The 60,948-nt window shown below is 42.8% G+C and overlaps 7 protein-coding genes across 10 annotated transcripts in view; 3 read left to right on the forward strand and 4 right to left on the reverse strand.

The window, feature by feature from the left end:
- arrdc2 (arrestin domain containing 2) overlaps positions 1-5,805 on the reverse strand; it is an 8,586-nt gene extending 2,781 nt beyond the window's left edge. The window contains exons 1-4 of one of the 3 annotated variants that reach the window (XM_068743273.1): positions 5,768-5,805; positions 5,298-5,338; positions 4,756-5,011; positions 1-155 (exon numbers count right to left, since the gene is read on the reverse strand). The exon at positions 1-155 is cut by the window's left edge and continues 63 nt beyond it. In XM_068743273.1, the coding sequence (XP_068599374.1) occupies positions 1-155; positions 4,756-5,008 (408 nt within the window). In that variant the 5' untranslated portion in view covers positions 5,009-5,011; positions 5,298-5,338; positions 5,768-5,805. Of the gene's footprint in view, positions 156-1,257; positions 1,626-4,755; positions 5,012-5,297; positions 5,339-5,767 lie in introns of those variants that run through there. The other 2 variants (XM_068743272.1, XM_068743271.1) reach the window with 2 other exon arrangements.
- A 1,920-nt stretch (positions 5,806-7,725) lies between these two features.
- Positions 7,726-9,223, forward strand: uba52 (ubiquitin A-52 residue ribosomal protein fusion product 1). Its single transcript, XM_068743036.1, has 5 exons — positions 7,726-7,770; positions 8,189-8,300; positions 8,460-8,546; positions 8,748-8,850; positions 9,077-9,223. Exons 2-5 carry the CDS (start codon positions 8,198-8,200, stop codon positions 9,168-9,170), a joined length of 387 nt encoding a protein of 128 aa, XP_068599137.1. The 5' UTR covers positions 7,726-7,770; positions 8,189-8,197; the 3' UTR covers positions 9,171-9,223.
- A 2,025-nt stretch (positions 9,224-11,248) lies between these two features.
- On the reverse strand, positions 11,249-32,728 carry homer3b (homer scaffold protein 3b). Of its 2 annotated transcripts, XM_068743035.1 has the most exons (10): positions 30,604-30,626; positions 26,426-26,582; positions 25,608-25,739; positions 24,701-24,808; positions 20,931-20,939; positions 18,919-19,055; positions 16,790-16,946; positions 13,873-13,983; positions 13,283-13,363; positions 11,249-12,116 (listed from the first exon to the last, which is right to left on the reverse strand). In XM_068743035.1, exons 1-10 carry the CDS (start codon positions 30,624-30,626, stop codon positions 11,931-11,933), a joined length of 1,101 nt encoding a protein of 366 aa, XP_068599136.1. In that variant the 3' UTR covers positions 11,249-11,930. The 2 variants fall into 2 exon arrangements, with proteins under 2 accessions (XP_068599136.1, XP_068599135.1); XM_068743034.1 differs by lacking the exons at positions 20,931-20,939; positions 30,604-30,626 and adding an exon at positions 32,535-32,728.
- Positions 32,729-35,125: 2,397 nt separating this feature from the next.
- ddx49 (DEAD (Asp-Glu-Ala-Asp) box polypeptide 49) lies at positions 35,126-38,814 on the forward strand. The gene is made up of 13 exons (XM_068743961.1): positions 35,126-35,313; positions 35,557-35,680; positions 35,794-35,879; positions 36,075-36,196; positions 36,296-36,483; positions 36,617-36,757; positions 36,903-36,978; positions 37,173-37,249; positions 37,336-37,433; positions 37,537-37,611; positions 37,797-37,885; positions 38,101-38,172; positions 38,586-38,814. Exons 1-13 carry the CDS (start codon positions 35,199-35,201, stop codon positions 38,727-38,729), a joined length of 1,407 nt encoding a protein of 468 aa, XP_068600062.1. The 5' UTR covers positions 35,126-35,198; the 3' UTR covers positions 38,730-38,814.
- Positions 38,815-38,866: 52 nt separating this feature from the next.
- On the reverse strand, positions 38,867-51,236 carry upf1 (UPF1 RNA helicase and ATPase). The gene is made up of 24 exons (XM_068743959.1): positions 51,066-51,236; positions 49,847-49,986; positions 49,351-49,440; positions 48,847-49,014; positions 48,513-48,693; positions 48,120-48,281; positions 47,716-47,803; positions 47,351-47,449; positions 47,097-47,205; positions 46,757-46,916; positions 46,358-46,476; positions 46,084-46,248; positions 45,503-45,617; positions 45,144-45,287; positions 44,585-44,798; positions 44,374-44,491; positions 44,098-44,254; positions 43,852-43,994; positions 43,433-43,607; positions 43,083-43,164; positions 42,787-42,951; positions 42,271-42,491; positions 41,691-41,813; positions 38,867-41,423 (listed from the first exon to the last, which is right to left on the reverse strand). The coding sequence occupies exons 1-23, from the start codon at positions 51,234-51,236 to the stop codon at positions 41,694-41,696; spliced, it is 3,306 nt and encodes a 1,101-aa protein (XP_068600060.1). The 3' UTR covers positions 38,867-41,423; positions 41,691-41,693.
- A 3,324-nt stretch (positions 51,237-54,560) lies between these two features.
- Positions 54,561-58,024, reverse strand: pgpep1 (pyroglutamyl-peptidase I). Its single transcript, XM_068743717.1, has 5 exons — positions 57,991-58,024; positions 56,375-56,427; positions 55,644-55,760; positions 55,027-55,259; positions 54,561-54,756 (listed from the first exon to the last, which is right to left on the reverse strand). Exons 1-5 carry the CDS (start codon positions 58,022-58,024, stop codon positions 54,561-54,563), a joined length of 633 nt encoding a protein of 210 aa, XP_068599818.1.
- Positions 58,025-58,742: 718 nt separating this feature from the next.
- Positions 58,743-60,741, forward strand: lsm4 (LSM4 homolog, U6 small nuclear RNA and mRNA degradation associated). Its single transcript, XM_068743738.1, has 5 exons — positions 58,743-58,833; positions 59,134-59,175; positions 59,277-59,375; positions 59,532-59,712; positions 59,976-60,741. The coding sequence occupies exons 1-5, from the start codon at positions 58,831-58,833 to the stop codon at positions 60,086-60,088; spliced, it is 438 nt and encodes a 145-aa protein (XP_068599839.1). The 5' UTR covers positions 58,743-58,830; the 3' UTR covers positions 60,089-60,741.
- The last annotated feature ends 207 nt before the right edge of the window (positions 60,742-60,948 follow it).

The raw sequence follows: 60,948 nt of genomic DNA on the forward strand, positions 1-60,948 counted from the left end.
GACGGTGGCCCACGGCCGGTGCAGCTTCACCTTGACCCAGTAGCGGATGCTGCCGTGCTTCCCCTCGAACGAGGTGACCAGCGTCTCCTCGGGGAGCTGGAAGCTGAACGGGAACTCGTGTCTGCCGGCAGGAAGGACGGTCGCGCCGCCGTTATCTAAAAAGGAGAAGAACGAGAACAACAGACATTTTTCATAAAGTTGTTATTTGAGACTTGAGAAAAAACAAGTTAACGACACCGGAGACGCCTCCGTGAATGAGGAGGAGATTAGGAGCAGATCTTTGGAACGTGACGAAGGCCGTGTTCCTCTGCGCACGGTCACGTGGTTTCTGGGCTCGCTCAGAGGGGCGGCTCCTTCTGGGTTGCGCTGAGAACATGTTTTCTTCGAGCCGTGTTACAGAGGACGGTGTTTTTCCTCCCTCTCGGCACACGCAGGTCCGGGAAACACGTGTTTGCGTCTCACGGACCCGACGCGTTCAGCTTCCCCTCGTCAGTTTTGAAGAGCTTGATTTAATCTAAATGACAATCAATGCTTGTCATTGTTGAGTCTTCCACGTGGGTCAAATGGGGGTTTTTTTGTTTTGTTTTTTCAATATATGTAAAAATATGTATTTGTGTATTAAATACTTCCAAGAAATGTCTAGACTGGAAGAATTAGTACGATCACGGCAGCGAAAATATAAAAGTTGTGAATTTCCTGTCTGCATTTTGGACAAAAACAAAACTCCACGCCAGATGAATGGAGACAGAAACTCCAGACACTTCAAATGAGGAAGACTTTTTCTTTCTACAGATGTTTCCACAGGGGGGGGGCAGTAATGTTTAGCTCTCTTCCTACACACCAGTGAGGTTTCATGCTTCCATACTAAGTTATAACCAACAGCATAACTTCTGGAACAGCTGACGCGTCCTTTTCTCCCTGCGCGTGTTTTTCCTTTGTGCGCGACATCTTCACGTTAATGTTTAATTTCACTTGTTGAGAGATAAAAACGAAAACAAGTAAACAACTTTCCGAAGATTCCAAACGGAAGACATTTGTTCCATTCATAGAAAAAAATAAAAACAAGCGTCTCGTGAGATCACGCAAATTGCGTGTTTTAAGTGGCGCAACAGATCGTGAACGCAAAAAAAACAAAAAAAACAATTCCCAAACTTTCAGCATTTCTCCGTCACTGAACCGACTAACGGTTCGGACGCGTCCCCGGGTCCCCGGGTCGGCGGTGCGCCCCCCCCCCCCCCGCCTGCAGAGCGCACTGACCTGCCTGCAGCAGCACCTCCCTCCGGTTCAGGTACTCCACCTCGTCGCTGTAGTTCTGCGTGTACGCGGTGCTGGAACCGGCGGACCGGGACTCGGTCCAGTGCACTTTAGCGAATCCTTCTGCGTGGAGCTTCAGCGACTCCACGCGCGTCTCCCCGGACAGGTCCAGCACCGCCCGGCCGGACACCACGTCCCCGCTGCTGAACACCGGGGGACAGTCCACCTCCGGGGAGTCGAAGATGATGTCGAACTTTTTTAACTTGTCGAAAATCATGGCCGCTCGAGTCCCTTCAAAGGCTTTCCTCTCAGTTCTTCTCCCAAAATATAGAAGTTCGCGGAATGAATAAGTTGTTTACAGCGCTGACTGTCGGAGGCCTTCAAACGCAGCCCTATTTGGAGGCTGAGAAAGTGGGCGGGGCTTCACAATCTATTATGTGAGGCCTCGTGAGAGCCAGGTGCTGCGTTCAAGTTCTCCTACTTGGTTCCGATTTCTAAACATCTTAGTGGCAAAACAAAAAAAAAAAACGTCGCCTTTTTTGTTATAAGAATAAAGTTCTACGCAAAGATTAGAATTCTCATTAGAAAAACGAAATATCCGGCTTGTCGGTTTTCAGTTTCCAAATTTGTTCGATATGTTTAGATCGAGGTTGTAGGTTTTTTTTGTGTAGGAAAACACGACAGCTACAAAAAAACGATGAATGAATGAGCGAATGAATGAAAGGAAACCTCTTCAAGCTGCTAACGTGATAAAAAAAACAAAAGGACAACTAAACTAAATATATAATAAGGACATACAGCCACATGAAAGTCGAGTACTGTCAAGTTTTGGGTGCAATGCAAAATTGTCACTTCCTCAATAACAATTTACAGCACGGTTGTCACTTGTGTAATGGGGTGTTCAATGTCCGGATGCAATTGAAGGCATCATAACAAACATCCAAACTGGGCGTGGATGCAGCAGCAGGCAGAAAACAGAGTCTGGTGATGATTGATGGTTACAGGTTCTTAGAAAACAGGCTGACTGACAGAAATCTGGGACACGGAAGAAAATAATAAAGAGGCGTTCAAGGCTGTTCAAGCCGCTTCTTCCATCGCACAGCAATGCACAAATCATTCAGCTTAGACCTTCAGCGGAACGTGATGGCTCAGATAAGACTATAGAGTTTATTAAGAATACATGAGATCACATGCACCAATCATAAAACCCATGGGCTATTGTTTTTAACTATAAATTCACGTCCAACAAAACAAAGAGAATTCTCTGCAGCAAACAATAAACTAAATTGCATCTATTTCATTTCTAAAAATGTGCTATTCCATTTAAGCATTGCAAAAGCACTTGGATAACAAACAGAAACAAAAAGTCCTTGTCTGAGAAAAACAAGAGTTGTTTACTTCTTTGTTCAGTGGGATGCTCAACAGCGCCACATACTGGACATGCTGAGGCACAGCCTGGACTGGACTGTAGATGTTTGCATGAAGTAGTGAGACAGTTGGATGGATGGCGTTCAGCAAATAATCTAGAGATGTGATTCTGGAGGCGTTTTATTACAGGACCACAGCGTTCCCCTCACTGGTATTATAGGTGAAGTACATATAAATATGTCTAAGGTACAAGTAGATCTGCCCTCATCTTACCTACGTAAACAAAATCAATGTTCAATGTCCTAATTAACAACAGAACGATATGTACTTGATCAGTGATCCAGTTTGCATCACTGTTAGTTGTTGCTCAAAATAAATTTGGGACACTCTGGCCTGGAGTGAAATGAAAATCCAGGACGCCACCTGCTGGTTATCAGGAGCAGCAAACATCCTAATATTATTACTATTATTGTATATTATTATTTGTATATTTTTATTATATATTTTTATTATTATTATTGTTATTATTAATTTATTATTGTTGTTATTAATTTATTATTAGTATTTATTATTATTATATTACATGTGACTACAGTAAATAATAATTGTAATAACAATAATAGAGCATAATATAAATCATAATACATTGTCATATTAAAGATATTTAGTGTAAAGTATATGTTATTCTAATTTAAAAATAATTTGTCCTCTGACTTTACTTTGAATTAGCCCTACCGGTATGTTATGGCCCCCTCTAGCACGTTGCGGCTGGAGGGGGCGTGGCCAAGCAGAGCCACGTGTTGTTTTTCTGGTTTCCCATTTGTTATATTGAATGAATGACTGAATATTTTAGACTAAATAATTAACATAAAACCCTGATGGATTGCTTGAAGTATCGCAGCCCATTTGTGCAGCGTTTCAGTTCGTGAGTGACGGAAACACAGCAGCAGCAGCAGCAACACAAATATTGCTCACGCGTGAAACTCTGCATCTCCCTTGCATTTATATTTACCTGACCCACCAGACAAGGGAGTTGAACCAAAATGTGATGTTTACAGAGAATCAAATGAAACATTAACCAGTCTGCAGTTTACTTAGCTACTGTGGCCAATGTTCTCCAGCTCCCTGCTTCTCTTTTGAGCTGGTGCCTTCCATGCCACGGGGATTTTACAGTGTAATTCCCCATAAAACACCAAATTCAGTAAAACATTTATATTTATTTGAACTCAACACAAAAGTCAGGATTATGATATCGGGCAGAAGTATCAACCCAATCCTGGGTATCCATACAACACATTTCAGCCAGGTGGCCTCGTTCTGCAAACTGCAGCGACTACTAGACAAGGCGGCTAACAGCTGGCGCACAACAGAGCCAATCAGCAGTTCTACGGTTCTACCCCACATCATTCAGTCCTGGGAAAAGTATTTTATCCACCAGCTGGGATACATGCGGAAATATGTTTACTTTGTACATGCATCACAGCGAGACAAATTTAGAAATGGCAAACTACAATGTGAAAATCACCATCAATGAAAAAGACATATGCCGGATCGGTCGAGGTCCGGGTTAACAACGACCGGGTGGAGGGAAGTATCAGGAGGGCTCTGTGATAGGAGAGTGTCAGCGAGGATGAAAGGAAAGGTCTACAAGACATGATGGACGGCTTAAAGACAGCGTCTCTGAGGAAAAGACAGGGGGGCGGAGCTAGAAGTGGAGGTTCTCCTTGGGAGTGACCAGGTTGGACAGGATTAGAAATGAGACAATAAGAGGGACAGTGAAGGTTAGACATTCTGGAGACAAGGTCAGAGAGGACAGACTTCGATGGTTTGGACAGACGGGGAATATATCGGTAGAAGGATGCTGAGGACGGTGTTGAGGAGGACAATGAGAAGGACAGGGTGAAGTGGAGAAGGTTGCTTTGCTGTGGCGACCCCTCCCGGGACAAGTAAATACAGTAGTAGACGTTTGAAATAAGACATTACTTGTAAAATACAAGTTGGAAAATGTGCATTGTAGTCGACTAAAAGTCGACTTCATGGTCTGTTGGACGCAGCCTCACCAGCTGCAACGCTCATTTGCCTGTGGTTTACTTACAAAGGGAACGAGTAGCATCCGTAGCTTCCACCACTGACCTCTGATCAGATGTTGCCTCTTCCTAAAGTACGTGACCCTCGACGTGTAGTCGTTGTAGACGGCGTTCACGCCCCTGTTCTCCAGCCAGTGTGCTGTAGCCACCCCTCTGCCCTGCAGCTTCATGCAGTGCATTCTGGTGTCCCTCCGGAGCTCCAGCACCACCCGGCCCGACACCACCTCCCCGCCGCCGAACGCCGCGTCGGCCGGGCCGTCCAGCTCCAGCGAGAAAGTCTTGACTGAACTCAGTGACATTTCCTGAGGGAGAAGAAAGTTTAACAGTAACTAGAAAGTACATATTTGACAAGGCTACATGCAAAACAATAATAATAATAAGAAAATACCCATAATTATTATTATTAGAGAGAACTGTTTGTCAGGTTCTGAAAACGCAAGCTGCAAATTGGGTCATGTGAATCAAATGTGTACTCATGAAAATATGTACCGGTATTTCATAATTATGAATATGTTGCTTTGTTTTTGAACTTATTTGACATTTACACAACATTTAACAGAGTCTGCTGCTATCTTTTAGAGCGCTTACTTTGAGTTTGTGTGTTTCTGATGAGGGGCTGCGGACCGGCCCTAATCAGAAGTTGTTATTATGTCGTCTGCTTTTGTTTTTAGAAATGTTTCAAAATGTTGTTTCATGCAACAGATTATTGCGTTGCTTTTCTGTTCACATAAAGTCATGACAAAAACACAGCGAGTCGCTTTTCTCCATTCCTAAACACAATCTGATTGCAGGTATGATTATTTGCCTGATAATAATAATAATAATAGAAATAATAATAGAAATGTTATTACGGATCAGTTGTCCGTAATAACAACTGATCAAATTTATGTTAAAGCAGTTGTAAAATATTTTCTTTATAATAAAAGGCTTAATTCACGCCGGTGCGCGTCTACCGTGAAATTTAGGAAATTTCTGAGAGCCAATCAGAGTGAAGAATTAGGTTTACGTTTGATCCATATTATAGAATGTTCGGTGACGTTTGAAAGTCTGAAACTCACCGGCAGCTCAGGTGCGCCGTTCTCCGAGAAGCCGGAACAGACAGACGAATGACGCAAAAGGACGATTCGCTTTTATAAAGGGCTCCTCGCCGCCCAGAAACGCGACGGCGCTCGGTTTTGCACCAATGAAGGAGACCACGCGAGTCACGTCCGCCTCCTTCCACGCTGGAGACGCCGAGTCCAGCGTGGGTCAACCACAGACGCGTGACGTCACCAACACGGAGAGTTCCCGGCTGTAGGTTCCACATTTAAACTGCGCTCAACTTCCGTGTTACCGTCTTCAAAAAGGACAAATGTTTATTAGATAATTACATTATTTTATTTATGGGGAAAACAAGAAAAAGCAAGTAAATACTGAAGCACACATTTCATGTTTTATCTAAATTGTTTCCAGGGGCAGAGGTAGTGTTCTTAATAATAAAGACATAATAAAGTCGGCTGCATTGTTCATGCACAGTGGGTACTTGAAAAAAACTTGGGAAATAATCATGCTTAACTTTCATTGTTATAAAACATACATAATTAAATACATCTACCGGTAATAGACATGCCCTTTGGTGCAAAAAGATTGATCTGAAGTTCAGTCTAATATTAAACCATGTCCCCCTTGGACAGGAACCTGCTGCTCAGCTAATGTCCAACTCATACCTGTTGACTTTTCCCTAACCCAGGTTGGCAGTTTCCAGATTCAGTTTATTTACATGTGCTTGTTGGCCGACATTTTTTTTTTTTTTTTTTATCTGCTGAGCCTGCATTTCAGGTTCAAAGCTGTTATTGAAGCAACATGGATTGTTTTCACAGAGTTTGGTGGTCAATCATGCTTGAAAAAGGGGGAGGATATTATTTCTATCAAGTGGACATTGAACTCCTTCTTTGCATTTAGAGTTTACATTGTAAACAGGGTTGAAATAGGACAGTGAAGTCTGTGTTTTTCTTACTTGTCCTAATTAACAAAGGTTGAGGTTCATGTTTAAACCACCTCAGCTAAATCTGCAGTAGCACACTGCTTCAACACCCGGAGGACTTTTGACCGCTCTAGAAATGTGTTATTTATTAACCATTCCAGTAATATTGTGGTACTTTTTTATGGAGTTCACTTAGAAACATATAATGACAGTTTGAATGTGGGGATTTATCTAGATGCATGTTTTAAAAGGGGTCAAAAGTATTTTATTTGGAACGAAGGGTTGCATAAAATTCCAATAAAACCTGAAGATGTTCTATTTTATGAAGAAAAATAGAAACAGAGTATATTAACCTATTATATAATATTAGCATAGCATTGCGAGTCTAACATGAATATTATAATAACTAATCTTCAAAGTGGCCAAAAGAATACAGTGGAAAAAACATCCTGGGACACAATGGCTCAACCCAGTGGTCGTTGTACTTATTGGTGATCACTGGCAAATCCTATTAGTTTAATCCCACAAATCAAGAAAAAAACATCCCTGCAATATGAGCATTTAGGCATTTAAAATAAAAGTAGCTATTTAGACATGAGTGATTTTGAGCCTAAGTATTACAAAATATTTTGCAATTTTAGGTGCTCAAATCTCATGATATAACATACAATAGGCTACACATTAATGTACCGCTTCGATGGAGTACACACACACACACACAAAATAACACATTAGTCTGTAGTGATAATGGCTGATTTTGATTGATATAATCTGAACTGTGTAATTAACTATTAAATTCTGACATTAGATTTGAATTTACAACAGCTCTTTGAACTCTGACTTGAAACAAGTTGAAACAAGCAAATTAAAGTAAGTGTCAGTAGCCTTTTCAAGGCAATAAATATAAAATGTAGTTTAACAAAATGCGGTCGAATTTATTCACATACCGCTGCTACTACTACTACTACTACTACTAACAATATAAAATTTATTTACATGCACGAGGACTTTTTTTTAAATTAAGAGGCAGGCGGATGTGACGTATATCACAGTGAACCTCTTCCGCTTTCTCTTCGCTGACGCGCAGCTAGCGGCCGGGTGTGTAAAACAGCTTGTCTACTTCACATTTGTCCGTTTCGGAATACTAGAGATACCTGAATGTGATAAGGCAATTATTCGATTGCCGTATTTAGATATCATTTGTTTATCAACTGTTGTACGCGGCTGCTAGTCTGATAATAAAGCCTTTGACTGCTCTCAAGCTAATCGTACGCATGTGGCCGGGCCCGCGCGGAGCCTGCTCTGTTGCTAATAAGATTATCATTAATTGTTGGAACAAAACTATCAACAGCCGACATCTATTAATGAAAAACAACGGTTTACGTATCGATGCTGCGATTTTATCAACTAACGTTTGTGCTTGACTGGTCTCTGAGACATTGACGTGACGCGAATGGTGTTTTCGGCGGGCTAGGCTAGCGAGTTCCACCAGAAGCTAATGTCACTTTTCTCATAGCCTGCAAATATGCAGATCTTCGTGAAGACGCTGACGGGGAAAACCATCACCCTCGAGGTTGAGCCCAGCGACACCATCGAAAATGTTAAGGCAAAGATCCAGGACAAGGAAGGTGAGCCGTCATTTTCCACAGGAGTTTGAAAATGTTGAGTTTGTCTTTGAGGGCCGATTTCACCAAAGTCTTGTCGAGCAGCACCTTTTGACAAGTATAACCCTTAAAACCACAAGAAATTATTCATGGTCAAATGAAAATGTTAATTATTGATTACAGGTATTCCCCCTGATCAGCAGCGTCTGATCTTCGCTGGCAAACAGCTGGAAGATGGACGCACCCTGTCTGACTACAACATCCAGAAAGGTAGTTAATACGAGGGAGAAATCTGTCAATCTGTACCTTGTGAAACAAAGTGCTATTTATTTAAGCTAAAACGGGAACTTTTCAAAAAACATAAGTAGACATTTTTATGGTGTATTCTAACATACTTGTGGGGAGTAGGCTTCTTGTTCTGTTTGCAGATGTGAGTGAAATTAATATTGAGGTTTCTTAACCACCCACTAGAGTCCACTCTGCACCTGGTTCTGCGTCTGCGTGGCGGCATCATCGAACCGTCTCTCAGACAACTGGCCCAGAAGTATAACTGTGACAAGATGATCTGCCGCAAGTGAGTTTGGAAAATAAATGTTTCCTTGTATTTACTGTTGGGACTAAAATTTGACTTGAGCATTTCTTAGATGACACTACAAGTTGATGTGGTTTATCACTTTAAAGAATAGAATACATGTATGAATAAAACCAATGAACTTCATAGATTTAGGTTTGGGTGCAGTTTGTTGTGATGATTTGATTATCTAAGTTGACTACTCGACCCCTGACCTCTTGTTTTGTAGGTGCTACGCCCGTCTGCACCCTCGTGCTGTCAACTGCCGCAAGAAGAAATGTGGACACACCAACAACCTTCGCCCTAAGAAGAAGCTGAAGTAGACATGATGAATGGGTCCTAAAGGAAAATGTTGAAATAAATGTAAGAAAACAAAGCTGGTCGTCTGACTTGTTATTCGCTAGGCAGAAAGATGCCATTTGAAAAGTTGGAAGATTTTGAATTGGGAGAAAATCAATAACATAAGATGACACGGCAGACCACAGTAATGCCTGCATGACAGTTTTAATGTTAAACAGTTGAATACAAATATAAGGAACTCTCGTCATTGTCAAATTCCATACAAATGTTTTCTGACCTCAATTCATTTGCTCTTCTGAAACAAAACTGTGGCCTTGAACTGAACGACACCGGATCACCGTTGTCCTCTTGTTTAATGTGTAACGGAAAGTAAAGCAAAATCTGAGGTATTTTGAGTCGTACCGAAATGTCAAGTGTTCCAGACATTGAGCGAAGAGCATGCGTTACAAAAGCATCGGCACCACATCGGTGTGAATTCCAGTTGATGTGGCTTCTGTCTTGCAACTGGCGGCAGATCTTATAGGCGGCCTCACTCCAGTGTATTTAAACACATCTTCAGACGTTTATTGCAGTTTTTGTGTTCTGAGGAAATCCCTAAACCTGCCTGTTTATGCTTGATTTCATACAATCTCCTGGGATCATTTGAATCACGATCAGACACATGGTGGGAAATCTTGTCTTGAAATTTGGGGACATTTCCCTGTCACCATTTATTATCTACAGGACCTGCTACTAGATCTTTCACGGTGTTATTGTGTATTAATGACACCCTGGAACGAGGCCGCTATGAAGCAAATGATTCCTGACAGCAGCCAAGAGGAGCTGATTGCATTTTATGCTTTTTCTTCATGCTTATTAAAAAGCTGGTCATAATCTAATGAGGCCATTAAAAAGTGCGGTCCAGAAAAACAGTGTGGTAAGAGGAACACGGATGAGAACAGACTTTATAGGATCATTTCCTACTAATCAATACAGACTATGAACAGGCATCTGCAAGAAAGTTGGTTGCTCACTCAGTAACGCTTGCATGAAATGGATTTTCAGAAAGATGAAACATCAATGATATGGTTTAATTATAAAACATTTAATGTTCTCAATAGCAACAAGTACATCCTCTACTAGGACATCAGGTGCAATTATGACCTGTTCAAGATATTGTGCATGAGAAGTTTGACAAGTCAGTAAAGTACCCACTTATTAAATAAAACGAATGCAATTGTGCTTTTCGACTTCAGCAGACCCTGTTTTGTGTGCAGACACACATAAAGCTTCACGTTCCCTCTGCAAAGCTCACGCAGGGCTCTCATATAGTGATCTATGCTCTGCAGGGCTGCAGCGCCTAGCCCAAGGGCTGTTACTAACATTATGGCATTTGGTGGAATGCATAAAGTAGAAGTGGGTCATTTTGTGGATTTCTAACAAATAAACATGAAACCTTGGGTTCAGCTCATCATGTTTGGGTGGGAAACAACCCCCACCGGCCACATCCTCCGGTTGCCAACAGTTCAGCTCATATTCATTTTTGAGAGTTCCCTTCCAGACTGTGAGCAATTCAATGAACATGAATAATAGAATAAGTGTCCTGGTGAAAACAGATCGGAGATCCTCGGAGGACAGAATGTGAGCAGGATGCCGCCATGGCGTTGGTCGATGCTCTGGATGGAAACGAGGCCAGGCCAGGCTGCTGATGAACCGAAGCTGGCTTTATTCACTCCGACCGTGCATCTTCAGAGGGTTTGAGAATAAACTCAAGGATGCTACTGTGTAAATTTCCCTCTAAATAATCTTGTCTCAACGTTTTCTCAGTTGTTTTACATTGACCTCTATCAAGAGAACGTGCAACACCATTAGTTTAATGTTAAATATTCTTCTGCCCCGAGAAAACAAAGCCTTGCGGTTTGTTTTTAGATGAAATAAATGTCCAGACTTATGGAAAACATTTCTTTTTAGGAGAGATGTAAGAAAAAAAATGTAACTGGCGATAAAGTCTTCAGCTGAACTCCTGCTATTACAAAATGGGACTGCAGCTTTTTTACCTTCTGTGCCAAGACATGGTTGATTTGTTCAGACCTCCAGCTCTACAGGGAAACAGCACTACTGGTTTTATTACACAGTAAATCTCAGTTTATTCCTACCTTTACTGCAACTCTGAAAACACTTTCATGAGTCCTGCAATGACTGTTGGATGCAGCTTTTTTTTTTGCAAAATATCAGAGCAGTTGTGGTGCCAGCCCTCTCTTTTAAAAAGGCATGTTTTACATTATTTGTGATCAGGAAACCATTAACTCAATCCTTTTGAGACATCAGCATACCGTCAATTACGAAAACAAAGAAGTGTTTATCTTCTCGCGTCCACATCTCAACACTTTAAACTTCAAATGAGCATTTGAAGCTCAAAAAAAAAAAAAAAAAAAGGGGGGAGCAAAATTCTTCCTGAGCAAATCGATCTAATGCTTGCAGAGTTTGCAGTGAAAAGGGTTAACTTGCAGCTTCTTTGAGCAATGATATGTAAAAAGATGCAAGCAATCGTATCAAGATTGCAGAATTAATGTGGCAATAACGTCTCGCGTTGTTTTTTGCACATAGCACATTTGAGAGTTTTCAGATGCCTTAAATGTGTATTAAAAGAAACAAAGAAAAACCCAGATCCGTAAAACAACTGTTCATTTCCCCACCGTGTCGCTTTGACTGCTGCTCTGCTGATGCTCCAGTAAAACACAAATTAAGGCTGCATGGGTGGAACCAGCGCCGAAGGTGGAGATGTAGACCAACCGCTGCTGTGGCTATTTGCCGATTAGCTCCGCCAGGCTCCGTCTCAGATCGTTCAGGTCACAGATTTTGACATCCAGGGCCTCCATGATGCGTCGCACCTCCATCTCGGCCTGAGCCTGCTCCTCCTGGCTGGAGGCCAGCGTCTTCTCCGCCAGCTGAACCTGATCCTCCAGCTGTGTGTTTCGTCTCTCCACAACCTGCAGACACATCGGTTATGTTGTTTTTTCAGTGCCAAAGACTATACGTACTCTGTTTCAAAATAAATGGTGTTATTTTGCTAAATTAATCACCTCATTGCTTCCCTGTAGTGTTTTATTTTGTGCATTTTATGTACTTCCTTTGAAATTAATGAGAATCAGCTCAGCCCAATTGAACTGTCTGTAAAGTCTTCCTTGTGTGGCTGCTGTCTGCAACAAGCGTTACGCTGAATGCCCTCGAAGACTTACTGAGATCTGTTCTGACCGGTTTATAAATATGCAAATTTGAGTATTATGAGGTTATTCTGTGAGTCAAATGCAGCGATGAATAGATTATGGAATGCACACAAGGACGGCAAATGTCAAAATATGAATAAAGATATTTCACAAGTGAAAGCGTTACTAAAAATGACAAAAGAACCGATAAAGGCTATGAAATATGCATCAGGTCTCATGTCTGAGATCAAAATTGGAAATTCAATATACGGTAATTAGTTTTGTCCTTGAAGTCCTCCTGTTTTCCTGCATTAATTCTCTGCTGCAGGTCTGAACTGTGAGATTTGTTTCATAGGTGCAGCATCATTGCGTTTCCATTTATACTTATATATACTGTACATATATATATATTAAAAAAAATATCAAAACATGAAGGGAAACTGAAAAAAAATAGTAGAATTCATTAAAGCATGTCCAATTAAAGAATGACTGAAGGCAAAAAAACCTAAATGCAGTCACACTGAAGATGAAGGCTTCATCATCTCCCTCCCTGCGATTGAGGCTGCTCTTTTTTTTTTTTGCGTCAATGCGTAATTTGTGTTGCACATATTTATTATCCTCATGTCCTTGTCTGTTGTTCAGGCTCGTGTGTCTTATACTGTATTAACCTGCAGGAGAAGTAGGTAAGCTCCCATTACCTCTGAGTTCCACAGAATTACACAAACCCGTCAGTGCCATCCATTATGTTTTAAAGAGCTGCAGCCTAGAAGACGGTTTGCTAAAATCTGTTTATTCTATATTTTTGGCTCTCTTAAGATATATAATAATTATTATATTTGTCAAATCACATAATTTTAACTACATATAATGCTTATATGTCTCTAGGACTATTAGAGGGAATGAGTGACCATTGCGTTGCCGAACTCATGTGGTTTTTTGTTGTAGTTTACCTGGAGTCTCTGCACGGCCGCCTCTCTCTCCTCCTGCAGCTCAGTCACGTCTGTTTTCTTGCTCTGCAGATTGTGAATTTCCTGAGCACACAGTCATTTTAAAAAGTCACACCACCATAAGAACATGGATTTTTTTTTTTAACAATCTGATTCATTCATCCAGGTTGTGACAATAATTGGGACACCTTGTTATTTAAATTTTCCCTCCCCAGGAGGAAACATACGCAGCACAGCATTGCCAAAGGTAGGACTAATCCAGATGGTGAGGCAGGTAGACTTTAAATAGAAACAGAACCTAGCGGGGAGTCAATATAAAATCTTTACATCCGCTTGGACTTTTAAACATTGAGTTTAAGTCCATCTTTTGTTAAGAGGGAAAAAACAAGGTTACTGAACCAGAAAGATTTAATGAAAAGCCTTAAAAAGGATTAAAATACTGGAGCTGGAACAAGAACCTTTCATTTGACAAAAAACTAAAAGTGTCCAGAATGTTTGTGTTTAATTAGCTGGAAATTGAGGCTTTATTATTCACTGGCCTTGAACTCTGAAGTTCCCTTTAGAATGGTTACTTAATTCAGACAGTGTCTTGCCTGATCTTTGGCACTCAGCTCGGCTTTCAGCTCCTCCAAAGACTGACTCAGCTCTTCTTGACCAGTCTGACCTGCAGCAGGATGTCCCAGCTGGGCCTCGAGTTCTGCAACCTGGAACACAGACACTCACTTAATAAATAATTAATAACAAAATTAATTTACTCAATTCTGAGTTTTGTATTAAGTAGTTTCGTTTTGAAAATACTTAATACCATACCATACCTAAATTATCACGTTCATATAAATTGTCATTATCAATGTGAACATGATAATTTAGGTATGGTAGTTTAGCATGTTAGCATTGTGATGAGCCTTAAACAGGAAGTACAGCTGAGGTTGACTGGAAATTAATTACTATTATTTTGTATTGCACCTCAGTATTAGGATAAATTCATATTTTTGACCTGATGGTGGCGCTAAGGGCAACTAAATCATGATCGGGTTTATGAAAATCCCTTCTAAACTTCATGACAAATCATTAAACAATATATTTCACCTTCTGTTTTCTTATACTCAGAATCCCGAACAGAATCCGGGTTTTAAATGAATCCTGGATTCTGGATTGTGACTTACGGTGACTTTTTGATGTCGGAGACCCCAATCTATGGGCTAACCAGCCTGTTCACACTAAATCCCTAAATCCAGAAGTTTATTTTGTAGAAACCAATGAATTTTACTATCAAGCTGAGTTTTGTCATCCCTTTGATCACAAGCATAAAGTCATATCAGGATGTTTCCGTCACACTAATCTAATATTTTCTGGTCTTTTATCTGAAGCCGATCAGCCCAGGTTTCAGGGGAATATCTATACTGAAATCAGTTATTCATAATTTGTTGATCTGAAAACTAGAAAAACTAGAATCTCATCACACACACACACACACAGCACTGATAAATCCAACTTGGTGTTTCATTCAGGCTGCTGTGCAATCCACAAATGCATCAAGGACATTTTGTTAATTCACACATTCTCTCATCTCTCCTGAACCCTCACCACACACACACACACACACACACACACACACACACACACTCACACACTGTGCTGGATTCTCCAGCACAGAAGAGACTTCTTAATTGCAGGCGGGCTCTGACCTTGCGGATAACATATGAACAGAAAAGTTGGGCTAAACACGATCAAACTGTTCTGGCTTGAAATCAGATGCAGTGTGGATGAAGGTTTGTAGTTCACTCCGTAGGCTGTTATTTTACAGGGCTTTGTAATGAAATTTAATTGCGTTCACAGTTTGAAATAACTGACACCAAATTAGTGACAATTATTATTATTGAACTTAATTATCACAGTTGTTTTCATTGATGTTATGTATGTGAGTCTCTCACCTTCTCTCCTTCTCATAGGAGGAGGATTTACCACGCTGCTTGTTACTGCTTGCCTTTAATTTGGGGGGTGTAAGTGGACAGACAGGCTTTCCTGCTCCTGTGTCAATATTTCCCTTCCCCTTCCTTTAAGCATCTCCTCTGCGTCTTCACAGGAAATTTCAAAGTGGCTCTTTATAGATTCAACACAATGCACAAAAAACAGATGGTCACTGTTGAACAGCGAACTTGCCCGTTATTATCGCCTACAAGGAGGTGATGTTTTATCCGCCGTTTGGTTTTGCTTGTCAACCGGGATTACTCAAAAAAGATGTTTGATGAAATGCTAGGAAAAAGTAAGCAATGGCTGAAGGTGGAATCTATTATATTTGGGTGGGGATCCAGGACATGGATGCAAATCTTCTTCAAGTCTTCTTTACCATTGCGGGAAAGGGGACCAAGTCATTTTCCAGAATCTGTGATCCAGAACGTTTAAATTAAGGGAGACGTAAAACACACCGTGTGCTGTCAGCGACTGAGCAGGGGCAGTGCCAGCCTAGAACCGTTCTGCTCAGTATGAACACCAGTATGGGTAAAGCCCGGAGTGCAAGGAAAGAGAAATAAAAACAAGCCCTCTCCTCCTGCTGCAACAGTCATTTATCTTCTTCCTCTAAGTGGGACAAAACAGGATGCCCTGTGCCACAAAGAAAGATAACAAAATAGAGCCGCATCTCTGCAGCCCTCAACACCTTTCTGCCAAACCCTGGAGGCCTGATCTACTTTCAGCCACCTGGTTGACATTGCTGCAGTGTGTGTGTGTGTGTGTGTGTGTGTGTATTTGGCGCGGAGGTTACCTTCACCTGGGCTCAGGCACGATGGATGAAACCACAGCATGGGCTAAAAATAAAAAGGGCGGCTTTTTCTGTCTCTGCTGATAATAACGCCATTGCAGGCCTCTTTCAGCAGAATTTAATGCCGTCACATTGAAACAGACTATTTAACCCTGAGCAAGGGCACGAGTTTACCCTCTCTAAGTTAAAGATGAGACGCCTACCGTGTGGTCCTGCGACTCTCCCCGGAGCCTGTCAACAGAAATATCCCAAGGAGGGGGGGGGGGGTGGATGAAAAATGACTCTGCAGTTTGGAGGAGACCGAGTTCTCCCGGGTATTTTAGTACGATAGTAATAGAGATAGTATAATAATCCACCCGCTGAGTCATCACATTCTGAGGGAGTGAAAGCAAAATGTTTATGGGAAGGATTTATTTGGACATAAATCTCTATTATTAAATATTTAGTACCTTTACCAGAAGTTTGTAAATAAATTACAAGATGTTCATCTACAATGTCAACAATGACAGGACAAAAAAAAAATCATTTAGGTGCAATGAAACAATTTACCGATTAGGTTTACAGTATGAAAAACTATACTGCAGGAGATAAATAAATGCCCTAAATAAAAGCGGTCACAAACCAGTTTATCAAGTGATTTGTTCTGCTGAGATTTGCTGCAGGGCAAATATCATCTTTTGGATACTTTGAGGGGGGGGTCCTGGAACGCAACACCCGCGATAGACGAGGGACGACGGTTTCTCCATCACCTGGTCTCTGAGGCGATCGGTCTCCTCCTGGTATTCGGCGAGTTGCTTCTTCCACTGCTCCACGCCGCTGTTGGCTTCCTGCAGTGCCGCCACCAGCTTGGCGTTGCTGTCCTGCAGGGTGAAAAGTTCAGCCTCCGTGTTGATCTCACACACCGACCTGGAGAGACGTTCAGGGATCGACAGAGAGAGACAGAACGCCTTTCAGTCTGGTGTCAGAGCTGGCATGCCTTCAGAGGTCACAGAGCGATCCTGGAGAAAACTTATCAAACTAATCATGAAACCAACAACACTCCAAATTCTAGGAGCAGCTTTTCACTTTTAAGGTGTTGGATTAGACTTTTTCTTTTTGTTGTGCGTCTGTATTATTGTTGTTGCACACCAGTCCTCTCTTTTATAGTGCATCACACCCAACCCTTCAATGGGCATCGCTATCACAAGTGATATGAACATGCTTGACGTCATATCTTTTTCACAGCAAAAGCTTGTGGGATGTCAGGTCAACCCATTCCTATCTGAGGCTTCATGCTTCCATTAAAAATTTAAAGGGGCTCTAAGAAAGATTCTGCTTTTGAAGGACGGCGATCAAAGTAAATCCAGACATGTTCTCTTCACACTGTAAACTATCGAACGGCGAAGCCGATATCTATTATTAACACGTAGGAAAGATCGATCCGGACTCCACTGGTTGATACTTAAACCAGAGCGATTAAACATGAGTTAGCCGAGTCTGTACCACAATAACGACTTGCCACACATAAAACTACTCCCCATAGCAAAGAGGAGAAATAAACCCAAGCAAGCCTATAAGAATCGTAACATAAAGGGATAATGGGTTGTAAAAGCAGTGCAGTATGAGCTTCCCGTTCGCAGATGGAAGGTAGAAATATTCGATAATTGGCACCATGATGATGATAATTAGAAGCTTCTACAACTGCAGAACATGAAATCATTGAGTACAGCTGCTTTAAATTTGGAATCAAGGAGCCACCAGGATTTTTTTTTTTTTGACCCTGAGGTATGGAATGTGACGCTCCTCTCTGCTGGAGACACGAGTCGCCGGGATAAAGACACAATTCACCAAATATTTGTAATTTTCTACATTTCTGAGCGAAACCCCTCAGTTGTCGTGACAACAGACGGATAACAGTAGGCATTGTTTGAAGAGGGAATCCACAAATCCACTTTCTGTTGATGTGAAATTCTTTCCCCAGGCCAAAGAGTTTAGTGCTTTCTCTTTCGTTTGCTCGAGGGATAAGTCAAAACCCGTGAACAGCTGCCTGTGAATTTTGGAAGGAGGAACAGCGGATCCTTTAGAATGAGGATCCCTTCCTTTCTTTTTATTTTACCAACTTCACATCATCTTGATCGCAATTCTTTCCTGTGATCTACTAACATTACTTCATGGCTAAGACAGGATTAGTGCGTTTACACCGAACCTTCTGAACTCAAACGAATGAAACCTACAGATCAGCGCTGCCCAACATGCCCATCTGCTGCTCCTGACTTTATTTTGTGTCTTGTTTTATTATCACCAATTGCTGAAATTATTCATGTTATGTGGGTCAATGTAAATAAAATATTCTTTCAAAAAGTATAAATATTTACTGCATGCTGCCCTTTTTTTTTGTCTCTCTGGTCTATGCGTTCATATAAATGTCCTAAATAAAGATCTACCAACACGTTGGTCACTAATCAGCTGATGCATCATTGCATCGAGGGGTCTCGTTCACACTATGTGAAATCGCCATGACAATATTAATTGGATCTACAGTGGAACCTCAGTTTATGAATTTAATCCGTTCTTTGACTCGTAATCCAAAAGGTTCTTCAACTGAAACAATTGTTCCAATTTAAATGAATGTAAATCCCTTTAATTTGTTCTCCAGCCCCAGAAACACTCGTTTAAAACCTTGTTCATGGGTTTATGTGGCAAATATATCGCATGCTCCGATCACTGCACTCTTCTGGTTGTTGCAAATTAAGAGGCTAATTTTAAAGAATAGTTGGAGATTATGATAATAAATGTGACATATAAAAATGACTATAATAGCTGGTTTTAAGAGAATGAAAGCTTTTACGCCGCCAGTTCTCCAGAGGATATGCGGCATCGACTTGAACCGCGTCTTTACCCTTCAGACAGCATCTTCTTCACCCTCTCCTTTTCTACCGTCAGCTCCACTTCGGCGCTCTTGCTGCGAAACAGCTTTTCCTCGCCCGGCCCGTTGACGGTGAGCAGCGGCGGAGAACAGCGCTCCTCTGACAGCTCCTGGACCAGCAGATATGACAACACAACATTTAGGGCAAGAGCTCTGCTGTAAAGCAGCAGAATTAGTTCCATTTTGACAACACGCACACACCCTGTTACAGGGAAACCAATGAAAAAAGATGCTAATATATATCCTAATTAATGGCACTGCAGCTTTTAGACAGAGTGCCCTTGGAGGAGAGGATCAGTTAACAGGGTACGGCTGCAGCAGGGCCGTCTCTCTGGAGTGGCTGTTCCAAATATGATAACACACCGAGCGGTGCAAAAAAAAAAGAAGATGAATCACTGCGAAAAGGAGATTCAGCAGCATTAATCACACGCTGGCAAAGACAGACTTGTCCCTACATCCAGACCTGTCCTCACCACAATAAAAAGGACAGGACGTGCGTCTCCTGTCCCGTCCGGGCGCCTGTAAACACCCCCCCAGAGTCCCGCTGCCTCGTCTGATCTGATTCTGATTGATCAGCTAAAGTGACCAAAGTGCAGTTTGTTGTTTGCTCTTGTGTTTATAAAAAGCAAATGTAGACACTGCTCTATTGCTGTAATGTTCACAGTGTGTGAGGAAATATTAGACAGCACGCTGTGCAACAAGCCAGCGGGGGTATTTATTTAATGTGAATTTCAACACCTAATTTAGTTTGATGATGTCAGCTCTCCTTCCTATCACACCATCTTCCATTTATATTAAAGACCCCCACTTATCCAGTCCCTTTAAGGATCATTTGTTAGATACATCCGTTCCAGAGAGGCTTTGTGTTTTGGGATGAGGGTTAGCGCTTCAAACAGTTGTCTTTAATCTCATTTAACGCACCTTTATGACTCAGCAGCCACAAAAAGACTAGATTATAATCCAATGCCTTCCTTGTTTTGAGCCTGATGATTAGATTTGGCTGGAAGCTTGGCCTTCTGGCTAAGTCACACATTTTGTGTAGAACATTGCGTTTGCAAAACGAGAAAAGTGTTTGCGGGTTCAGGCATTTTTTTCCCCTTCCTCATTAGCATATTATGGGGTTGACTAATCTAGACTGTGTTGGGGTTGCACAGAGCTGTCTATGTTCTCCTGACATCAAAAAAGACTTGTGACATTCAATTATGCAGATGACTCGACTCCAGCGCAGCCAGGGCAGATCAACATGCTTTGATTCCCCCCCCGCCGTAGTTGTGTGAATCTGCTTTCTCTGTTGTCGGCCCTGGGCTAAAGAGAAAACGCCTCTCTACATTTGGGCAGATGAATTGGCTCCTCGTGCACCTTTCTCTACCTTGCTGCGTGGAAACCTGAACCTTTCAACAAGCGAGCGCCTCGGCGATGTTAACTCGTTGTATTATTAATCCCAGCCAGGCTGGCTATATCCTCCTGAGGACAGCTGCCTATTATCTACAGCTCGGCTGCTCTTTCTGTGTACTTACAGTTGGATATTGAACTCAAACACAGAGTGGATTCACGAGGATGAGCGCCGAGCCCAGAGGAGGGAATTCAAGAGCAAGAGAAATCAAAGTGAAGGCAAAAGTACTCCGGCCTCAAAGCCTGTGGATCCGCTGAATGCATCGCTGAATCATTCACACTGTGGATCATGTTTAAGTCATATATGGGACTTCAACTTGATCCACATGTCTTTATGAATTTGCCTGTATGTGAACATATTTCTTGCACCATTGATCTTAGACTACATTGCATGCCACATTAATATCGCTGTCGGTTTGCCTTTTTTTTGTGAAGCTCCATTTGCTCCAGATTCAAACTTTAATTGGAATCCGGATTAATTATTTAGCACAAAAGCCCATGCAAGGCGAAGATGCACGACGGCGAAAGCTGCGGACCATTAGACAAAAGCATGTTTGGCTTCATTGTGACTTTGGGTTTGTGTTTTCACCCACCTGGGAGAGCTGGCAGATGAAAATAATCCACGGTGCATCAGGGAAAGGAAGAGGGCAGTTGTTAGATAGGTCGAAAAGAATGCAGAGAGCACCATTATCTAGACCCAACAACAGACACCCATCGTGTGCCTGGCTCATGAAAGCTTTCCCATTCACTGTTTTCAGCATATTGCAGTCCTAAGGTGGTTTAAATATTGAACAGCCTTCCCAAGAGCTTTCGTCGCAATGTCTCTGGACTACCGTTCATCTAAGTAAAGTGTTTATTTATTTAATAGAGAGTCACTCCAGCATCTCCTTTAGCGCTGCTGAGCCCACAAACCCGCTGCAGCCATCCTCCGGGCTGAACAACACACACCCCAAAGCGCACACTTCCTCCAAGATGGTCTGTAACGCCAAATAAAGTCTGTGCTTTGAAATATAAATGACGGCGTTTCTGTCGTGTCTCCATCTGCTTCTGCATAGACACTACATGTGGGAGGAGGAACAAACGCCAATCAGCAGATACTAACAAATGGCAGCTGTTTCCCATCACGTTTAAAGGGCGGAGGTGTTTTTTAAAGTTATCTTTCCAATTTAGAAGTTACCTGCAGCTGGATCTGGATGGACGTTTTTCGTTTTAGACACTTTAAGCCTTCTCTACATTACTGTAAAGCAAGCATTCAGACTTTTCTCACCACTTGATCATCATTTATTTAAAGGAGTGGTTTGACATGTTGAAAAAATAGGCCTATTGTTTCTTTCTTGGCATAAATGTAGGAGAAATCTGATTATAAAATGATCCTGTTTTTTTGGTGCATAAAACAAATGGAATTTGGGACCTTTAAACACATTATTACTTGTCTATAATATTCTAGTTGGTGTTTCTCATACTTAATGTAATATTTTATGATTTCCGTTTGAATTTTATGACTCAATAAAGCTTTATTCTAATGCCCATAACATAACAGGCTCAATTTCTAGAGAATACTAAAAACCCTTATCTCAGGCATCATCCAAAAAAGAAATACATTCTATGAGTTGTTCAATAACGTTCCCTCTATTACACAGTTTATCCTTCTTCATCTTCATCTCACTAAACTTCACCGCCTCCTCCGCCAGTTTATCTTCTTCAAATAAGCCAGAAGGCTGAAGCTTTACCGCTCGCAGATCCCCTGCTGCCATCCACACATCACAGGAACAAAACGTGCTGTGCGAAGCTGGAGCCTGCATAGATACAGCCCCCCCAGTACCGTAGACGGACATTGACTGCAGCTGAATGTGAGGCAAAAATCAATCAATTGTGTGCAGAGGAAAATAAAAGGAGGACACAATTCTGAAACTTTCCTAAAGTATTGCATAAGCCAAAATGTTCTGCAGGTTTATCATAATGTCTGCTTGGTGGGTTCGTGCTGTGTGTTTGCCTGTGTTTTTGAATGAAATTCAGTGTGTTTGTTTTTTTGCTTCTGAATATACACCCAGACCTTTATCATTGATGCCCTCATTCACAGAGCCAGTGTCTGCGGGCCTCATTTTGGCATGTAGGAGCATTAATGGAGCTCTCGACCGGCATTATCACCGCTCCGGGGCTGCCATCAATACTTGGCAACTGGTTCTTTCTCACAGCAGCATCTTGCAGTCACACACACACACACACGCACACACACACACATATTATCTCTTTGTTACACCGCCTCAGACAGTCAGCAGTACGGCGCAGCAGAGAGTGGAGCGATGTGATAATAACCACAACAACACCTGACACAAAAATCAATGCCTGCAGTCTTATCAGAAGAAATCAGCACAAGCTGCTTCTGACCTTGCAGCTCAATCGAGGTAATGTGTGTGTGTGTGTGTGTGTGTGTGTGTGTGCGTGTGCGTGTGCGTGTGCTTGTTTAAAGTACCAATATTCTGAGGAGTCTTTATAACTCAGGCTGTTAGCAGGCATTAAGGGCTTTAAAGGAGCGAGGGAATTATCCATTTTTCCAATGACGGTCCTACAAGGATTGAAGTACCGTACATATATGTGCATGTATTTGTGTGCGCACTTAAAGTATATTTGGCAAGTGTGCATGCATAACCATGTGTTTGTTTGCTATGTGTGATGAAGGAGGTGTTTTTATTGGTGCTGTCCTTAATGTTTGCTTTTGCTAAGTTATTCCCAACCAGGCAAAAGGGTCTCTGGTTGCTATGGTAACAGGATGTTCTGTGACTGACCTTTGAGCTCTCTGAGTGCAGTCAGACATGTCTGACTTTTGTCGTTTCTTCTAACCGCATTGACGATTCATTCAGTCTTAATACTCAACAGTGTGATTTTGGCCTCCGTGTTTACATCCTGCAAAAAGTCTCGCCTGCCAAAGCATGCAGAGGCAGGAAATGAATTTCACACAGGTGTACAAAGAAATGTCATATCAATATACAGCACATGCTGTCCATTCTTCAGTGTTTTTAGATGGAAGCTGAAGTATTTTTTTTTTAAATTTGTCTGTTCTTGTTTTCTCCAGTTGGTTTTTATTTATTTCATTTTTTTTACTGGTACATTTGCATTTAGATTTATTTTGGCTAGAAGAAACTTTGTAACAATGCGAATCTAAAAGGTAATAAAGCCAATATTCTGACCTCAATGAAAAAACTCCAACAACATTAAATGTCAGCTGCTCAGACGGAATATCGTTCAATTTGAGCAACAGATTTCTCGAGCTCCTGACCTTCTTGATATTGACGTACTAGATTTCTTTCATATCCAGGAGTTGTTTGTTCTGAACTCTCGGTTTCGCCAAATAAACAGAGAAGATAAACAGAAGACATTCTTTAAACTTCTACAAAATGATGCACACAAAAAGTAGATTTTGAATTCATGTCACTATAAAATGCTCTCATCCGGCTGGAACTTGTACGAAAGCAAACATCGTCTCCGCCACGTCTGCCCAGTGATGCCCCCGAACTGCTGCTAGCAAACTTTCATTTCTCCAGCTCCACCTCGGCAATCAAGCCAACCAGGAAAGCTCAGATGCTGACAGGATAACACACGAGCATCGTCTTCTCAGCCACAACCAGATTCCCCTCTATCAGAGATGATTCGGCTCGCGCCCACTACCTCCCTCCCTCCCTCTGCCTCACCCCTTTCTCCCAGATTCCTCATCTCCTTGTGTCAATCCTGGTCATTACTGCCCCTCCAAGCACCTTCAGAGCCAGCATCTCTTTCTGCTTCACATCCCCATTTGTCATGCATGGAATCCTTTAATGGCGTTAACCAATGGGAGAATAATGGAGTGCCCAGATGGGGAGCCATCTAATCCCTTGTGACTCTGTATGTGTTTAAAGTAGAACCCAAAGGCATTGAGTTCACTGGGATATTCCTGCTCAGTGCCATCCGGAGGTTTCACAGACCGTCATGCAAATTCAAGCTCATGGGTTCAGCAACTACAACCGGAACCCGGCGCCATGGTAAGAACTACATCCACTGATGAAGACCATCAATTCAGCAAATGGAAAAGCTTTCGTGAAGTGATTCATTGTTATGAAGTAATATGCTAATAAATAGCCTGGCAAAAAGAAAATGTGATCACTATCTAAATGTCTTTCCCATTTTAGTCTGATCAGGCCTTTGCATTTACATAAAGCATAGAGAACTAACTTCTTGGATATTTAGGTCAGATCTACCACTATATTCAATTTAATTTTGCTTTTATTCTGAAATTAAGAAATGCTCTGACTGGCTAAAACAAGGAGAACAGCTGTTTTAGGAAACATAGCAATCTTTGGGAGCTTAAAGGAGGAGAAGCGTGCTCTACCTGTGGCGCGGCGATGTTGAGCGCAGGGTTGGCCAGTTCAAACCTCTCCTGAGATTTCTCTCTGGCCAGACGGGCCGCCTCCTTCACCAAGTTAAACTGCTCTGCAAACTGCAGGAGGCGCAAGAGAGGAGACAGAAGTCATGCTCAAACACATCGCAACTGATCATCACGCCACAACATCTTCCAATCCGCTTTAAACTTGCTTTTGTACAAATACATGATGCAATACTATTCTTGAATTGTGCCGCTTCGTTGTTGGCTGGCAAAGATGTTACTGCATTTATCTCCCATTTATTGTAAAGAGAGAGAGCCCAAAAACTCATCTCTTTCCTTCTGTTTCCGTAATTCTCAAGATAAGTATGCAAAAATGTTTAATGACGGCTCAAGTTCATTCTAAACCGGCATGAAATACACAGGATACACACCATGGTTGGGTTTCTTTCATGGAAGAAACTTTAAAAGAAGTACTTAAATATTTATCCAACACATGGGAACTGTCTTGTGATAAAACATTAATGAGATATTACTCCGAAAATCTAATTTGACACAAATACCACTCTGACCATAGAAATAAATGAAGTTCCTGAATGTCAACAGGAACCAATTCAGTACTTGGATGTTATTTGTAGAAGTTTAGGTGACCCAGAAATGCAAAGTAACAGTCGGATGCAATGGATTGAAACCCAACCATCACCCTGCATTCCAAGTAGAGCATAAATATAATTGTGTGTGGCAGATATTAACTATTCATCTGTGAGGGAAGGATAAATATTCGGTATCTCCACGTCTACACCGTGTCCAAAGTGTGGATCTATGATCATCAGACGACTGCCCCGTCCCCCTCGTTTGCCGTCTACCTCCTACTGAACGTCTGAAGGCTGCAGACGGATGCGTGGGCGTAGCTCACCTGCTGCAGCTGCTGCTCCGTGGAGAAGCCCAGGCCGTAAACGGTGTTGGCCCGGCTGTCTGCCCACTGGCCGAACTTCTGTGAGGTTTTGGTGAAGGTCATGTTGGGGGTGATGGTGCTATTGATGATGGCCTGGCATCACATAATCAATAAAAATGAACACAACAGCATGTGACTGATCCCAAAGAGAATGAGGGGTGTTGACACAATTGGAATTGGAATTTATTTTAGGACGCCGATATTTACAACCTGATTTCACAATACTTGAAACCAACAAGAAGAACCAAATTAATTTCTTTCACCTTTAAAGGGCAAATTCATCAGAGCCAAGAGGAACTTCTGCTGATTATCTTTTGATAATCAATAAAACCAACAACAATCAGCGCTCCTTTTACTTTATACTCATTATCATTAATAAAACATTTATATAAATCACATTCTCGGGTCTGCAGAAGAGAGGCAATATTCTCAGATGAAAAGTCTGATGAGGAGGATTTGCTGCCAAGTGTTTATTTCTTTATTCTCTTCTCCAAAAGCGCCGGGTTCCCGGCCGGAACTATAAAGTGCGGTTTTTCATTTAGGCGCCAATGAGATATGCTTTTAAAGTGGGACTCCCAGGTGCTTTGCAGTTGTTTTGGGTGTGTCATTAATATTCCGCTGATGATGTACAACTCTTGTTAACGCATCTTCGCCCATGACATCCACAACAAAAGAGAAAACACACTTATTCCTCTCCATTTGGACAAATCTGGATATTTTAGCAACATGTGCTTGTACACGCATGCCCACATATTCACACAAGCATGGTGGGCTCCCACCTTCGTGCCGCCCACGCTGATGATGCGGTAGACGCTGCGGCTGGCGTCGTAGAAGAAGGACACGCCGACGGCGTGTTTGCTGGCCGGCAGCCAGTTGCGTTTGGTGGCCGGGTCGATCTGGAAGACGTGAGCTTTGGCACCGAAGATGGGCTGCTCCCTTTAAAACACACAACAGCACATTGATTTAATGTCAGCGGTGGCTCGAAACAGGCCTCCACGCCCTCCTCTCGGGAACAGAAGAGGGGCTGCAGTTCTCATCCGTGGGCTTCGTGATGCTATCTGTAGTTTAATAATTAATTTGACTTGTATAAAGTAAATGCACAAAACAAATATGTTTCAACGGTTGAATGCACAGCTGACAGAGGAATAACACAACACCAGAACACAAACAATGAAAACACACACCGGTGCACAATCATGCAGTGCATCAGTGATGTACGAACACAATTTCACACACTAGAAACAGCCGTCGTATGGCTATTTATGAAACGGCCTGTTTCATAACCTCCTCTGAGGTTGCAAAAATACATTTTACATTTTCAATCCAATAAAAAAAAAAAATGGCATTAATTACATACTTTAGAAATGCAATTCTTGCGTCACTTCCTGTTATCAGAGGACCAGCAAATCAGAAATGAGTTCCGTTTTATGTTCCGATGTATTGAGCCAACAAATTCTGAACTATCAAGATATCAGCGGCTTTTTTTTTTTTGGGATAAACTCAAGAACAAGAGAATATTTTAAATGTCTCATCCTGTTTTTCGCAATCTAAAGCGTTCTGATAGTTTGCATTTGTATTATCCTTGGTGTGATAACAAGCTCCCACCTGACCGCTGTGGACAAAAAATACCATTGCGTCTTCTAAACTGAAATTGGTTTCAGTGAAAGTTGATTTCTACATTTGTTTTGCAAGATGAAAATCTACTCAGCAGCTTCTGGATACTCCTTGGGATTTCTTTTATTTCTACTCTGAGTGGAGAAGAATAGAAAGACAGAGACAAAACCTGGGGTCTGAGCCCGGGCGTGCCGGCCCAGCTTTGGAGCAGGAATCCTCCAATGTGGTTCAAACTGCTGCGGGTAAAACCTTTTCATGGCTTTCTGGGACAATCTTATTTTTGCATGTCTTTGTATTCATGCACTGCACAGTTCTGCAGCAGGAGGTCTGTGCCTGCTGGATCATGGAGTGATTTTAATGTGGTGCCAAGTGAAGGAATTAAAAAACTGCACTTTTCCCTCCTCACCTTTTACTTGAAATCTTTATTTGATATTCTGCCATTGCCAGAGCATCGGAGGGAAAAGCAGCTACGCTTGATGCCTGAATCTTTGTGGACTTATTTTTAAATCCATACCTCAGAAGCAGCAGCAATAAAAACGCTTGCTGCAGCCGCCAACTAAACTCCACCCTGATTGCGAATTGATTGCCATGAGGACGATTTTAAATGAACGCACAACATGAGCTGCATTATTCTGTCTCTACCCAAACCTACAAAAGTTAAAAGACAAAAGACACACCTCTGTTAATAAGTTGTGATTGTAATTACAGGAAAGGAAATCCTCATACATGTTTTATTTTCCGCTTTTGTGATGGCAAACACTGAGCGTTCTGCATTGTTGCTTAATCCTGCAAATAAATAATGCAAAGTTCTACATTCTCATTAAAGGGCTCAAACGTTCCAGCAGAAAAACCTCAAGCTCTTGCCAACTTCACACACACACACACACACCCACACACACACACACTAATCCTGTCTTCATCTCATAACTTGTGGTAAACAGATGGCTGCACCCTCCTCGCTGGCCCTGCAGTCAAACCTGACCAGTCGCTACTGTAGCGGAGAAAATACTCCTCAAACTGCCAATAATAGAGCTTATCAGCTCCGTGGGCTGTAAATAACCGACTGCAAGGCCAGGGTTGCTCTTAACACCAGTCTGCAGGCTCAGAGCGCTAAATCACAAAGCTCTGAGACGGCCAGCAAAAGTCTTTCAACAATTTTACTGTGATCCTCCGGTTTCTATATGCAGCCGTGTTCAGCCTGTCAGGTTGAATAACACACGTTGACCCACCAGCAGGAAACACAATTACATCCAGCCTAACTGAAAGCGTCGCCTCGGCGCTTCAGCAGAGCATCCTTTTTAACAATATGCGCATTAAGGAAAAACATTTCAGCCTGTGGGGACTTTCAGGTTTTTCAGTTTCTTTCTTCGTGGCACTTTGTCTCGATCGCTCTGAGAGCATTTCTCCTTTAAGGATCTGCCTCTTCTGACCTTTGCAAGTAAAACCTCGTGTCAACATTCCAGAACCAGCCGAGGTGTCAGGCCCAGTCCCGCAACGTGACACAGTACAACTGCATACCGAAATAGCACAGAATCAACAAACCTGCAGCACAACACACGGAATACAATGCACGTTTGAGATTTACACTAGTGTGCAAAGTAAGGAAAGCTTTGCTCTTTGGTCTAAAAAGCCTGCTGGATAAGACAAGAAACGTGGTTCACAACTGGCAAAAGAAAAAGCACCTCTATTTTGAGCTCTGGTGTAATCACGGTACTTCACTTATCTGAAGCCTCATGCAGAGAGTAGCCTCGTGCAATGTGCTTCACTGAAAAGTGAGATCCACGTAAATCTACAACCTGCAAGGAATTAGGGTTTATTTGCCAAAATCTTGACCTACTTTTTTCATGAATGTTGCTCGACTGAGGATATCGACACCCAGAGGCTTAAAAAGTTTTTCCCTTTCCAGGGATGATGCACGCAACGCAGTGTGTTAGACAATTTATACACATTTACGCTTTAATATTAGAACAAATAAAAGGCTGACAATGAAATAGCAAGTTTTAGCTGCTGATTTATTGTTCAGCTTTGAAAAACAAGGCTGACACAATATACTAGTGTTACAAAAACTCACGGAAACGGCAGTACAATCGATCTTCTCATGCACACATGAGCAGCGGCTGACAGCTGCGTCCCTGCACTGCTGCAGCCCACATGCATGCATATGCACAGACCATTTTAGGTCCGTCCTACTGAAGATCACACGAGGCATGAAACACAAATCGAAACAGAACCAGAACCACGCTGTTCATGCAGGCTTTGCGGCCCAGACATGGAACTTCTGTTTCGGTTAAAGTGATACTCCCTCTTTCCAGCGTTGAACAACAAACGGCTATAAAAACATTTTGCAGTGCAACATAGCTGTGGTCATTTTGTATTTGAGTCAGACCTACATGGGAGAAATTCCAGGAAGGCTCAGAACAACAATTGTTCTTGTGTATTTATTTTGTATTTACTCCTTTGCCATTTGATCCCGAGTGCACCCAAACCCATAGAGGAAAGCATTGAATGGTTTACACCGTATATGCTGTATTCATTTTGAAACTCGAGGTTTGACATGCACAACATGCAAACAAGTTGGTCTCTAAAATGCAACACATTAAGAGTTAAAACAATCCAATATGGAGGACGGAACAATAGAGGAGACATGCAAGACAGAAAACGAGGAGACAACGTGCTGACCATTGTTACAGAACACATGATGCATACAGTATCTATATCGATTATGCCGGAGGGGGCGGTTGGTCAAATGTAAATACATGTTTGATAGAATAAGGATCGGCAGAATGATCCCCAAATAAATCCTGATGTTGTATCCGAGTGCCAAACCGTAAACAAATCAAGAATACAGAAGAGTTGCTTTGGTAACGATCCTATCCAATCCCATTTATGCCTGCCTGTCCCAACTTCTCCAATCAATTCAGATATCTCCTATTCAATCCCATCTTTTCCTTCCTTACCCCATCCTTTCTCATCCCATTCTATCCTCTGTTCTCATATCAGATCCCATTGAATTCCATCCCATCCTTCCTTCTACTTTCCTGTTCTATCCCATCCAACCTAATCCTGTCTCCTATTCCTCTGTTAAATTGGTTGCTGACTTGTTCATTAAAATCAGCAATAAAATTTGGCATATTTTCCACTTGGCTTGTTTTTAGTCAAATAATGAAAGTATCGGGGCAAAAACATAAACTACCCCAGCATGAGAAGCCCTTCTACTGATAAGACGGTGAACATTTCAAGAGTCTGATGCCCTGGATAATTTGGGAGATGATCAAAGATGTAATTAAAGTAGTGGCCCATCCCTGCTGTGCAGAGCGGCGACACATAGATGACGCGTTTTTACCTCTCTCGATGAAGTGGGAACATTTTACAGCTCGCGGAAAACTCCTCTGCAGCACAACGAGGGGAAAGACGATCAAAGTTACACAGTGAGAAAGACTTTCCTGCCTCATCACAAAATAGAAATACAGTACATGAATTACCAATGTGGTCCCAAGCCTGCGTGTCAGAACCGAATCTATGTTGCGGCATAAATCAATCGCCTGCCATCGACTCAGCAAAAATATCTTCTCAGATTTACAGAAGATAAAACCCCATTGACGTTTCACTGCGCCTCTCCTGGAGCCAGCGTGGACGACATGTGGAAACTTCCCAGGACATTCCTTCGCCACATGTTGTGTTGATGTGTGAGCGTCGAGTGATTTATTTCCACGAATAGAGGCGTAGAGCTGTCAGTCAGTTTAAACATTTTCTTTTGCAGCACAATTCGTGGGACGCTTTGGCATCAAATGAAAAGGTTGTACGGCAGTTATAAACTTCATAAGACTGAGAAAACCCTCCAGAGGAAACTGAATTAAAGTTTTAGTTTTCTGAATTAAACATTTTTGAAACAACTTTGAAGCGATTCAGGGTTCAGGATGGATGGATTCCCTGATCAGCAACAAATTCACCACATTAATTGTGACTGAAATGTCAGTAGTCACACTTTGAGGAAAAAAGAAATCAGACTTCAAACATCCTTCATCGAATTAAATATTCCATTTGTGCAGGGATTTAAATGAGTCAAATCACAAGGACAAGAACAAAAGTAAACAGCTATTGAAAGCATTGAGAGCACTTGAGCACCAAACGCTCGCTTTGTTTATGGGCCTAAAGTGGTGTTTTAAAAAGACTCTCCTCCTCCTCCTCCTCCTCCTCTTGGTGTTTGCTTCTGTCGAGAAGCAATCACTATCAAGACTTCTGCAGCTTCCTGCCAGAGTGTGCACGATCACACATTCAGAATTTCATCACGAGGTCTCTCGGGGTTTTAATTTGGACTTTCCAGTGACTTGATGCCACAATGCCACGCCCCTCAGTCATTGGAACAGACAACTGGGAATCCAGGAGCTCGGCATTCCGATCAGGAAACAAGTTTTCAGTTGAATTCATCTGAGGAGGAGGAGGAGGAACATGTTCACCCTGTTTTTATTTCAGGACATTTGAAGGACATACCTTTGCGTCCTGTGAGGAATCCAGCACCTGATTGGGTTTGCAGCAGTTGCAGTTTGGTCAATCATCAGCTGAGCATCAACTTTGTGAAGCTTCACTGGACGGTTGGCTGGTTTAAAGTATTTAGACATTCCATTCACTCCAGCCGAATCTCATGTAATTTATAACCCTAAACGGGCTACAGGACGAAGCAGCACTGTGCAGACAGCCTATCCTTTACCTCAACATGCATGGTGGTGTGAAATTAGACATATATTTGTGTTCTCCCTGTCAAAATGAAAAGGATATTTCAGGTGGAGGGTAAAGCTAAAATGTGGAAATGATGCTCTTCTAAAAACCCATAAATGAAATGTGAGCTCAGAGTAACGGAGATGCTGGAATCAGCACGCTGAGGCTCAATCGGTTTTAAAACATCAGCCGGAGTCCGTCCGTCCTGTTGACGTGATTTTCTGTCATTAGTGTGAACGGACAGAAACAGAACTGGAATGGAACAGGATCAAACGGCGGTTGCTAAAAGCCAAACGATGACTCCCCCACCTAATCCAAACGTAAACAAAGAAAAGGCGCAGCGTCACATGGGCTAAAAGAAAACGCACGGCGATTACTCCTAAACGTTTTAAAGACCAAGGCGACGCTGCTTCGCCTGATCGGTCGTCCGTGCGCTCAGAAAAGCCCCGCAAGAAGTCGCGAAGTTCTTTGTAAGTTTTTTTGTAAGAATTTCGCCCATCAGAACGAATCACTTCCAGATCTGCACATTTCTGACTGGAATGGAAGCATCTAACTTACCCCATGCTCCGAGGATCTGGCTGTTGATTTGGGGACGCGGGTTCCACTTTTTTTTTGTCCTTTTACTTCTCTACGTTTTCGTTTCCCTGAAATGTTGGACGTTCGTTACATTTCTGATGGAAAAAAAAACAAGACAAATCACTTCCGATTCCAGATTCCCCGTTTCCCCTCCAACAGTCCGAACTCCGCTGCGCTCCAGTCTTCCTTTGTCCGCCGATGATCTGCCGTCTCTGTGCGTAATTACGCACCGCGCTCAGTTTGGCACCAGCTCTGCGGGCCAAACAAAAGGGAGAATGACGAATTGAAAGCGGATAGCGGTGGATTAGCTCAAATCTCCTGCATGTCTAGCAGTGCGTCCCCCCCCTTACCGCCAGTGCGCCTGATCACACTGGGATCCATTCAGCGCGCTCCCAGCGGGACCAGGGAGCGTCTCCAGCGCCACCTGATGGCCACGATGATAATCATGACCATCACCCACCCGCCCTCTCTCCTTATTTCCCCTCAGATCTGGCTTGGGGACAGTCTTAAAAGCCTTCCTCGGTGCGTATTTTATGAACTGATGCGTAATAAATACTGGGTGTATCTGAATTTAATGTAGTATTAGTAGTATGATGGAGAAAGTCGCATACAAATGTTAAAGGTCTTCCATTATGTACCGACAGGAATATTTTTATGCACCGATGTAAAAGAGGACGTTTCAACAAAATCACAACTGCAAAGCACTATTCTTCATAAAGATGAGAAGTGATTTAATGGTAAAAAAACATGCTTACACATTAACACAAATAGAATTCTTGAACTTAATGAATCATCTAAAAGATGTAAAAAAAAACCTTTAAAATGCATTAAAGTAGGAGAAACCAGGTTTTTCCATGATGCCAAATCAATTTGAAAATGTTTTTGTTTTTAATAATTGCTAATAGATAAGGAATAAAAATAAAAATAAAAACTAGGAAGCAGGAAAATAATTCCATCATGAATTTCTCCTCCTCATTTAAGTGTCACAGGCATCGTGCTATTTACTGGTGTAACAGACAGGCGGCATCTCATTGGTTCAGAGACCTTTTGCTTTGGAGTCACCACTACCCCATGATTACATGAATGTAACTCAGCTTCATGAAATGTAGTGGAAGAGCAGTGAAAGTGGCTCTCGTGCATGAATTGTGTGCTCAGTGGCCCGTTACTCCGATGCAGCTGACTGTCCATCGGTGCTGCAGGGACAGAGCAGGGAACACCGGATCTCCCGGCCTGGCTTTATTTAAAGAGACACTTTCCAGCACTGTGAGGCCCTTTGCAGCGCAGTAGGATTGTTGAGGCTGGATCAGGCTGCACCTCCAATCCTCCACCGTTTACACGCAGAGCATTAATCATCCCTGGCAGCACACAGATGGTTCTTCATGGTGGAGATTTCTCTCTTTATCAAGCAGCAGCTGAATCAGACTCGCCTCTTTTTTATGTTTACTATGACAGACATGAAAGGAGGAGAAACACACACCTGGATGATTTGACGAACACCTGCTCTAGAAATTAAATATAGATAAATAATTACATCTTAAATATTTTAATGTTCCCCCTAAGCTTTGATAAATTATTTTATACATCTGGACTTTATGTTCTAAAAGGGAAAATGAAGCTGAAGATAGAAATTGCCACAATGATGAGACTCTGTCCGTACGTTTATCTCTATTTAAATCACACATCATTTAAAAACTCTGATAAAATTCAGAAGGTGTTTCAAGCCCAATTATAGTGAATCAGTCAACGGAACAGATGTGATCTGCATTGATTGTGGTGATAATTCAGGATCAGATCCTTTCAGAGCATCTTAAGATGCAGCGGCGGCTGCAAAGCCACCACGACACACACTAACCCACATCTGAACATTCCTGGATGATGTTTTCAAGTTAATAATACAACTTTACAAGGTCAAATTAGGGCCATGGCAGAATATTCACACTGGAAGATGATATGTGATAAGATGATATTTTAGCAAATGTTGCGTGATTGACATCAGATCCGTTTGTTTGGAGCACTGGATAAAAGTTACCAGCCTGGAGCAAATTAAAATATTTGTAAAACGGGAGAATCTACATGAATCAGATGGTGATCTGGAATGGTATTGATTTGTTTGACACTGTGTGTGTGTGTGTGTGTGTGTCTGTATTACAGAGCAAGCAAAGCTGATAAACACAAAGTCCTCTAAGTGAATTCTCTGTGTGATCCTTTCATTCATTGCAAATTTATGTCTGATAATACGACAATACGACGAACAATTAAAATATGTTGCCTATGAGCCCCCGAGCAAGGCAATGGTGTTGATTTGTTGTGCTTAATATAAGAAGGGCCCATAACCGGTATTCTGCTCCTGATTGGCTTCGCTCATTTTTTTAAGCCTAACTCTAACCAATTGGATCCCTGTGACAAAGGCAACCCGACAACGGAGGTACATTTAGCCAATCAAAGGAAGAGAAGGGCGGGTCATCACGTTGCCATTCTGCAAAAAAAAAGAGGACGTCCCTTGTGTGACGTCATATTACAGCGACAAGCGACAAAACACACGAGGATGTCTTACCCCACTCTATAATAACTTATTTCGGTGGTGGTTTTGTGTAACGTAGCTCACAGAAGCAGCTGTTTGGTCCTCGAGAACGAGATAGACCGGGAATGGCGGACTTTTCGTCCCTTGGCCTTTCGGACTGGCTGATAAACCAGTGTAAACAACTCGGAATTAGCAAACCCACTCCCGTCCAGGAACACTGTGTTCCAGTTATACTACAAGGTAAGAAAGCCTCTGTTAAACGCGCCGTCGGGCTACCTGTAATATGAAAATAATAAAAATGGCAGTTCAACAAAATACTGTAATGTCAAATCCAGATTATTTATGTGTGCATTTAATGCATTCATAAAAACAATGCGTTCTAAAAAGCAGGCGTGAAGGACTTTAGGCAAACTAGTTGATTTAGGAGAGTTCTTCGTATTTCCTCTGGAGTCATCACAAGTTTGCGTGTGCGTTTCCATGCAGGTCGAGACTGCATGGGGTGTGCGAAAACTGGAAGCGGGAAGACTGCAGCCTTTGTGTTGCCGGTCCTGCAGAAACTGTCAGAGGACCCTTATGGCATCTTCTGCTTGGTGCTCACTCCGACCAGGTTAGAGCCGTGCAACGTCACAGAGGGCAAGCTGAGAGAGAATTAAGCGACTTATTTATAGCATTGCACTAAAGATTCATGATGAAACATGTCGTTTTTCTGATGCCATGCAGGGAGCTAGCCTATCAGATCGCGGAGCAGTTTCGAGTCCTGGGGAAGCCTCTGGGCCTGAAGGATTGCATCGTCGTTGGTGGAATGGGTAACACGCAGGTTTACTATCTGTTCGTGGAACAGCAGCTACCGACTCCAGATTAACTGGATTAATTTAGCGGGTGTCGCTCGGTTTGCAGGGCCCGATGAGATTTAATCGCCTTCGGCCGCGTGCTCCGTGTTGGTTTGCAGCACCTTCATTGTGCACGGCTGCGTGCTAACGATATCTGCACGTTACTGACAGACATGGTGAGCCAGGCCCTGGCGCTGTCCAACAAACCACATGTGGTGGTAGCAACGCCCGGACGACTGGCTGATCACATCCGCAGCTCCGACACCTTCAGCATGAGCAAGATCCAGTTTCTGGTGAGTTATTCCAGATATCTGGAATTAAAATTGACTTTAGATGTCAAGCAGTCCTTCTGTCATTCAGTAGTTCTGATTCAGCGTACTTTTGTGTGTCAGATATTGGACGAAGCCGACCGGCTGCTGGATCAGGGTTGTACAGATTTTACCAAAGACCTGGAGACGATTATGGGCATCTTACCTGCTAAACGGCAGACCCTGCTTTTCAGCGCCACGCTCACCGACACTCTGCAGGAGCTAAAAAACATCGCCATGAACAAACCTTTCTTCTGGGAGAGCAAGTCAGAGTGAGCAAACTCCTGCTGTGTACAGGCGTCGCTGAGAATTCCAGCCAGTTTGAAAAAAATTCAGCACAAAAAAGTATTTGTGCTTCGTTTTAGTTGCATTCTGAACTCTGACACGCGGCCCTCTTGTTAACAGGACACGGACCGTGGAGGAGCTGGACCAGAGGTACATCCTTACTCCAGAGAAAGTGAAGGATGCCTACCTGGTCCATCTGATCCAGACGTTTACTGATGAGCACGATGACTGGTCCATCATCATCTTCACAAACACGTGCAAGTAAGGAGACCAGACATGCCATGTGCTGTTCATCAAATTAACTCCGTCCCTGACACACACCCCTACAGCGCCCCCCCCTTTTCTCTCCTAGTTTCATTCACACATTCAGAATGAAAAAGCTCAAAACGTTTGAATTCTTTCACAGGAGCTGCCAAATCCTCAGCATGATGCTGCGGGAATTTAACTTTCCAACCATCCGCCTGCACTCCATGATGAAACAGGTGAGATTCAAGCCACTCACTCTGCAGCTCTGAATCTAGTTGATATTGCCGACGCCGATCGTGAATGCTTAAATCATTTTAAGCAACATAGGCCCGCTGCTTGAAGAACTTTTCCGATGCAAACGTTGCAATTAAAGCAGATTTTGCCCGTTGAATGGGGTTCGGAAAGTGTGACTGATCTGTGTCTTCACCAGAAACAACGATTCGCAAATCTGGCCATGTTCAAGGCCGGCGTCTACAAAATCCTGATTGCAACGGACGTAGCTTCCAGGTAGGGAGATCGGCTGAGCAGCTCGGCCTCAGGGACAATGAACTGTAACACAGACGGCTATAGACAATCTTCACGTTCGTTCGCAGGGGTTTGGATATTCCATCTGTCCAAGTCGTCATCAACCACAACGCCCCCGGCCGTCCAAAGATCTACATCCACAGAGTTGGACGAACGGCCCGAGCAGGTTGCCATTAGCAACTTTATCAAGCCCAACATCTAAATTCACCCGAATCTTTTCATGTCCTAGTTTAGCGCAGCTCAAACGAGTTCTCTTCCTCTCCCTGCAGGCAGGAATGGCGTCTCCATCACATTAGTGACGCAGTACGACATCCACCTGGTCCAAGCCGTTGAAGAACAGATCCGTAAGTTATCAGCACAGGAATCCTGAGTTAAACTGTTGGGCACGTTCACCGCGCTGGGAAAGCCTCTGTGATAAGGTTCAGGGAAAACATACTCCCGTCTCAAACCCGGAGCAATCAGGAAGCTTGAAGAAAAGAAGAAAAACCCAGTTCATAACCCAGGAAACTACTCACTTGTGTTTTCACAGAGACGAAGCTGAAGGAATATCCTGTGGAGGAGAAAGAAGTCCTGAAGATCCTCACCCAGGTCAACGTGACCAGGCGGCAGTGTGAGATCGTAAGCCCGCCTCTCTTCATGCTCCGTCTCACTTTGGTTCCCAGCAGGCTAATTTAGCCTCCGAACGTTTGGAACCAGAATTTGATTCATCCCTAAATTTTAAGAATTAATTTCTCTGTAAATCAATGTCAGCATTGGATTTTTACATTTTGTTCACCAGACCGTTAATCGTTACCACCGACATTCTCACTAAAGGAAACTCTTCTGTGTTGTAGAAACTGGAGGCCACAGATTTCGATGAGAAAAAGGAGATCAACAAGAGGAAACAGCTGATCTTGGAGGGGAAGGTGAGTTCTTTTAAAAGCTTAACTCATGCGTTGAACAAGAGCTGGACGATCACTAGTTCTTTTCAGGGAATGCTTCATTCCTCCTCACATACCCAGATCTAAACCTCACCTTTATCTTTATAGTTTCCAAAATCCATAAAAACAATTTGACACTTGCATGGGTGTGTTGGCTGTTTTAACCACCAAAACGGTCTTTACTAAACTACAATAAGCTTTTGCGATGTAATAATTGCTAAATTAAGTCACAGTTAAACAATCAGGCCATATTCCTGAGATGCAGGCATTTGTTTTGACTGATGTCCCAATTTAAAATCAACAAATAAAATACTGATTAAATATTCTGAAGCCCCCGTCCGTCCTTTGGAGGTTTGGAACAAGCTGTAATATAATTTTTGATTAAATTGTAATTTCAGGATCCAGACCTCGAGGCCAAGAGGAAGGCTGAGCTGGAGAAGATCAGGAGTCGGAAGAAGTTGTTCAAACAGAAAATCCGGCAGAGCATTCAGAAACAAAAACATGGACGGATGAAGAGGAAACAAAAGGAGGCTCTGGCGTGATCCACGTTGCACACCAGCAGATTTATTATTGTATAACTGTAAAGGTTTCTTTCATGCACTGTAATAAATTTGAATTTGAAATCTGCCCAAATTGAGATTAAGCTCGACTGCAAACACGACAAGTATTTACGTCACAATGAGTGCTCCAGTCTGTTTATTTAAAGTACGCCCACTGACAGACAATCAAAGGGCTGAATGCAAATATCTGAACTACAACTGAATCACTGCACGTGTTGCATTTAATTGTGGCTCCTATGAAGGGAAAAACACCAAAGCAATAAAATATTACAGCAGATGGTTCTTAAAGCTATAGTTTGTTGGGAATATAGTGAGAGCTTTATATGCAAAACCAAATCTCACAAATGAAACGCCATGTCAATAAACCCAAAGGGTCCGACTCTAAAGTCAAACAGCAACATCTACTTGCGACATGTCTGTCATGTGGCTGCTGAAAGGAGAAGCAGGTGAGTAACGAGTACATTCCATGTTCAGACAGCGTCTTTCCTGGGAGAAAAGTACAATCCTTCGGACCGTTTGAAGAGACGATCCAGAACCAACGAAGGAGCTGGCGTCCGTCTCGCTCCGGTTGTCCACAAGTTGCAACAAAAACAGATTTCAGTACAACCACACCAAATAGCTAAATAACACCAAGCTGAAGGAAACGTGATGCACAAACTGGATCGCTTGACAAGCAACGTCTGGACCAACTCAGGGTTCGGATTCAGTTCTCCAGAATGAGGGTTCGGCGTCCACGTGATTCTAACGAGGAACACGACAGGATACACGATGCGGGCAAGGAAAAAAAAAAAAGAAGCTTCGCACAAATCCAGTCCACAGAAGGAAAATAAATTCATTCCATTTGCTTCAGTCCACAGAGAAGGAAGGTGGCTTTTTCATCCGCCCATCCTCAGACAACCCAGCTGCTAAACTCTCCTCACTGTTTAAAACACCAGTCCTTTCTGTGGGTTGTTCCTGAGCCCTCTGGTGTCGGGCCTCTTTATGCTGGTAGGGAACGACATTCATGTTTGTGCTGCAGCTGATCGTCTGAAGGTGATCGGTTATAGGCACTGATAAGCTTCTGGTTTACGTTTGTCTCCTTGCCATCATCGCTCCAGGACTGAAGGCATTCGGTCAAATAGCAAAATAATTTAAAAGTACACAGTCGGTCAAGATCCGATTGTGTCATTTTTGGGTTCAATTGAGATTTTATACTCATCTGCTTCTGGCCGGGCCCATAATTTGATCAGCCTGGTTCTTTTAAAGGAACAGTAAATTTATTAGAAGTCACTGCGTCACAAAACCCTCTAATGGGACTGAACAGCCCTAACGCCCAAGTTTTCCTGTCAGTCTTTACCCCTGGCAATGACCTGAACTCGTTCTCCCCGTGTGGACACGCTCACCCTTCAGCCACCTTCCTTTCCCACTCCTTACCTGCGGTGAATTGGTTGCCGTGGCCGTCTGTAATCCTTAACTACTGTCATTCTTTTGGCCTCAAACAGGGATTTGTGTCACATTGTGGGCCGTCCACAATCCCTTCAGGAAGCGGTTTGGTACAGAACCTCCAAGCTTTTGCCAATTGAGGCGTTTTTTTGAGAAGACATCTGGTCACAAAACGCAGCGGGACATCAAGAACCCCCTGCTTTCGGAAAAATTGGAATCAAGAAAAACTGCTGAATCGTCAAATTACATTGAGTTGAATATTCAATGTTGGTCATGTTTGATAGTTTCAAAGACTTTTTTTTTTTGCTGTGTTGTGCTCTGTGATAAGAACAGTAAGTCAGAGAAGGAAAAACTGTCCCATGATTACCGCGATTATCTGTTGGATTCGCGTGTCATGCCTCGAAAAACACAAAATCCGCGTTCCACTCCGCCACTGAAGTGTGGTCGAAACCATCCCATTTCGGACCTTGTGAGTAAAACCAGTGGTTCTCAAGGTAAACGAAATGTATTTCAACTCGAGGCTCTTCAATCTCAGACTCCAGCACAAGAGCCTGTTTCTACTTCCTCTCAGAAAGGGTGTATCGACTGCTGCGTCCTCCGACGGCGGCGGCGGCGGTTTTGAGCCCAATAGAAGATGGTTGGTGCCGGTGCCCTCCCGTGATAAACCAAATTTAACCCGGATGCACGCCAAGTAGCCAACTTTTAGCGTGGGCATTTTGCATTGCCTGCTTGAAGACTTTCTGAAATCTTGCGCCCGGCGATTTAAGAGAACAAGTTCTTCAAATTAAGATGAAAATCTTCGTTCCCGATGTGGAAAGCGTTCCTTTCCTGGAGGCTGTGGGATGGAGGGGTTGGATGGAATATTTTGTTGGGAGTTGAGCCTCATTTGGATTCCCATGAGACCTTCAGTCTCCATTCTGTTTTCCTAAGCAGCTCGCCCACACGTCGCCCAGTTCCTCGACTTCCCTCCTTCACTTTGCACGGACATCGGCCTCTGCCTCTCGCCTGACGACTCGGCGCCTCTTGCCATCTCTTTGCCATCTCTTTGCCCCGTCTGCTCGTGCGCTCGTCCTCCACGCTCTCACGTCTTCTCGCTGGTCATTGGTTTGGTTTCGCTATCCCGTTGCTTTCACTCGATGGTGCTTCGGTTGTAGCAGAGGAAAACAGGTATCCGTTTTATGTTTTTATTATTTCTCAGATTAAAAAGCCAATGAACTAAGCTCAACGCAAGCCTAGCTCCCTTCTTCTAGTGACCTGCGAAACACAGAACAGCCTCGTATAACCTTTTCTTCTCATGACCGTATTGTAAATAAAATTGGATTCACACAAAAAGTGCTTGAGGACACGAGTCTCCAACTACTGGTAAATAGAATTAGAAGCCTGTAAAACTGTCCTGCTCAAGGCTACAACAAAGACAGCAAGACAATTCAACTAATGTCAGCGTCAATAATCTTCAAAAGACTACAAAAATAAGGAATTGTATGATATGGTGGCTGCAAACACTTTGTTTTCTGTACTTACACTCTAGTACTGTGACAGTCCAGTTACCCCACCATGCTGGTATGCACGTTCACCCTGGTAAGTCGAGTCCTGGGACAAAGCCACATCGATTTGGGACTTGAACTCATCACCCAGATAGCTGTCCTGGATTACAGGAGAACAGGAACTTCATTAGAAACGTATTTTCGGCCTTCATCAGTGAGCTCGATGGCAGAACACGGCTATTTTACCTTACTTTTGTGGAGTTACTCAATTAAAATTACGAATATTGTGACCTGTGCAACTAAAAATGAACTCAATATCAAAAGATCAAAGTCAACACAACATCAGAATACTTTATTAATCCCAGAGGGAAATTCTATTGGTGCATAATAATAATTATGTGCAAAATAATTCTGTGATGGAAACTGGAAAATAACTATAAAATAAAATAAAACAGCAATCATTTATCAGCATCTGCATATTTTCTACTTTTAGAAAATTATATACCAAATAATATTTGATCCAAAACAGAACAGGACGTTTTCAACTTGAAATTCAAAGCATTAATTTAATTAACCCAAACACACAAACTGTATATTTGATAACAGCGTTGCGCTACCTGGGAAAGCTCCGGCTGGGACAGGCCTGGTTGGCTCATCTGAGAGGGCTGGCTCATGGAGATGTAGCCCTGGGTCAGCGGCCCCTGGGAGAAGGACTGGGAGGGACTGTCCTGGCTGGCCTGGCTGTGGGGGCCGTTCCCCTGACCGGGTCCCATGTGTCCCGAGCCGCGGATCCTCTGCCGGCCACCGCGCCCTGGCTTACTCTTCATCGCTGCTCGGCCTCGACGGAAGAGATTAGACGCATATTCAAACACGCACTTGAAAACTTACATTTATTCATCTATAATGTTATGCTTTTCATATTTAAGTTATTTATGAAAACATTTCAAACATTTCATAATTTTTTTAATGTGGTATATACATTTTTTTCATCCCTTAAGGCAACAACATAAAAAAACTATTGATTTCTTGTCTTCTGTTACTTTACATATAATCTGCCCTCCCGGTCTACCCGACGAACCCGGACGGGACTTTGATGACCACAGTTTCATTGACTCTATAGTGCTATACTCTACCTGCAACAGGGCCATTGATCAGACCCTGATAACTGGGTGGAGGCATTGGAGGCATCACCAGGTTAAAAGGTATGGGAATATTCATCGCTGCCATCGGACCAGGGCCTTGCCCGATCATTCCAATCGGGTCATGAGTTTGAAAGTACATGCTGGACGGCCGTCCAGCTGGGAAAACAAAAACAAGGGGGGGGGAAGCAAATGGAACAAGGATGATATTACTTTACCCGTGAAGATAGTTCAAAATACATTGGTTGCCATGTTATCCTGAGATACTAAATGCATCTTAAATATAGTACCAGTGCAGCTGCGGTCATAGACAGAGCCGGGGATGAGGGCTTCACGGGCATCGTACATCGCAGTGCTCATAAATCGCCCCCCCTGGAAAATGCCAGACACTTATTTCACACAACCTCATACTTCACAGATTTAGGCCTGCAGCAAACATTTATTGAATAATCATTTAGCAATGATTCAGCTGGCCATTGTTTTGAGATGAATCATTTCCCCAGACAAATAGTCAGAAATGATTACGTACTTAATTACAGGACCAAGAAATTGAGCAGAAGTTCACAAGCTGGTGACGAGACGTTTGTCTCCAGAGCATGCCGGGTGCTCGTACGAGAGTTTTTCTTTTTATTCTACTTACAGGGTTGATTGTGTTGACGAGTTTGCGTGGCTTGCTGAACTGCATGAGGCTCTCCCTCAGGTTGTTGAGGGGTCCCTCCACCAGGACCTTCTGCTCCTTATAGTTGTTCAGCAGGTTGTTCCACAGCGGCTGCTTGGAGAGGGCTTTGGGGTTCCCCACGATGATCACGCCATACCTTCAATCACAACACAATTATTCTGGCATGAGCTTTTAGACATTCCAGGGTCCTTATTATTCGTACATTTTTAACGGTGGCAAACATTATAATTAATAGACATATCATTGTGGAATTTGTTTCAGAGTGGACACTCTGTGTACTCGTGCTGCAATTAGGTACCCAAAAAATAAAACAAAACTATCCAGCTGTCGAGATTCTGATTTAGAACTACTGGGGTGTGTCAACAGTGCAGAGCTTTTACTTGGCTCTGGTCAGCGCCACGTTGAGACGACGTGGGTCATTAAGGAAGCCAATGCCCTGGTGCTCGTTGGCACGAACACAAGACAGGATGATGAAGTCCTTCTCCCTGCCCTGGAAGGCATCCACACTGGCAATCTCCACTTGCTACAAAAAAAAAAAAAAAAACAGGACAAGTGGAGGATGAGGGGCAGATTTTCAATGCCATCATTAATACCAGCAATGAACTTTGAGTGCGTCTGTAGGTTACCTGATAGAGTTTGGTGTGCAGGGAGCCGCTGAACTGCATGTACTGGACCAGGTAGGACCGCTGGCCCTCGTACGGGGTGATGATGCCGATCTGGTCTGGTTTGGCTCCGGCCTTCAGCAGCCTGGTGGTGATCTTCTCCACGTTGGCAGCCTCAGTCCTTAAAAAGGTTGTGGAGAGCAAAGCCCACTGAGGAACTAATCCACTTCCTGTATTATCAATTATTTAGTGCTTCAAGCTAAAGTGGCCAAAGTAAACGAAGAAAAAGTGCCACGTTACCTGTTAAGGTATGATGTTCCAGAGCTGGCAATCTCCTCCTGACCCTGGGTCACGTAGAAGAACATGGGCTTGTCTGGCTGCGGCCACTGGAAGTCAAATCCTTTTTTGATGCGGTCAGCTGACGAGAACAAAAAGGATTGAATTAGATTTTTGGTCTTTAGAGTTTTATCCCTCCCACTGACCCAGAAAATGAACTGCTAATGACTGAAACCTGCAGTGACGCCGTTTTGCAGGGAGCCCTCATAGAAGATGTTGGAAGGGAAGGCGCTGAGAGCTGGGTGCATGCGGTACTGGACCTGTAAGCGGATTGGTCGGATGCCCAGGACCACCAAGCGTTCAAATAGGGACTGGGACAGTCCAGCTTTTGCTGCCTTCTTACACATCACCACAGGACCCAACTGGCAGTGATCGCCCACCAGAATTAGCTGGAAGGAAGAAGATTGAGTCACACATACGACATTTGAGTTAATAGGTAGGAGTTTCTGAATGTCCAAATTGTTTCACCAGGAGATGAGATGTATATCAGAATGCCAGCAATACAATTGACTAACTTGAAGATAAAAAAGCTCGAATAAATTCAAACAGCAACTAATTTCTGACAATTCATACAATTCATAGCCCTGATTTCAAAAGAACACATTCAATCTCCTTTTTTGATTCAGCTGTTGCACTTAAAGCAGCGATGCAAAGTGAAATAACGTCTTATACGCTAATCCAATTGGGTTTTTAATAATAAACTGCATCCATTCGGCTGTCGGGATGAAGAGCACCTGCTTTGCTCCCAGCACCACGGGCACCATACACTCCGGCTCGGTGGCCTGTGTGCTTTCATCAATCAGGATGGAGCGGAACTGCATCTTGGCCAGACGTGGATCGCCGGCCCCGACGCAGGTACAGCAGATTACATCAGCATTCTGAACAGAGAGGAAGACGATTCACAAACTACAAAAGGATAATGTGCCTTAAGGAGAAGGGCAAAGCGGAATCACTGGTTGTATTAGTGCTGCGTGAAAATCTGTAGCCGGCCTCTTTCTGAGCTGTCACAGTGACAGGAAACACTTCCCGTGAAAACTCCCACGTGTCAGTCCTGAGCTATTTTTAGTTTCGCCGCGTTGAGGCTCATCCTCACCATGAGCAGCTCCCTCTCAGCGGTGCGCTTCAAAGCCCTGTAGCGCTTCTCATCAGCGGACGACAGCTCGCCCGTCTCGTCCTTCAGCTGCTGTAGTTTCTGAAGTTCCGGCATGCTGGTCAGACAAAGACACGGCGGGGTGAAAACAGGGAACGCCAGACTTAAACAAGGCCACGCCAATCCTTTACATATGGCAGAAGTCTGAACAACCTTTTGCTCAAGTTGGAACCAGAGTCTCTTGAAGGCTTGGAGAGGTTTCCAGGTTTGGCAGTTTGCAAATGAGCAGGCAAAAATTACACTTTGTGTTGCTGTAAGGAATCAATATAGCCCAGCTGCGGGACATCCCAGACAAGGGGGGGGGGGGATTGCTGTCATCAGCTAACAAGCGTTCCCTTTGGGTTATGATTTAGATATGATTCCACACATGTACGAGGAATTTTAGAAGAGAATTACAGAGGCATAAGAAATCCTAAAACAGGGGGAACAATCCACTGGTGCAATGTGAACTAGTTAAGATATCGATGCATGCCCAAGTATCAACATCGTGTGTGTACAGAGACAATTCCCCTCCGCTCACTGACCTGTCCATGTTGCTTATCTGGTTATGAAGCGCCAGGAAGGACACTGGCGATTCAATGGCCTCTCGACTCTTGGCGCACAGCCTGACGACCTTCAGTCCCGTCTTGTCAATCTTCTCCGTCAGCTGATCAACAGCGATGTTGCTGGGCGCGCACACCAGCACTGGCCTGCATACGCCCCCGCGCGCGCACACACACACACACACACCACAAACAGTCATGAAAGGAACAGTAATGTAGAAGACAGTGGCTTTGTGTACAGCAACTTGTGTCGTACCCGTTGCCTTGTCGGGACAGGTGGTAGACGATGGTGGCCGAGGTGACGGTCTTCCCAGTGCCGGGAGGGCCCTGGATCAGACTGAGAGGCCTTTGCAGCACCGTTTTCACAGCGTACACCTGGAAGAGACACAAAAAAGTCCCGCTAGCGCAAAGTACTGCAAATATATATATTTGCAGTACTTTGGCAGTATATATATTTTTTCATTGCAGAAAGTTCTAACTTCACGCGATAACGATGTTGTAAGATCAACAGTCCACATTTAAGCCTGAACAGAAAGCATGTTTCACACAAGTATGATACTTCTTCTGACCCTAAAATCTATCTCTAGGACATTTATGTCTTTGACACACAGGAAAGGTAATGACAGGAATAACAAGAATCACAAGGAGCTCTGACCTGTGAGTGATTGAGATCGGGCAGGCCTTGGGCAGTGAAGCGCTTTGGCAGCTGGCACTTGATGGTGACATCCTCGACCTCATGACCAAGTAATTTATGATAAATGTAGCCGGACACGGACGTCTCATCTACAGCAAACGTCTTGAGGGCGCTCTGCATTCTGCGGTGACATAAGCATCGTTACGGCTCGGCAGTATCACCAGACAACCGCAGTCCGTTTAAAAACGATATATACTTCCTCTAAACAATGCTAATTAAGCACCATATAAAGACACAAAGAGTTGTAAAATGCAGCGTTACCGTCACATTAATCACTCAAGGGCTTAACATTTTGGACTACCTGTCAAAAGAAGTGGATTTCCAGACAAAATCCACCTGGAAGTTGTGGGGGATTTCCACGGGTGCCCCGACGCTGCTTCGTAATTCGATGGCAATTTCATCACCATAGTCTTCAGACACACGCTGTCAAGGAAATCCAGCGTCATCCTTCCGTTGCTTCTAATCAGTGATGGTGAGCAGAGCATTGTTGTCTAATGTCCTCTGCAATTAAGACTTCAAACTGGGACTGGTTCAAGTGTGACGCATGAAGGATACTGTCAGGGACTTTAATGACATGGCCAATGCCTTTCCAGAGGGGGGCAAGATCTCCCTTGTAGCGCAGGCAAATCTCATCGCCTTGCATCAGCCGCATGTCTAGAATTGATCAGATGACACAAGTTAGGCGCCCTTTTCTGCTGAAAATGATATTCATGAACCCAAAAAATGGATTACCATGCATGCACAGGATGACACACACACACACACACACACGCACAAAAATAAAAATACAAAGCCAAGCACAGATGCAACCAAAGGATACATGATGGGGTCAGGTTTCATGCAATGCTGAGGACTGAATGGGAAAAGGGTTCTATCTGCACCACAGAACCACTGGGATGAAGTAAGGCTCAGAGAATTACCACCTGAATCCGTCTTGGGCAGTGTGAAATAGGCAATCCGTTTTTTATTCAGCCCCAGGTCCCACCTGACTGTTATATTGTCTTGGGTCTGCAAGAAAAAAAACCCATCGATGTAGAATGAACCGATAACATCAGTCCTTTGAAGATGTATCCATTAGCCCAGCAAAGAACTGCACATCAAATACATCCAAATTTGACTTGGTCATCATTCCCGTCAACTCCAAGAACAAAAGCTTAAAAAAAAAGCCTCACAATCATAAAACGTCTCAATAGGCTCTGAATTAAAGCTACAGGGGGTGAAGCCATTAAATCAGTGCACACAGGACGCTATAGGATGGATTACTGGGTGTTTAATGCCAATTGAAATCTTCTTTGCATGTCAATAACCAGCAAGGTTCATGTACCTGGGACTCCTTGAGCTTCTTGTCATAATCAGCCTCCAGTTTGACCAAAGGCCCAAAGATGTTCTGGTACTGGTAAGCGTCTTCATAGCGCAGGAGGACGTGCTGGGGCTCCTCGTCCACTCCCGGTTTCTCCAGATCTTCCAAGGCGGCGCCGGGGTTGTCCTGGGAGAGAGAAAGTCAAAGAAAAACTGTCAATACCAAATATATGACAGATCCTACCCAAATTTCCCATTTAGCACACACTGCTCCGATTGGTGGCATATTGTTTTTTTTTTTTTTTTTTAAGGTTTTGCCACAAGTAAATTCAAATCCGCGTAAAGAGCGGTCTCTTAAAAACATCTAGCCTGTGCTTTCATTTACTGTTTAAAAGGCTTTTTCCTGGAGAAAGCGCACCTTCCAGAGCTCCTCCAACTTGTTGATCTGCTGGGCAGTAACCTGACGAGCCCGAAGCTGCTCCTGCTCCGACGGAATCTTGACCAGCCAGGACAGGAAGCAGCGATCCTGGATCAGGGGTTGCCACTGTGAGCTGTCCCAGTTGATGTCCTTCAGGCTACTCTGGCTGGCACAGGGCTGCCTGCATGAAGGCAAAACGTTCAGATGCACAGAAACGCGCTTTCCTTCCCGCTTCAAGTTGATTCCTCAACCAGGTCTAAAACAGAGTTCAGAACAAATTGTACTCTCCCAGTACTCTCCCAGAGTACAACGCTGCCGCCCCAGCACCACTTACCTGCAGAGGAGGACCACCACGGAATCGGCCTTGGCCGGAATGAAGCCCAAAAGGAAGACGTTACGACAGCCGCAGTTGTAACACTCGAGCACCGTCTCCCCCAGCGGCCCGTCTTTATGCAGCGTCACCTCTTTGCATTTGGCTCTAACCAAGTGGTTCACAATGTGACTGGAAATCCGAGGGAAGGCGTTGAAGCCAGTTAGAAAGTAATCAAGAGCATTTGACCGCCATTACATTTTTTTCTGATTGGAACTACAACCAGAATACTTTTGACAGAATGCATCGCGACACTTATTAGCCCAAAGCACAAACATAAAAGACAGCAACAGACACAGTCTCAAGTCTAAACAGTAAATTAGTTTGTAGGTTTCTCGTCTATTGCATTCCTTGTTAATGTCGGCAGCTTGCAAGACATTCGTGGCCGTCTGAAATATGATTAAACTCATGTTATTATGATTTAATAACCATGTATAGTAATAGAGTGAAAATGAATAAAACATTTACCTGCCGGAGGTGTTGCCACGTCCATTGCAGAACCATTTCTTGCTGGTATTGCAGTACACGACACAAGCCGGATCGTGGATCTTACAGTAGCTGAATAGCAAGAATGCGTTAGAACAGCACCGGAATTACTGCGGCTATTAATCGAAATATTACAGTAGCAAATAGTTACAGACTTTCAATTGACATGTTCTCCTTAACAGAATGTAGGAAAATCTAATCTTCCTTTAGCACTCTTAGGATTATTTGGGAAATATTTTCAAGCAAGCTGGAATCAAATTATAAATGGTCAATCATCATCATATCATGTTACCGTTTTTACAAAAGACAACGCTCATATTCCTTTCTATCTTTTCCAGAAGCAACCATTTACATTTGTTGACAGCTGCATATTATCGCGGAGCCATGTCTCTGTGGGCTTCCACGCTGATTGCTATGCAGTACTCCTACGTTTTTACTTATTGCTGATTTGGAATATTTTGCACCAGAGTCAGCATACCTGCATGCGTGCGAAGGCAGGTCTTTCGTATAGTATGCATCTTCCTCATCCTCCTCAAAATTGAGCTCAGCCATTTGGCTGGGTTTGGCCACGGAGTCATCCAGACCACCGTTGAGAAGCCCTTCGTCTGGACCGTTTACCTGCAGCACAAGATGAGAATTACCACCGTGAATATTGATGGTAGTAAAGGTCTAAAATAATAAACAAGTTAATGACATTGTTTACTAAACTTTGGTAAATTAAGACAGTTGTAATTGTTTTTGAAACAAGTGTGCTATAAAAAACCAATTAGAGTAAAATGAGGTTATGTCCTTCTAAGCATTGGCGCAAGGTTAAATTGTGTCACCTATTTTATTCAACGTGCTCATAGAGTCCAATCTGAAAATGTAGGATCTACTGGAATGGAAATTATGTAATTTTTTGTTTATTGTTTTCAACAATCTTTGTATTTAGAAGACATGGAAATGTTTTATTAACAGAACAACAAACATATTAAATTCCATTGAATGCCAAAACAAATCAAAGTGAGAAGGAATGAGAGGAAAGGGAATTACGTCAGTTGCACTGTTGACAGACAAGGATATTTAACTGCTTGGTCAGAATCGCATCAAATGTTTTAATAATGAAATGTGTCTGTTAGTAAATTCTACGTTTGTTTTCGAATCAAATAAAATGCTCACTATTTTAGGTGGTTTTCATTTGCATGCAGGCGATACGAGCTTAGCTAGCGCACAAGCCCGCCGGGAATGCATTTTAGTTTAGTTTAGTTTCTGGGACGATCCGAGTCCACTTCTTCTGTCCCCATACATGTGAGACACTTCAGAGTCAAAGGAAGAGCAACTGAGAAAAACCCAAGTCTCATTGTAGCCTGAATGGATCTGAAGCATCAAAGAACACATTGGCTACCTAATTTAGCATCTGTTAATGGTATGAATTACTGTTTTTAGCTCCCATGTTGTTGTTTTTTATGCTTCTTTCATGGACCTTCTTGGACCACCTGAAATAAACTCCGGACTGAATAATACCTTCAACGGAGCTCAGTTAGTTTATCTAGCTGTCGTTGTGTTAGCCGCTATCACCGTCAGCTAACGCGAAGCTAGGTAATGCTACATCCAATAATTGCGGGCTAGCAGGCAGAGCTGGGTGAGCTAGCTAACTTCCGCTAACGTCAGTAAACCGCGTTTTGCGGCGACTTCCTGTAAAATCGAGCGCATCAGACCTGGTTGTCCAGCTGGCTCTGGGTATGGCCTTGGGTTTGCGTCTGGCTGGGCAGGGTGAAGTCGATGAAGTCGTATTCGGAGCCCTGCGTGTCCGCCCCGAGTAACTCCGCTTCCTCCGTGTCCAGGAAGGTGAGGGTCTGGGAGCTCGGCCCGTACGCCTCCACACTCATCTCGGCGCTAAACTTTCGCTTTAGTGCACGTTTCCGGCGTTCGTGTTAAAGATCCACAATAATCCTCACCGCGTTTGTTTCCCCGAGAACCTATATGGAGGCCGACGCTGATAGTTACGAGCCTGAACCCAAACAAAAATGGAACCGAACGGAGACGTTCCAGCGGCAGGTCCAACAGCAGCAACGGTGACGAACTTCCATGCGCGCCGTGCAACGCGTGACGTTTACGCCGTAGCGCAAAGGCGGGTGAAGAGAGAGAGGTCTCACTCTGATGTTATTTCCTCGACAGAAGAAAAGCACGTAAAAGTATTTCGAACGAAATACTCGTCGTCATGACAATATTTATATTGTAGTTATTATTTTTAAACACTCTCACCATCCATTAGTGGATCCATAATCCAGATCTGGCAGACATAAATCTATTTTTGAGGGTTGCAGCAACATCTTGGCAGAAAACATAAAGATAAGGTTAGTTGATTTGTAAATAAAAAGTAAATGAGTCACAAATTACAAATAATAAAACATATTATGTGTAGAGTGCTGTGTTTACAGGAAGCAGAAGGGTAGGCTACATGCATGCACTTGAACCACATATGAGCCAAAACTACTACTACTGCACTTCCATGTAACGCGAGCTCTCTGGCTTTGGGGAAAAACGATCAGGATTCTATATTTTGCATCTAATCCCTTACTTACGCCGTGTCCCTGTTAGATCCGATTGACCAGTTTCCCACCTCCGCTGTGTTCATGTCAAACCACAATTACAGATTTCCATTTATAAGATTATTGACACCCAAAGTTCATGAACATGGGAATCATTTGCATCGTTTGTTTCTCTTGACGTAAACACAGCATCGCTGCAGTAGCAAGACGTGTTTGAAGCTCCACCAAAATAAAAGTCTGGTATTGCACAGCCAATAAGAGTGTGAGTGAGCGTACAGTAATAACACATACAACAACATTGCATGTTAACCTATTAATCATATTTATTTCAAAGCCTAGATCATTTACTGCAACAGTGCTTTGTTAATGTCAGAAGCAGAAGACGTCTTTCAGAGAATTATCCCTAAACAAAAAAACTCACAATGAATCACAGTCATGTTATGGTACAACAGAGCACATAAAAACGAGAGGATTTTTGAGGTAGCCGCACATCTGACTGAGCAATATCAGTAATATATTTTGAACCGACCCAATAATTCTAAGGCCTTTTCATAAACACCCATAAATAAAAACAAGGCACGGGAAAGAGTCGGAGTTAGAGGTTACATTATATGTAAACTTTAGGCTTTTCACTTTAGTGAGCAGACATTTAAGGGACGGCTCCTTCGTTACTCTTCCACTTTCCAGCACTCCTAAAGCCAGAGAGTAAAATATCAGCAGCTACAACCACAACTAAAAACCGCCCACCATTTCAACAATTCCCGAAGAGATCCTAACATGTACACAACCAGAATAAGTTCAATGACAAATGCTGGAATAGAATTAGGGTCTGTAAGGAAGTCTTCTGTTGAGCTTTTTTTCTTCCGATGCTACTTTGTGGTACAAACCGTGGTTCTGAATGACAATTAGACTTACAGACACTGCTGGAAAAAACAATGTGCCAATTGTTTTCTCTGCCGTAGGAAACCATTAAATGTTAAAATGTATACAAAAAACTAAGAATAAGGTAAAACAATTAAAAAAAACACTAAAGTTAACATCTAAACCTGGGAGGGGCACCATCACAGACGCAGTGAAGGAATCTGCTCGTTTGTTTCACAGGTCATACAAAGCAAAACTCAGGAAAATAAAGAGCATAGCTTACAACAATCTAACTAGTGGGGGGTTAGATGCATGCGTGTATGTTCAGGAAGCTACATGTGCCAAGTTCAAGTGGAAGAAAATAAAACTATTAAAAGGAATCGCTTCATCAAATCAAATCCTAAAGTAAACTACGCAGCTATATTTGATAAAATGAAGGAAAAAATTAAATGCTTTAAATTAAGGTATAATAAAAATTAAGGTCAGCCCCAATGTGGAAAATAAGCAAGAATTTGGGATTCTGTAATTTGGCTTTGAATGTTCCAAAAACAAATTTGATTTTTCTTCCCCCCCACAGTTTAAGATTAAAAAACAATTTGTGCATTTTTGGGAAGTTATGCTACAAATAGGTAAAAAGGACTACACTGCCCATAAATCGAGTGCAGTCTTCAGTTTCTTGTCACAAGTCAGTGAGTATCTATTATATTAAATTAGAAAAGCAGGAAATATCTAAGGGACAAAAAATGGGAGCGATTTAGAACAGGAAACTGAATTTATGTGGTAATAATCCAAAAGTTCAATGTTGTCTCAGACAAATATTTAACCAAAACAACCAAACACAAGATCTGTAAAATAACATTGCACAGTTTGGGGCCAGATCTCAGCCTTTTTCTTTTTTTTTTTGGTGTTGGTGGGGGGGGGGGTTCTATCACATATGGGCTGATAAACTGGGGGAAATGAGTTGGAACCAACCCGTTCCCTGATTAAAATACCTTTGTAAAAGAAGGCTTACAAGTTTATAAATTCTTATAAAGAAAAAGGACTCGAGGAAAAAAATTCAACATTAAGTATGAAACACAGTTGGACTACGATTTAGTGAAAAAGAAAAGGACGGTAGCGAACACAGCTTACTTCTAAACATTTCTACCTAAAACAACGCATCACATACATTTTTCTTTTGTAGAGACTGAGGTGCAAAGCACCCGTTGAACAAAATGTATTGTGATTGACTGAAGTTAAAAACTTAAGCATTATGAAAGTTAAAATATTGTGGAGTACAGTTTTTCCCAAATGTGACTTCTGCAACCATTTCATAACCCCAACCATATAAGGTGCACACTAGCAGCCACATTCGAAGTTCTAGGTTGTAAAATGTGCCACATTCCAGATTTCCTCTGCATAGCAATAACTGCGAGCATCACATTTCTCCTATGATTTCTCAACGAGCGTAAGGCGTTTCATGTATTATCATCTCCAGAGTCAGAATGGTTTATGTTCCTCAGATCTGGGACAAAATGTTAAATTCCAGTATCAGGGGGTCGTCTGAGACCTCAAATGTATCTTCTCGTCAGAAGATAGTACAAGATAAATCAATCAGGATGAGCAAAACATGAAGCAAAAAACTTTGAAAAAGTGGAAGAAAATGCTGGAAAGATTTTAGACACTGAAGTTTTCATTTTTGTCCCAAGCGAAGACAACAATTAAAAAAAAAAAAAAAAAGGTTTGTCAATTTGCAGTTCCGTGCAAAACATATCTTGCGTGGCGAAGGCTGGAGAGGCTGTTTGGCATCTTGGAGGTCACTTAGTGGAGGTGCTGCTGGCAGTGGATCTTCTCCTCGGCCTGGTCCAACAGCTCCAGCATCTCTCGGATGATGGCCTGCAGCGCACGACCCAGGTCTTCCCTGCTGTAAGGCTTTCCAAGGGGAGGCACGTGAATGAAGGCGGACCGACCGTGGCTCAGATACAGGGACGTGTAGTAGGTGAAATCACACAGATACCTGATTCGGAAGAGAACATTATATCAAAAAGAAAAATTAGCCAACGGCCTGGATCTATAAATTAGTAGTTTGTTTGACTTTCTTGGATTCAGAATAGCTTTCTCTGCATGATAAACAGGTACCGGTATATTAATAGGGTAATCGTCAGCATAACAAAGGCACTGTAACTCACGACATCAGTAATAACCCAGAATATGATCATTAACCATTGGGTTTCTGCAGTCTCACCCACGACCCCCCTGCACCAATTAAAATAAATGAAATAAATACCTTCCGGCATCTTTGGAGACAGACACAGCTACTGCCAGTCCTGATGCAGTCACTCGCTTGCAGACTGATTCCATGTCAATAACCGAGTCGATACAGTCTGGGCCTCCGACGATGCAACACTGCGAGTCCGGTCGGAAGCTGCTGTTGTCCAGGCCCTTGTAGCCATGATTTCTGCCACACTTTTCCAGAGTGACAGTGGTGGCCATACCCGAGACGCCGACATGAACTACCAGCTGCAAAAACATAAAAGAAAATAAAGAGAGACAATGAAATATGCCTTCAAAATAACTATGGAACATCACCGATATTAACGCAGGCTTGCGGCGTGGAGCGCTGACCGAGCGGACCTTTCACAATTTAGTTGAAAACCCCTGGATTAGGCCATACCATCAAAACAAAACATCTGCTCAAAATCTCTTGATAACCATCCATCCGTCACAGGTCTGCTGAAGCCGATCCCAACTTGCTACAGGGGAAAATCGGGGTACACCCCGGACAAGGCGCCAGCTCATCGCGGGGCTCTGTTCATAACATTTTTTTTTTTGTTAATCCTGCTAACAAACTAACATTACCTCCTCGGAAGTGATATATATATATATCATGTGTTCTGCTCTTACCAGGGGATGATGCTGCTTCCATAACGAAGGAACCAAACTCTGGACTGTCTGATACTCCACAGGAAACTCTGATACATGCAAGTCCACTTCACTGCCCAGTCCCAGTTTCTTCAATTCCTGTCGGCGCAGAGGAAAAACAAAGCTGAAATCCATTTTTGTGATTTTTGGAAACCCATCTTTGACAAAAGATTAGCTCCAACTCCTACTTATTCAACAACGTTTTACAGACCCAAGTGGCTACCATCATAGGGTCAGGAGGATTTAGTAGTTTAATCGTCTTGATTAGTTGATAACTGGTGCAGTTTTCAGTATGTGAACAGCCCCGAATAAAAAATTAGGACGTATCAAATGAGATAAATCTACTTCTAAGACACCTCCGCCTGGACACTGACCCCCACCCGCATTGAAATGAGGCTTGTTCGGCCACGTCTGTGACCTCGCCACAATGCAGTCTTTAATATCCTTATCAAGCCTGTCTAGACACCCTGACAACCAGGGTCACCCCCCCCCCCACATGCAGTTTCCCCCATAGAACGCAGAGGGCTGCTGCTCAGCGTGAAGCCGGTCGGCAGCCATCAATGAGCAATAAGAAAAGAAACTGGCGCCGCACGAGATCGAACCCGCTTCGTACTTTATTACAGTTTTGTCATTTAAGATAATAATTTACAACAGTCTTCTTTTGATTTAAGATGTCATACACAGAAAAAAATAAAATAAAGGATGAAACACACCTGTACTGCAACCCAGCTTGCGTTGACAGTGTGCTCTCCAAACGGCCCAAAACCTGCAAAACATGTCAGAGAAGGTTAGCGAACCTTGATGGAGCTCATATATTTCAACAGCTAAAAACGAATAATTGTGTTTGCAAAACAAAAAGAAACAACAAAAAAAGCACACGATTGCATTTTAGTTCGATTTGTGAAAGTCCTACTACTACTGCATGTTCGGCGTTTCCGTTACGGCTCAAAGGGATCGTAGCGTTTGCTCTCTTGCAATCGAGATTGTTTGTTCTTGGTCGAGTTTCTGCAATTTCAACATTTACAGCGCTGCAATCCGCTGCTCCCCTCGAATCAACTAATTCTAAATCAATGGCTGACTAAAAATCCTATCCCGACATCACGCCACGAGACCCAAGAAATGTTTGGATAGGGATCTATAACTGTTCCCCTTCCAAGCGTCTGCAGGCCCCTGGGGATTGAGTGGGTGGGGGGGTCGTGGGGGGCATCAGTCTGTCTGACAGTCTGCTGAAAAGGAGCAGAGCGAGGGGCCGGCAGCTGCCGGTCGCTCGCTATTGTGAACGTGCAGTTCCCAAGTAATCAGCTGGGACCGGCAGCTCCTGCACCGCTTTGTGTCTGAAAACATCAAGTCCACTAGTTGTGTTATCCTCCACGACTTTGGAAAACAAGTCGAAACAATATTCAAGGATTTATTTATAAAACTAATAAAAAAAAATCTCTCTCATTCAACTCAAAGTGATGCCGAGTACGTTTCCTTAACATAAACATTCAGCGCAGCTTCTAGGAGCTCAGTGGGACACAAACTGGAAGAGAAATGGACGACCTTTCATAGAAAACACAGTTAAGCAGAGTATAAATACATACAAATCGAGCACAGGTATTGGTTAAAACTGGTTTGTTCAGATTTCTGGATGGAGGCCTCGGGTTGGGAACAAATCCAACTCGTGTGAAAATCCCAGCACGCCTTCCTTCACACAGTCGAGAGGAACACGTTTTCAGGGTTACAGTGAAAACGCTCCCGAGGTCAAGTCCCAACAAAAGCAAATTATGGGGGGTAAAAGTTCTTGATCCCAGACACTTGGCCTTTGCTTCTTCATTCATGGTTTTTGTCATTTATTTTGTCTGGAAAACAAAGTAAAGAAATAATCTCCAACTATAACTCTATCAGATAATAACAATAACAATAACAACAGCAAATGGCAGGGAAAATGTAGATCACATTAATGTAGATCACACTCCTAAAGAGTCTCAGCAGCTGAATCCGTCGCCCTTCTAGTGACTCGTCTTTATTTACACATAAATGTTTACCAGGCTTTGTTTGTCCGAGGCCTTTCAAGACGGACGTGGTGTGGCTACAACATAAATATAATTTACCAGTATTGTTTTTGTCGCTAACCTGGTATATTTCGCGTATTTTATTAACAAAACCACGAGGAAAAAAAATGTTTCTGCCAACTGTGTGGAAGTGTCGCCGACTCGAGTGGAAACAGCAGACGCCATTAGACGTTAGAAAAGCTGTCATCGATGCAACTTTTTCTGCACTTCCACCTCCGCTTGTCCAGTTCCCGCCGCAAGACGCGACAATAACAGCCGGTAAAAGAACAACGAACCTGTGACGACTACCGTCCGTTTGCTGTTGTCCATCTCCCTCCGTGTTCAAAGAGAATTCGCTGCTTTCTCCTGAGCTTTGTAGTGAAACCAGGGTCGGGAGTCGGGAGCCTCCGCGGTTGACGGCTTCGGCCAGACACAAATAAGACCCCGGCAGTCCTTGTAGCAGCAGGGTACGTCTGGAAACGTGACGTCATGACGTCACCAAGAAGGCGCGTATCAGGATACGTAAGAAGGAGAACAACAGGATATTATTCATTCATTAAAAAAAATAAATCCATTGAAGCAGAGGTAACAAAATTACTGTTTTGATAGTCAGCTTGTCTTTGGCTGACAAAATAGTCGGGATTGGTTTAATTTTCACACTTAATTTCAAAAGCCTTTCATATTTATTACATTTGGGATTATGGAAATAAAATTGATTATTACAATAGTGATAATGTATTCATTGAATTTACCACCATTAGTGTAACCAGGCTGGCTGTTGTGATTATTGTCACATACAGGCTGTGGCTTTTCCATCACAAAACCCATACATGTTGAGAGTGTTCCTAATAATCCTACAATTTAAATTTAAGATAGGATAGGTTAGCTATCCAGTTCATATACAGAATATTACAGTATACAGTACACAGTATATTATTTCGACACCGCTTGCAATTCATATTCTGGACTGTAGAGGGCAGCAACCAATATTGAGTTGCTAGTTACGTGCGGCAATGTCGCGCCGTGCACCGGAACTTCACTAGAAGAAGAAGAAGAAGAAGAAGAAGAAGAAGAAATCGTGTCACTGAGGGGCTAGCGCAATATATAAAACACAAAGCAAAAGAGATAATATCACGATGGTGGGTATTTAACTAAATTGTTGAGATAAAACTTAGCAAGTATGCCAGCTACTCAGCTAACGCCAGCGGTCACAATATTATCCGTATTCTAATGCTTAACTTAGCATGAGCTGCTAAATTGAACGCCGCTCATACACAATGGTGTTTTGAAATGTCTCAGTAAATAGGTGCAGAGATCTTACAGGTCGCTGATCTCTGGGTGAATTATGGCTTTGCGGTTGTGGCAGGTGTTGTGCATTAACAAATATTGTTGATTGGCGTGCAGTTCCTACTCCTGACCGTTTTTCTTAAAAATTGCAGCTCCCGCTATCGCTGCTGAAGACTGCCCAAAACCATCCTATGGTGAGGAGATAATCCATCAACAGGAATCGGTCTTAGATAGCTTTTCCTGTTTTTCTAAAACCCAAACATGTTGGATTTTGTCTTGTTCTTTCTTATCACAGTTGGTGGAGCTGAAGAATGGGGAGACATACAATGGTCACCTGGTCAGCTGTGATAATTGGATGAATATCAACCTGAGGGAAGTCATCTGCACCTCGAGGGTGAGGCTAAACTCAGCTTTTCTTTCTTTGTGGGTGCTAATCATTTTTTCTATTTCAGAATTGTTTTGCTGTGAGAAAGTAAATCTTAACGGCCCAGTTAATACTGTAGGTGACTGCTTATGATTAGGATTCATTGATGCTATCACCATCTGATAGGATGGAGACAAGTTCTGGAGGATGCCTGAGTGCTACATCAGAGGAAGCACGATCAAGTATCTTCGAATCCCAGATGAGATCATTGACATGGTGAAAGAGGAGGCCGTTTCAAAAGGCCGTGGACGCGGCGGTGCCCAGCAGAACCGACAGCAGGGCAAAGGTCGAGGAGGAGCTGGCCGAGGTGAGCGTAAACATTAACACCTGCTTAGACAGACTTTGTTTGTGTATTTTTATGTCAGATTATTTGCCAATCATCAGATTCGCCAGTTTAACGATGTTTTTAGGGTGATACAAACATTAGAAAGTAGACTTTTGTTTTTTTTTGGGTAGGTCTGCTTCCTTTTTAAGGACCTCACTCAAAAGTTTTAGACATGAACTTTTTCTGAATAATGACACACCCAACAAAAATGACCAAGTTTCTCTTTCATTCCTTTCTCTCTGTAGGCCTGTTTGGTGGTCGTGGCAGAGGAATGACGGGACCTGGTCGGGGCCAGCAACTGCAGCAGCAGCAGCAGGATAAGAAACCAAGCAAACAGGGAATGAAGAACCAGCATTGACAAAATACATAACACTGTTAAATAAACACACACACACAGTGATTACTGCTTGAGTAAATTTAAGAACGTCTCTTGGTGTTTCCCTCTGGCGTGATGCTTGAAAAAACTGGCTAAAGCAGAAATCACTGGTCGAGATTGAAACTGGTTTTGCACCAGATTTGTTTTCAGCATCTGTAAATTGCTTTTTTATTATGGTCAGTCGCAAATGACAAATGTTTCAAAAAAGTTCATCTAAAATCAGACTGTATTCGTTTATCTTTTAGGTTCATATTATGGTAGCTTTCATGGTAAGGACGTTGCCCTTTAACTTGCTCTTTGTTTTAGTGTGGTTTAGAACATTCTGCGACTATGTTCTTTGATACTTTTTGTTTGTATGCTGCATTGTATGGTCTGATTAGAGCAGCAGACGAATATTCAGTCGCTAAAAATGGCAAATGTACTTAAATCACAAGATGGCCCATTGTCATGATTGATTTCCAGGAAAAAAACAAAATAATTCTCATTCTTACATCTGACATTGATAAGTCCAACCTCTGTTGGGGTTGGGGTTGGTATGCTCAACCAATCAGGTTGGATTGTGTTTATTTTTGTAACAAAACACAGTGTTGTAATTTATTTACATGAGGCCATGACAATTAAAAACTTTTGTTAAAGCTTTTGTGTTGAGAGCAGATTCTCTTCCCAGAGTTATGTGAGAATTATGAGAGTTATCCAGTTGGCTGGAAAAAGTGACAAATATACATGTGGACAAAGTTAAATGTCACAAAGAATCTCAGCGCATCTGAATTAACTCGAACATATCTTCAGCAGGATCCAATAAGTATCACGTTTGGTTGTATGAAGAGACATGTAGTTTAGTT

The sequence above is a fragment of the Brachionichthys hirsutus genome, chromosome 9, assembly GCF_040956055.1.
Source record: "Brachionichthys hirsutus isolate HB-005 chromosome 9, CSIRO-AGI_Bhir_v1, whole genome shotgun sequence".
Taxonomy (NCBI): domain Eukaryota; kingdom Metazoa; phylum Chordata; class Actinopteri; order Lophiiformes; family Brachionichthyidae; genus Brachionichthys; species Brachionichthys hirsutus.

Bases quoted from the DNA above. Each gene is read 5' to 3' on its own strand.
- uba52 (XM_068743036.1), top strand. From the start codon at position 8,198: ATGCAGATCTTCGTGAAGACGCTGACGGGGAAAACCATCACCCTCGAG. The intron at 8,301-8,459 runs GTGAGCCGTCAT...TATTGATTACAG, and splicing joins AAAGATCCAGGACAAGGAAG to GTATTCCCCCTGATCAGCAG. The intron at 8,547-8,747 runs GTAGTTAATACG...ACCACCCACTAG, and splicing joins TGACTACAACATCCAGAAAG to AGTCCACTCTGCACCTGGTT.
- homer3b (XM_068743035.1), bottom strand. From the start codon at position 30,626: ATGTTCCCACTTCATCGAGAGAG. The intron at 25,740-26,425 runs GTGGGAGCCCAC...ATGTGATGCCAG, and splicing joins TCAGCGTGGGCGGCACGAAG to GCCATCATCAATAGCACCAT. The intron at 13,984-16,789 runs GTGATGGAGAAA...TCTGTGTTCCAG, and splicing joins CCGATCGCCTCAGAGACCAG to GTTGCAGAACTCGAGGCCCA.
- ddx49 (XM_068743961.1), top strand. From the start codon at position 35,199: ATGGCGGACTTTTCGTCCCTTGGCCTTTCGGACTGGCTGATAAACCAG. The intron at 35,681-35,793 runs GTTAGAGCCGTG...GATGCCATGCAG, and splicing joins TTGGTGCTCACTCCGACCAG to GGAGCTAGCCTATCAGATCG. The intron at 36,758-36,902 runs GTAAGGAGACCA...ATTCTTTCACAG, and splicing joins ATCTTCACAAACACGTGCAA to GAGCTGCCAAATCCTCAGCA.
- upf1 (XM_068743959.1), bottom strand. From the start codon at position 51,236: ATGAGTGTGGAGGCGTACGGGCCGAGCTCCCAGACCCTCACCTTCCTG. The intron at 47,206-47,350 runs GTATCCTTCATG...GTGTGTCTGAAG, and splicing joins TGTCATTAAAGTCCCTGACA to ACTATGGTGATGAAATTGCC. The intron at 45,618-46,083 runs GTCAGTGAGCGG...TTGTCTGACCAG, and splicing joins CAGATAAGCAACATGGACAG to CATGCCGGAACTTCAGAAAC.
- pgpep1 (XM_068743717.1), bottom strand. From the start codon at position 58,024: ATGGACAACAGCAAACGGACGGTAGTCGTCACAG. The intron at 56,428-57,990 runs GTTCGTTGTTCT...CATGTTTTGCAG, and splicing joins ACGGACGGTAGTCGTCACAG to GTTTTGGGCCGTTTGGAGAG. The intron at 55,761-56,374 runs GTGTGTTTCATC...CTGCGCCGACAG, and splicing joins CAAGCTGGGTTGCAGTACAG to GAATTGAAGAAACTGGGACT.
- lsm4 (XM_068743738.1), top strand. The intron at 59,176-59,276 runs GTGAGGAGATAA...TTCTTATCACAG, and splicing joins CTGCCCAAAACCATCCTATG to TTGGTGGAGCTGAAGAATGG. The intron at 59,376-59,531 runs GTGAGGCTAAAC...ACCATCTGATAG, and splicing joins AAGTCATCTGCACCTCGAGG to GATGGAGACAAGTTCTGGAG.